This window comes from Cornus florida, unplaced genomic scaffold, assembly GCF_030987335.1.
Source record: "Cornus florida cultivar Cherokee Brave unplaced genomic scaffold, ASM3098733v1 CherokeeBrave_3.0.0_Hap2_Chr05, whole genome shotgun sequence".
Taxonomy (NCBI): Eukaryota; Viridiplantae; Streptophyta; class Magnoliopsida; order Cornales; family Cornaceae; genus Cornus; species Cornus florida.
The window spans coordinates 60220769-60292857 of record NW_026775575.1 but is presented as its reverse complement, the minus strand read 5'-3'; the positions used below and the strand labels follow the sequence as shown (position 1 = coordinate 60292857).

At 34.4% G+C, this 72089-nt stretch overlaps 1 non-coding gene and 1 pseudogene across 1 annotated transcript; one reads left to right on the top strand and one right to left on the bottom strand.

Moving 5' to 3' along the window:
- Positions 1-28546: 28546 nt before the first annotated feature.
- On the bottom strand, positions 28547-33503 carry LOC132310175 (beta-glucosidase 12-like; annotated as a pseudogene).
- A 14884-nt stretch (positions 33504-48387) lies between these two features.
- Positions 48388-48493, top strand: LOC132310871 (small nucleolar RNA R71). The gene has a single exon (XR_009482729.1). It is a non-coding gene; the product is annotated as a small nucleolar RNA R71 (small nucleolar RNA).
- The last annotated feature ends 23596 nt before the right edge of the window (positions 48494-72089 follow it).

Below are 72089 nucleotides of genomic sequence, written 5' to 3'. Positions count from 1 at the left end.
TGGTAGTTACAAGATTCACCTGTGAAAAAAAAAAAAAACAAGAGTGGGAATATATTTGCACACGTTTCCCACAGATGGCGCCAAAGTGTAGGTGCAAAATTTCGCCCAACCAATTACGATCGAGAGAAAATAATACAACACACTCAACAAATAATTGGAATAAACAAGAACTGTGTCTATTGAAGAATTGAGTTGTTTTATCTTCTTTATTGGAGGTCTCAACCTCTATTTATACACAAAAGTTGGTAGAATTATAGTAGGACTCGCGTTGCGTGTCTTCCAATTCTTTCCATATATGACTTTCTTTACAAATAGAGTTTTTTCCATTGTATAATATTTCCTATGTAGAATTTGCTTTGTATAAAAACTTTCCATCCAAGTTGACTCCTTTGTTAAATAGGACTAAGCCATATTTAGCTATACTTGGGCTGGATGCGATTTGGTGCAAGTAACTTAACTGATGGATCAAAACTCCAACAGCGGTGATGTTGGGCTGATCGGTACTTTTATCTGGCTTCGGCGGCCCAACATAAATGATAATGGGTTAAAGCACAACGTAACTTGGGCTTGATCTGGATGGGCTTCTGAGATCTCAAAAATGCAGGTTTGTATAATGGTGACGTGTCTCATTCTTATTGGAGGGAAATTTTTCCCTCCACAGGCTATTATTTTGAATTTGATTTTTGCTAAAAATTTGAGATCACCTGTTCTGTTTCGGGGATCTTTCAATCACCATTTTAACTTGGATTTGTAGCCTTATTCAAGGCAGTGACCCCGTTCTGTTAAGAGAGGATTTTGGCCTAAATGCGCATGACTAGTTCAATCCTAGTTTTTGAAAGAAAATAGAGTGCTCCACTATATAAAACATGAATATTCTAAAAGGGATGTTCTTCGCATGACAATAAGTGAAGCATCCCGGTTGTTCGGTATGCGGAAGAAGAAGCCCTGAGGTAAGGGGAGATGGAGATGAGAGAGAGGAGAGTGAGAGTTCAAAGCAAGAGAGAAATTCATTAGGGTTGTAATCCGATTAACCCTTTGCAAACGGGTCTGACCCTTTGTAAACGGGTCTGACCCTAGGACACATGTTAATGTTATATTGAGCCACATCACTAGGACTAATTTTATATTAATATGGAGAAAAGGGTAAAATAGGAAGAGAAAAGGGTAAATTAGGGTTTTTAAATTTAATTTTTACCAAAAAGTGGTCAGAGGGACTTATTTGCACCTTTTTTAAATTTTATAATCTGAAATGCACATTTTCAAAAATTAGAGATTAGTTCTGCACAAACCCTATATATCATGGGGGTTTTTTACACTTAACCTTGTACTTATAGCTATAAGTTAATGCATCAAATAACCCCCATTTAAAAAATACTGTAACCCCTATATTAAATGACTAACAAAGTGATAAGTTTACACACAAAGAGGGGGGATGAATTTGATTTAAGTCGGGAATTTATTGCACTTACCCTATAAAATAGTGAATTCAGATTTTTTTTTTTATTCAATTTCTATCCTGAGATTTGAATTTTCAAATGTTGAACTTCACTAACCAATAAGACTAGAGAAAAAGGAAAATTAAGTAAAAAAAAGGTATAAAAGTAGAGAATAGAAATTTTACATCCTTCCTGTCTTGGTCTGTCATGTACCCATGCTTTAACATTGTAGCCGCAATATATACAGCAACCCCAATTTTCTAACCAAACCTTTGGCTCGCGTCCATTACACTCAGACCCCCAGCACTGTGCCCTACCAAATCACCTACAACATACATAATCCATAACCAACATGTATGTGTATGTGAATTTATGATATAGTAAAAAACAAAAACATGTGACAATTAGTTAACGAGCAAAGGACAACCTTTTTATGATCACTCAAATTGGCCATGAAATTGAGAAGAGGCTTATTGTAAGCTTCAAAAGTATGAATTTTACAAGGATCCGATCGGTCGATACCGGCACCTTTAAGGTCTAGACATGTGACCTTGTAGCCATATGTCTCCAATAGGGTCCTGACTTTGTACCAGCTCCAACTCCATAACCATGCACTAGAACAAAGTGTGGCTTTGGGCATGTCCTTATGATTCTTCCCTCTGTTCTGATTCCTAAGTGCTGATGATGATCACTCGATTCACTTCTGTGCCAAACACAGCAGGAGAGGAGAAAAAGGACAAGAAAGGAGAGGAAGGCAAATGTGAAATCCCTTTGGGACATTTTCACTCGAGAGCTAGCTTCACCTTCATATTCTCAACCATATATGAGGTAGTCAACACCTTAGAAAAGATAACAAAAAAGAAAGGACAAAAGAAAATAAAAACAAGGGCTGTCTGGCTCATTTTGGATAAACTTTGTAATGAAATCTGAATTTAGAAATTAATTATTTAAAGAGTTATAAAATAAAGGATAAAATACAATTACCTCCCCAATAAATAGGGAAAATTACTCCTGTTTCTCCTCTAATTTGGATAATCTTACTTGCCTCATTTCCAGTTAATACCTTTTTGACAAATACACCCCTCTGGTTACCTCTCGGCATGGTCAAAGGCAGTCAATGCTAACGTTATCACCCTATCACCCTCAAAATGACTGCAATACCCTGAAATGTTTGTGAAGATATTTTTGTCCATTTAAGCTTATGTAAAAAGACATTCATATCCTCACTTAAAGAAAACCCATGGAGCAAAGTGCCCTCATAGCTGGTATCTTTAAATAATTTACAAGTTTTTCATATATATATAACTCCATTGCAAAAGCTCCTCATCACGGTCCAAGAAATTTCTTTTCACCAAATCCATTGAAGAATAATTGAAATAACTAAATATAACGCCACGTGTTTGCTAAATTGCCTCAGTGAAGTTATGTTGAATTTGAAGCTCGTTTTTGCTTCAAAATTTGTCTTGGCTCCCAAGTGAAAGTGAAATAGAGCTAGACATATTCCACAGTGAACAATATTGCAAAGCTTTCAAGGCAACCATTTGGTTTTATTTTTTGGCATTGTGGCTACTTGTATGGATGACCATATTTTTGTCTACTTAGCTATTCTTTGTTGGAGTTATGTGTTTCAAATTTATGTTCTGCAAATCTGGCACATCTGCTAAACCACTATGACATTACAGTGGTCTTTATTTACCATAACCTTATATATACTGAAACATTAACAACTACCATTATCATGGCATTGTAATCAAACACGTATCTAGACCTAGCGTTAAATACATTAAACTAATTGTACTAGATTATTTGACTCGTAATTATGTTTTAACTATCCTACCTCCAACAACATACCATACAGATGCATATCCAGGTCCAATAGATTGGCTAGAATTATGTATATCTACCAAATCCTATGACCATATGCTCACACTCCTAATGTAAAATATAGCGCTATTACTCCATGGTGTAAAAATAGTAGTTGGCTAATCATATACCTGTGTCACCAACTAGAATACTGCCAAAATCCTGAATACCAAATAATATATGTATATATCATACAAATTATAAGTAATATACTTATACTTAAGACAACATTCATTATAAGGAAAATCTCCTCCTCACTTTTCTCATTTTTGAGAAAACTGAATTGGTGTTGGTCCCAATATGCGGTGACCTATCACACACTTCAATCCTTCCTTAGTTTATACTTTAAAGTAGCGCCAACCAGAACTAAGCCTTCGATCCCTTCTGGCAAAATTAGGGATAACATATTCATTTACTTCTTTGAGTCTTTATAGTTTTCGCCTTGGACCCTATCCTCTTCCTAGTGCCAACCATTCTATGACTGCGGAATATAATTAACATCAGCTCCTTCTAATGAACCATAAATAGAGTACAATGAATCTTAATATGGGCTCTAAGTTTTAAGAGATGTAACGCGGAAGTCATATAATGAAAGACACTCTTAAAGACACTTGAACTTGGAGTGCTTCGATACCAATTGTGATTCCCCCGGATTTCTGAATGCGGGTTGGCCAGGCCCACGCCTGAATACCCAGAGCTATCAAAACAAATTAGCAATAATCAAACACAGAGTACAAAAGAATAAATAGAAATACTGAGGTGAACACTAAAATAATAATCCAATAAATCCTCAGAATAAATTTTCATTGATTAATAAATCCTTCTGATACAATTAATCCTCCAAAATAATACAACTCAGGAATCCATATTATGTGGACCCCTAGAAAAAAACCAAACTGAATAAGTAACTGAAATAATGTCTATATCTGAAAACTGAAACATAAACGAATCTCCTAAGTAGAATCAAAAGAATGAAGTAGACTGATCCCTGCTTAACAAGAACAACCTCTACTCCTGACGAACACCTAAAAAATACTAGTGGGTCAGGCCCATAAACAAGTTCTACTCTATTACAGTCCAAGTAAAGATCTGACACACGTATACATCCTAGTCAATGTAACAATAACTAGTAATCCATATATATATATATATATATACACACTATAGAAACCTCACTAGACTATAGGGTTGTCTCAACCTAAATAGTAGGTAACATGCAAAACCCACATATAGTGGGCATGAATACTTAGACCTACCAAGGTATACAACTACACTATATCTAGTTACACATCCCAGGCAATATATGCACCCTAACCATGATCCTGAGACTCAAGCTCATATCATGGTATCATAATCATTTATATAAAGATCCGTATAAGCATAAAATAAATGTCATCCATTTGATACAGTAGCCTGACACGAATAAGGATGACTTAACTCTATGGTTAATCCAATCCCTTATAAATAAATAGGTGGGACTTAACTTCTTTGGTTAATCCGTCCCTAGAATGCCACCGTCCCATACCGATGCATTAAACCATACAGTCCAGTAAATGATGCAAACAGTTATAATACCACAACAAATAAATTCAGAAATAAGCATAATAAAAATCAGACATATATATGATCATATTATACTAACAATATATGACTAAAATCATATATACATACATCATGAAACCTTGCTAGATTAAAGCTAAGTAATTATATCCTCCATCAACAACATATATATCAAATTAAAGTCCATGTTGTTCCTATCATTAGCATATTAATGTTTAATCATGCTTTCCCATTCCTCCATGAATCTATACTAACAGATTTAGAACATTTAAAATAGATCCAACACATACAAACACATACAGTACGTAAAAATCCTATAAACAGATCCCAGTACCAAACTAGTCGACCGAAGTACCAAATCGGTCGACCGATACAGCTATTTCAGTCGACCGAAATACCCAGTCCTATCGGCCGAAATACAACATCTACTCTTCACTGTTGTGCCACTTCGGTTGATTGAAACATCAAACCAGTCGACCGAACCTCTGCGGCAGACCACATTCTTCTTCTCTGACGGTTCTGTTATTTTAAACCTTCATTGTTGAAGGTTCAAAGCTTACCCCCTATATCTCAGAGTGTTCCTATAATGATTTTAAAGTGTTTAAACATTTACACATTAATTTAAAACACATATCATGCATTAAGTTATTTAAAACAAGTAAAAATCATATTATCCATTACATATATAAATATACTGTGAAAACAGATTTTTTATATGCAAGAAGGTTTGTTTTAATCCCATTAATTGTTCTTGGAATTGAACTAAGCATGTATAGAAACACAAATCAAAGGGAGAGAGTAAAATAAGAACTTGCCTTTTAAGGTTCTCGGATTAAAAATCTCAAACTCCTTCTTCTCTGATTTTTCCAACGACTCTTGCGTTACCATCAAATACTAATAAATATAAACAACTATGTTTATTAATATTAATTATTTACAAATACTAATAAACATAATATCCTAATATACATATATACCCATATATATATGTACACTATTCATGCGTAGTTATCCGTACCCATTACATCTCCTATCCAAGTAGTCTATGCGACCCATTGGAGTGGTCCATTACTACTATCCATATCCATCCTTTTTAAACGATGAAAATAAAATAAAAACAACAAATTCATTTAATCCTAAAAAATAAAAATATAAACAAATACAAATCATTAAAGTACATAATTTAATTAAACAAATAATACAAATGACACATAGACAAATAGGCAATTAATTAAGAAAACTTAAATCAATTTAAACACATAAGCAATTAGCCAAATAATGAATTAAACAATTAAAAATGCAATTAAAACAAATAAATAAATACCAAGATAATCCTTTTAAAATTAGGGGTATTATAGCTATGCAGATCATTGTTATTATGTTAAGATGTTTGACAACAGCTACATTATCTTATTATTGTATGTTGATGATATGTTAGTTGTTGGTCAAGTCTCGAGGAGATTAAAAATCTGAAGAAATAGTTGTCTGAGCATTTTGCGATGAAAGATTTGGTGAAGCAAAACAGATTCTTTGCATAAGAAAATGAATAGATAGAGTGGGTGGTAATCCAAAGCTACACCAAGCAGAGTATGTTAAAAAGGTTCTCAACAGGTTTAACATGCAAGATGCAAAACCAGTGAACACCCCATTAGCTAGTCGCTTCAAACGAACTAAGGAGCAGTTGCCCAAGATAGAGGAAGAATGAGTATAAATGGAAAGAGTTCCATATGCCTCAGCTATTGGCAGCATAATATGTGCCATGGTTTGTAGCAAACCGGACATAGCATATGCAGTAGGAGTTGTGAGCAGGTACACGTGGAATCCAGGAAAACATCATTAAGAGGTGGTTAAATGGATCCTTAGATACTTGAAAAGTATCACAAAATAGCACTATGTTTTATTGGGAAAGGTATTGTATTGCATGGTTATGTTAATTCAGACTTGGCTGTTAATACGGATAATAGGAAGAGTACTATTGGGCAAGTGTATACTTTGGGTGGTACAACAATGGGTTAGGTTTCTTAATTGCAGAAGATTGTGGCTATCTCGACCACAAAAGCTAAATATCTTGTAATTACAAAAGCTAGAAAGGAGATGATTTGGTTATGGGGATTTTTGCAAAAATTGGGTAAGAAGCAAAATAATAGTATTTTGTACAATGATAGTCAGAATGATATTCATCTTACTAAGAATCTGGTGTTTTATTCCAGAACAAAGCATGTACATTTGAGGTACTATTTCATACACTCATTTTGGAAGACAAAATTTTATCACTTGAGAAGATCCTGGGAGTAAAAATCTAGTAGACATGTTAACCAAAGCAATGACAATTGAGAAACCGAGGCTTTGTTGGTGTTCATGCTTGAGGATAGAGGAGTAAGCTTGAGGATAGACGAGTAAGTTGCATGGAGTTTTGCTATATATGAAGGCATGGGGGAGTTGATAGTTTAATGTTTCAAAGTCTCCAAGTAGGAGATTGATGGGTAGTGTGGAGCCTGATAGATACTGTACACTAAGGCCCAACTCCACGGATCTAACTTGTTATGTTGGTAATTTTCGCCCTTGTTATGTTACCCTAGTGCAAAGGTATTTATTAATTCTGAGCTATCTGTATTCTTTATTGTTTTGATCATCATAATGAAATTCTTACAACCCCTTAGACGTAGCCCTGAATTTTGGGTGAACCAAGTAAATCTGTGTGTTCTTGTTGTGTGTGTGTTTGATCTATTTCATGTATTTTTATGTTTAATTTCGCAACAATAAATTGTGTGACGCTGTGAAAATACCTTAAGCCTAGTTTATTACCCAAGAATGAAATGGCATGGAATAGAATGGAATGATCATTCTCATTTTATTGTTTGGCTACAAATATGAAATGATGTAGGAATGAAATGATAATTGATGAGCACTGAAAAGTGCGCATTTAAACCCCTTAAGCTCAAGTATTCTAGGATCTTTATCTATCTTATTTTCCCGTTTTAGACTAATTTCATGTTATTGCCCTTTTCAGGTGCTTATCCCCAAAATAAGTCAATTTAGCCAAATTAGAGCATAAAAGAAGCAATCTCAAGCTGAATGGAAGAATGGAGCAAAATGGAAGCAAAATGGTGGAAATCAGCAAACTTCAATCGATCAAGAATATTTTCGATTAATCTCACATTGATCGATCTCACTTCACCAAGATGGATCAGACCACTTGTCATTATCCTCAAGAAATTCCATCTTTGATCGATTCAACTTCCTTAAGATCGATCGAACTTCCTTGATCTTATCCCCACCCACCACTTTTGTCTTTTTCCCAAAATATCCCAAAAATATCTCAGATTTGTCTTATCCCAAAAAGGCGCCACCATGGATTGATCGATCTGGCCTTAATTCGATGGATCTGGTTACAGTTCAATCGATCTCATTTGAATTTGATCAATCTCATTTGAATTCGATCGATCGAACCTCCTTAAGTCTGAATTAAAACAGAGTCCAGCTCATTCAAAGATGGCTCGTGGTTCAATCATTAAAAGGACCTTAGTGCACGAGACCTGACCATTTGGTGTGACACTTGAGCTACATATAAAAAGATCTTGAGCCATTTTTACATCATAACTTAGATATCTCAACATATCTCATATCACATATCTTAGAGAGGAGGCTAAAGCTTAGAGAGACATACACTATTTTGGGAGTTCTTCCATTCTTCTAGGGTTTCCATTAAGAAGAAGATCATTCCTACCATAGAGATGGCCCTTGAGGGTTGGAGGACTACATCAATGAGTGGCTAAACATCTTCTTGGGGCTAGAGTTAGCCCTAAGCATGCCTTTTAGACTTTGATGTTTTGTATTTTGAGGGGATTTGTGTTGTAATCTTGTTTTGACACTTGATTTATATATGAATCTTGTTTTTACAATGATTTGTGCTGATTAATACTTCTAATTGATCATTTCATTCTATCCATATGTCTATGTATTCTAGAGTAGATGTTCATGTGTTTATCTATTGGTTTTGTGATATTGATGCATGTCTATGTGTATTGATGCTTTGAATCTAGAGATTGTCAAGGCATAGTGCTTAAATAGAATACTCTTGTGGTTATTTGATGGTTCATACTCATTTCTTGATGGATTGTGCCTCTACCTTTGTTTAATTAGTTTAATTTTCATGTCCTTAGCTTAGAAGTAGTGTAGTTGCTTTACTTTTTTAGATGTGAGGACAATCCATGCTTGTTGTTTGATGTTCTATACTTATGAATGCAAGTAGTATAATTTTATAACTTGTTAGTGTGTTGATTGTGAGCTTAAAGGAAAAATTAATGGCTTAGTTTGATATATTGTGCTATTCACTAGGTTGTCTAGACATTATATGCTTAATTAGTCAATCAATGCTTGTTGATTCAATCTATCACACCTCTTTGTATTACAACACATGTTTCCCCTTATTCATTACACATTGAGTATCTAAAATGGTGATGTTTAGTGGTGACCTCTAGATCCCAAGACCTCTCTCTCTTGTTCTCTACCCTTTTATTTACTTTAGTTCTTTAGTATTGAATTTATTTATATTGTAATCTAATTAACCAATCAAAACACCTTTTGATCACTCGACCTACTAATCCGACCTTGTTTCCATATTAACATAGCCCCAATCCCTTGGGACAATCCCTACTCACCCTAGCTATATTGGTAGTTAGAGTTAGTAGTGGCACTTTATAAATTTAAACTTGGCCACATTTTTATTGCAACTTTCTTAGTCGATGCGAGTAGGGCCACACTAATAATCGTCATTCTAAGTGGTAGGGTGGAAGGCAATGGCTATGGAAGTGGTGGTGGGGGTAGAAGGTGATAACGGAGGAAGGCAATGGCGATGGGGGAGTGCGGTGGAAAGTAGTAGTGGAAAGCAACGGATGATGGTGGCGTAAGGTGGGGGTGGTGGCGGAAGCGAAAGGCGGCGGTGGCAAAAGGTGGTGGAAGGCAGTGGTTGAAGCCTTGTTTGTTACGCGAGAATTAAATTGGCACAAGTTTATTTATTTATTTATTTTATTATTATTATTATTATTATTATTATTATTATTATTATTATTATTATTATTATTACTACTATTGTTTTTGTCTTTTCACATCTCAAGTGGTGTGAAAACTATGATTGAAAGACACCCTAACGGTGATTATGTCATTTTACACCAATTGGGTGTAAAAATGTGAATGTGAGAAACAAAGAAATAGGTTTTATTTATTTATTATTATTATTTTTTAGCCCAACACATCACGGGCTAACTTCACCAACCCCCACCACCACCACTACCTCACACCCAAGGAAAGCTTGTTGATCTTCCATCGTCATCTTCTAGGTACCTGTTTCTCTCTCTAAGCTCGAATTTTTGTTTTGTTTCTTTTGGTGTAGATTTGTGCATTTGATTTAAAATGTGTATACTGGTTGTCTTGATTTGGAAAATTAAACTTGTAAAAGCATGATTTGTGAGTTGATATGGTGTATTTGAGGTGTAATTTGTGAAGTTGGTCTACTAACTTTTGAAATGGGTCTTGTGATTTTGTTTAAAAATTGGTGGTGTATGAAGTTGTTGATTGAGAATTGGGGTTTCTTTTTTTTTTTTTTTTTTTTAGCATTGTTTGTCATGATTTGAGGTGGATAGAAGATGTAACGAACTTGTGTGGTGAAATGGGTGTGTGAACATATGAGGTTGTAATTGTTAATGACTTGGTGTGCCATGGAGAACACAAAGTATTTGATGAAATGTCAAAGAGGGTATGTGAGGCTAGAATTGGGTGTTTTGACTGCAATGTGAAATATGTATGCACATCCTAGTAAAGTGTTTGCAAGAGTTTTGAAAGGTTAAAAGGTCTATGTAAATGTAAGTTTTTGCATGAAAGAGTGTTATGCCAACATGGTGAGGAGGGTGTGTTGAGGATTTTGTGTAAGCCATTGTAATGATTCTTTTGGTACAATATTTGATGGTAAGGGGAGTATGCATGGTCGTCTTTATGTTAGTGAAAAGAATGTGCAAAAATCATGCCAACAGGTGTGAGAAACATTAGAATCAATAGTGTGAAAAACTAAGGTTTTAGAGAGTTACTGTGTGAAGTGTGTGTGTGTGACAAGTTGTGTGGTGGTACCAAACATGTAGTGGGGAGATTTGGTGGTAGGGTTTGGTAGGCTATGGGACGTACTAAATTTGGGGATGACTGTATGCAATGAGGGAAAGTCAAGAGCACATGCTGGGTATGTTTCACGTGTGTGTTAAGTGAGCTCAAAAGCATGCCATGGGGCTTGCCTTGAGCTTGTCAAACGTGGGTTAATGAGTGCCATGGGAAAGTTGTGGCAAGTCCTTGGAGTGTGCATGGTAGGCTAAACATAGCCTTGAGAATGTTTGGTCCAAACAAGTCGTTGGTGCTCATTTGGTTGGGCATGAAAGGTATAATAAAATGATTCGAGACAATGGAAAATGAGTGGAAATTGCTCCAAACTAACCTTTTACCATATTTGAAGTGGGGAATAAAAATTCTAACTGAAGGGTAAAGTGAACAGACAATTTTATCCTTTTATGACAAAATAAAATAAGGAGCCAATTTTACCATTTAGTGTGAAAAAGAGATAGAAGGACGATTCTACCCCTTTAGACGTTCCTTAGGTAAACAGTACCCCTAAAACGAAATGTAAAATGAAAAACGAAACATATAGATGATGGTGTGTGAGTATGGTGGATTTATAAATTATTTAACCTTTTTTTCTTTGCCTATCTAGACAAAAGATAAACTTTAGAGAGAGAAGAGTGTTTATGGAGAGGCCATGAAGTTGGAGAACCAGAGGGTGGTAATGGTAGTTGACTGTGGAAATGGGTGTGAGGGGAGAAAATGAAGGAGTGGAAGTCTGTAGAGAGATAAATGGATGAGGGTAGTTTGGTCCTCTAATTATTTTGATATTTTATAATAAAAATTAATAAAATAGTGAAGGGTAAAATGGACTTTTCACATATTTTAAGGCTCTGTTTGGATAACAAATTTCACAAGGGGGTGGTTGTCCAAAAATAGGCAAACTTTCATCTGCATGTCCTTACCCCAAACCTCAGGGGTGTCTCTATACTTTACCCTAAAAACTACCATAGTACACACACACACACATATATATATAAGTCACTACGATCGCATTTTAATATGTTTTGTACATGCGAATGAGGGTTAGGTTAACAAAGAAGATCCTAGTTATAGATATTAGCAGCAGCAAGAACTAGGGTGCTTTTGCCCTTGAAAGCCCCAGCTATGAGCTTAGGAAGCTTTGAAGGAGGATCATCCTTCGCCAGAAAGCATTTGGACGCCCTCCCAGAAGAAACCCCCTTCTATTTTTAAGGGAGAGGGGACTTACTCGCCTCAACAAGGATGTTCTTCCTCTCCTTCAGTAGCTTAGCAACCTCTACCCTCTTCTTCTTGGTTGTACGAGCCTTGCGAAGAGGAAGTTCCATTGTAGACTGAGAGAGGAGAAGAAGGGTAAAGGAAGCAAAATCAGCTTCAGTATCAGAAGCCTCAAAGTTGATTGGCTCCTCGGGATTTTGAACAATCACGGGAGAATCTTTGAAGATTGCTTCAAGAAGAGAAGAGGAGAGTAAGAACTGAGCAGAAGGAACGTTACTCTAGATGCTCGATTACAAGTACTCAAGTCGGTTATCTGCAAATTTCGAAGAGAAAAAGTCAGTCTTATGACCCAAGAAGTCAAAAATATAACAAAAATGCTTCACTATACAGACAAAGTAAGAAGACTCGCCCAAATCATCAAACACAGGAACTGAAGAAGTATGAAAGCTCGTCCGAACGAGGAAATCCCGAGTAGAAGAGGAGCGCCACACCCCTCCTACCCTAACAATCTTATCTTTCTATTCCTTATCAGAGGTGCTAAGACCAAAAAGAGGGATCTACCCGTCCTAGAGTGGAAGTGGTACCTACCGTCCTCACCTTTTATTCTATTTAATGAATAATAGAAGAGGATATTAGCAAGGTTCAGGGTCAAACCATGAACCCTATTCAAAGCAAAAAAGCAGGAAAGAATGCGAACAAAATTAGACCTGAAGATAGACTAGATTCAACACTGACTGAACTCGAAGGTAGAAAGGATTTAGGGGAAATCTGAAGGCGGGCAAGTGCAGAGCCAAGAAAAGTTTCTCATCCTCTCTCAAAGCCTCACTAATGCTGAAATATAAGTCGTGAAGATACTCCTCTAAAGTAACATTAGAGGGAACATGATTTTTCTTTATCAACTGCGTAGTAGAGATAGATTTCCTCTCTACAATATCCAAGGGGAGAACTATTGAACCTTCAACATGACTAGGGGTACTCACATGGGCATCACTGATTCAAAATCGGATGCCCGAGCGCTATAAGTCCGCTCACTACTCTCTTAACTTATAATGAAAGAGTGAAATGAAAGAGCGAGATAGTAAAAGAATGACTGACCTTGACAAACGAGGTGAAGACTGAATAATAGCAGATGAATTTTGGCTCAAATCCAATGTATGATTGCAAGTGTAGATAACCAAACAGCAAGAATACAATATATAGAAGATACAAGGCAAATAACGAAGAGGCAAGCACGAGACCCCAAAAATCAAAAACGTAAGTGACAATGATGAGCAGTAACAGCCGCAGAAACTTTTCCACTTTCTAAAACAGTTATAATTCCATACATGAATTTGATTTATAAAAGGAATTGGGGGCAAAGTGTGGAAGGAAATTTCCCCACCAATCGTAATACACCACGCGCTACATAATAAGAAAGACCCATTACTAGAATAACCAGCCAGCCCAGAAGCCTAACACATTCAGAAGCCCAACAAGAAAGGCCTCTACGCATTCGGGCCAAAATTAAGCAGAAGAACGCAGCCCAAGATGCGGCCCAGACCAAGAACGATCATAAAACCCATAACGACTGTCATGAAGGAAATCGTAAGAAAATAGGGACCATGAATGCCCACGTCAAAAAATCGTAGGAACAACTCCATGAAAAGCTCTGTAAAAAATATATAAATAAAGGATGAATGAGAAGAGAAGGGCATCGAATTCTAATTCTTCTTCTTCTGTTGTAAAAACTCGTTTCAATTCAATTATATTTTCTTATTCATAATTTTTGCATTTTTCTTAAGTGTTTTGGTGTAAAAATCTGCACCTACATGGTTGAAGCCTTGTTTGTAACGCAGGAATTAAATTGGTACAAGTTTATTTATCTTTTTCTTTTCACATTTCGTGTGAAAACCGTGATTGAAAAACACCCTAACGGTGATTGTGTCGTTTTACACCAATTGGGTGTAAAAATATGTGAATGTGAGAAAGATATAAATAGTTGTTGTTTTTTTTTTTTTGCCGCAACACATCCCGGGCCAACTTCACCCACCCTCCACCACCACCACCCCACACCTAAGGAGAGCTATTTGTTTCTCTCTCTAAGCTCGAATTTTTGTTTTGATTCTTTTGGTGTAGATTTGTGCATTTGATTTAAAATGTGTATATTGGTTACCTGATTTGGAAAATTAAACTTGTAATAGCATGTTTTGTGAGTTGATATGGTGTATTTGAGGTGTAATTTGTGGAGTTGGTCTATTGACTTTTGAAATGGGTCTTGTGATTTTGTGTAAAAATTGGTGGTGTATGAAGTTGCTAATTGAGAATTTGATTATGGTTTTTTTTTGGTCAAGATTTGAGGTGTGTGTGAACATGTGAGGTTGTAATTGTTAAATACTTGGTGTGCCATGGAGAACACAAGGTGTTTGATGAAATGTCAAAAAGGGTATGTGAGGCTAGAATTGGGTGCTTTGATTGCAATGTGAAATGTGTATGTGCATCCTAGTAAACTGTTTGCAATAGTTTTGAAAGGTTAGTGGTCTATGTAAATGTAAGTTTTTGTATGAAAGTATGTTGTGCCAACATGGTGAGATAGGTGTGTTGAGGATTTTGTGTGACCCATTGTAATCATTCTTTTGGTATAATATTTGATGGTAAGGGGAGTATGCATGGTGGTCTTTATGTTTTTGAAAAGAGTGTGCAAAAATCTTGCCAACAGGTGTGAGAAACATTGGTGTTAATAGTGTGAAAAACTGGTTTTATATGAATTTATATCTTTTTTTTTAAAGGGTATTTTATTGAATAAATCTCAAATGCTGAATTATTAAGTTATTAGCATTCAAGTTCTAAAATCGCTTACTATCTTTTCTTTATTTTATGGTCCATCTAAATTTTTTTTTCTTTAGTTCACTAAAATAAAAAATGTAATAAGATGATGTAAGTAATAAAATCTACCATAGCATTATATATATATATATATATATATATATAAATCACTACGATTGTATTTTAATATGTTTTGAAGATGTGATGAGGGTCAGGTTAGCAACGAAGATCCTAGTTGTAGGTATCTTTGTTTATTAAGGTGCAAGTCTAACAATCTCTTTGTCATCATCATATACAAATATTGAGGTGTGAATCTAATTGTTTGGAAGAGGATTTTATAAGGATTATATAGTCCAAATTTCATGCTAAAATTCATTTGTAATAAATTACACGAATCAGTAGAAATTTTATACTCTCTCTTTTAATCAAATTATACTATTAACTTTGGCCGTCTCGTACAATTTCATTTTATGGTATTTTGAATTTAATTCATATTTTATTTTCTTTGCCCAAAGTACACTAATTTAAAGGAAAGCTCATGAGAAGTGTCATAAGGGAGACCTCATAGTAGCATTATGCTGAAGGAAAAGGGGTGGATAGAAGATAGAAATGAAGAAATGAACTTCCTTCGTTGGGTAGAGAGGTAGTTAAGAGAAAAGAAAAGAGGATGGATGAGTCATCCTTCTTCCTTTACAATTTTCTTCCCTCCAAAATTGGACAAAAGACGAAGGAAAAGGGCAAGGCTATTATAAAGGTTTTTAAAATTACAAAACTTTCCTTATAATTAACATTTACTCTTCCCTTCTCTCATAACAAACAAAATAAGACATTATCTCATTCTCCTCTTCTCTTCAATAGAACCAAACAAAAAGACGAAAGGACACAATCTCTTCTCTAGGGATGTTTCGTTTATCTATTCTTCTCTCTCTTGTGAGATATATATTTTGAGAAGATTGTAAAAAAATATATTCTGTAATTGGCAATTTTTGAAAATAAAACAAGTCTTTGTCAAGTTGTAAGTCAAGATACCATATCCGGATCAACAGCGACTACTGAAAGGAAAGGTTGTTCAAAGTTACCATAACTGAGATATTTCGAAGAAGGTAAGAACAACACATTAGAAAGGATTCTAAAAAGGTTACGACACATTCGACACTTGGTATTTATTTCAAAAACTTACCATAAAGTGTTTTTCAGCCTTATTGAACCAGTATTCAAGCTCTGGTAAACTTGAAGCGGTTCAGCCCTTCTGAACAGGTTCAAGTTGTCCTGATAGCAGTTTACTTTTAGTTACCTTTTCCAGAATTCTTTCCTACTTGTTTCAAAATCGTACCAAATCCTATGCACGAAATTTTTCATATTTTCAGAGGGATTAGGTCATTCTAAACTCTATATAAACCTTGTCATACACATAAGTTTATTCACGGCTTTTGCATACAAAATTCAGATCTATTAGAGAGATATCTTTAAAAGATATTTTTTAATCATTCAGAAAATCAATCTGATTTTTCTGATTTTATTTTTGAGAGCACACACATAAATACAAGAGTGATTTAGTAGTGTTGTTCTCTATCTCATCGGGATTGGAGCATAATTGAAGATTTAGAAATTCTGAAAAAGCAGAATTCATTCATTCTTCATCAAATTCAGATTTAGAAGAAAAGGGGTGAAGCGATCACACTTTGAAGGGGTCAGAGCATTCATGGAGTGTTGTCTGATCTACCTACAACTCTTCTATAGAGATCAAGAGTAAGCCTGAGGTCGAGAGTTGTTGGACGGGGGAGTCGCAAAGCCAGGGATTGTCAGCAATTGGTTTTTGGTAGAACGATAGGGTGTGAGACTGAATCAAAGTTCGGTATAGTTTGTTTTAAACATAATGGATCGTTTATCTCAGGACTGCAAAATCTAACGAGGTTTTTCCTGTTACAATTGGTCTATTTTACCGATTGGGGTTTCCTCGCTAAAATCATAGTGCCATCTCTCAAACTCTATTTCCTTTACTTGCACTTTATTTTGACTTTGTGGTTTAATTTTAGTTTTATTTCGGTAAAAATAAAATAAGTAAAAATTGGATAAAAGAGCAAGTTAAATATGTTTACCATCCTCTAGGTTATCTATCCATTTTATATTTGACAACCATTCCGCTACAAACTCTCAACAAGTGGTATCAGAGCCATCCTCTATACATTTAGTTGTTCCTTATGGAATTTTTTTTTTTTTTTTAAAAAAAAAAAAAAATCTCTGTTTTTGTTTTCAAAATTTGATATGGATAGTGTTCTTAAGGAAGGTGAATCTATTCAACATACTCCTTTGTTTGATTTTAAAAAAAAATCTCCGTTTTTGTTTTCAAAATCTGATGTGGATAGTGTTCTTAAGGAAGGTGGATCTATTCAACATACTCCTTTTTTTAATGGTGGTAACTATGCTCTTTAAAAACCTAACATGACAGCCTTTCTTATGACTTAAGCTAAATATGTTTGGGCTGTAATTGAAAAAGGTTATAAAAAACCTACAGTCACAAAGGATGGTGTTACCATTGAAAAGGAAGAGTCTAAGTGGACTCAAGCTGAGAATAATGCTCAAGAAGGAAACACCAAAGCTTTGTTTTCTTTATTCAAATCTGTTGTCCAATCTAAGTTAGCTCATATTGCTCATTGTAAAATTGCAAAAAAGGCATGGGATATACTTCAACTTACCCATGAGGGTATAGATGAAGTCAAACCTTCAAAGATTGAGATGTTTGTGTTTCAATTTGAAAATCTTAAAATGGAAGAAGATGAAACCTTTTCTGAGTTTTACATGAAACTCAACCATATTGTGTCTAGCCTTCAAAACCTAGGAAATAAAGTGACAGATAAGAAGATTAACAAGAAAATTCTTAGATCTTTGCCTGAAAGGTTCATACTCAAAGTTGAAACACTACAAGCAACTCAAAACATCACTACCATGCAAGTTAATGAGGTTGTAGGTCATATTAAGAATTATGAGATGAAGTGCTATGGAAATTCCCTAAAACCTAAAGACTTAGCCTAAAAGCTTCAAATTCTAATTCTTCCAAGTCTGAGGTTAGATATGATAGTGAGTCTGATGAAGAAATTGCTCTCATCACTAAGAAGTTTAGAAATTTGATCAAGTCTGAAAATATAAATTCATTTAAGAAAGAGGGAGAGTCAAGGTTTAGGAATAAAGAGTTTTCATCTAGGGGAAGTGAGAGACAAGATAAAAGGAAATAAGAGGAGTCTAAAGGAACTGAGATTAAATGTTAGACATGCGGTGGTATAAGTTATACATCAACAGTTTGTCTAAGTCCTAAAAATAGTTTTGTTGCTAAGAAAGAGTCCAAAAATAAAAAGAAGGGTAAAACAATGAAAGTTTCAGTTTCTAAGGATAATGATGCTTCTTTTTCTGATGATGATTCTTCTTGTGATAATGATAATGATAATATTTTTGCTTTTGTTGCTTTTATGAATAATGATGCTTCTAAAATGTAATGACCCGGTCATTTTCCTTCCTTTCCTTTTCTCAGATTTCATAGATATTTTTTTTCCGTTGACCTTTTTCCTTTCTGAGTTTGGTTTCCCGTCACTTAGTGTTATCTTGAATGCTCGGGGATGGTTTCTGAGACTCTTTTATGTAGATTGACGACTTCCTCTGAGGATCGAGTCATTTTTACGTTTTCACTTTTGTGACACTATTCACTTTTCGTCTTTTTCTCGGTTGTCACTTTGTTAGCATAACCTCACTTTTTGTGTTTGAATTTGATTCCGGTTTTACATGCATCCACGATGTTTAAATTTCATGCTATGTGTATTTTCACTTTTGTAGAAAAGTATACTAAGTGCTTACTTTTCTTGTAAAGGGTATAGACGCATAACCTTTTTGTAATTTTTCTAACTTTTGGGGTTTTGTGTAATTACTGTAAAGTAATTATTTTTCATCTTAGGGACCATTTTGTAATTTAATTTGGAAGATATTTTCAAAATAGACCTTTTTGCAATTTTTAAAAAGTGTGACAAGTGTCATATTCTCATTGGTTCACTTGTTGACATTTGTGTGGAGACACTTTGAGGCCTTGGATGATGACACATGGAGGGTGGAGATTCACCCACTTGTTGGCCTAGGATTGGTGCACTTGTTGGCTTAGATGGTTGATAAGTGTGGGCTTGATATTAAGCTTAGGATGGAGCCTTGGATGAGTGACAAGTGTAGGCTCACAATTTGATCTTGCATCAGTGTGTGTGTGAGAGGTAGTGTAAGAGCACATAGTGAGTGGAGGATCTCTATCCCCTCCACTCATAATTCAACTTCATCATTTTCCATTTCCTCCCTCTCTTGTAAAGAAAACCCTAGCCTCCATGGATGGAGTCTAAAGCCTTAAGCTTTGACCTTGATTTTTTAGGGCCATCCATTGATTTCCAAGCTTGAACTTGGGAATACATTTTGTTCCCCTCATCTTCCTCTTCATAACCCTAGAAGGGTTTGCCATTTTGTGTTGATTTTGCCTTGGATTCTAGAGAGATACTTCTCTAGTGAGGTAGGGGATGTTATAGGGTTATATGTTTGTTATCTTGCATGTTTTTTATTCTTATACAACTTGTATGCATGTATTGTATTAATTTGAGAAATTATGATTAATGGTAGTTTGCTTATAACTCATTTTGGACTAGATATATGGCATGGCCATGACTTGATCTTTGTTGTATATTAAATTGGGATGATTTAAATGAGTTTTCAAATCTAGAGATTAAATTGATTTAATTTGATTTAAATTCTAGTAAATTGTATTTTACTTCTATTCTATTTTAGACTTGAGATATGGTATGACTATGATTTGGTACTTAATATATATTAATTTGGAATCATTTGAATAACTTTTGAAATCTAGAGATTTGATTAATTTAAATTAATTAAATTATATATGATGTTATCTTGCTCATTTGATACTTCTGATTTGATATATGTAATGAGCATGCTATGTTGTTTAACATATATTAATTTGATGTTATTTGAATATGATTTGAAATCTAGAGAATCTGATTATCTTGTTTAATTAAATTCTATCTAATGGTTCCATGAATCTATTGGTATTTAAGAAGTTGTTTCTATATTCAAATCATGGACTTGAACTTGTTATGTATTCACTTTGCTGTGTTTTGAGCATTGGACAACTTTATTGTTATATTTATATTCATGAGAACATGTTTTCTTTATAGAATATATTGTTGCCTTGTGTAATGAATTGTACACCGACATTATATATGCCATTTTAGAATTGAAACTCTAAGGCATGGATTGTGTGGTTTCAACCTACTTGTGCATTATATAAATTACGTATAAGTTGTGAACTTATTTGATTATTTTGGATTCTCTTGGGACATAGTTACTAGTAATATGGCTAGAGTTTGGCTCTAGTGCGGGAGGTATGAGTTCTCCCCAATTGAGATAGTGCGTACTTAGGGTGGTCTTCCCTGCGGGTTAGTGCCCGGAATAACCATTGAGGTCTCGACAGAATTCCGAGCTTAGATGTCCAAGTCTTCCACTATTTGTTTTCGCATTCAATTCCAAGTTAACAATCATGTTTATATTGTAACTTGTGGTTTTGGTTTTGGCGATTTTGATGTTGTTAAGTACATCTATGTTTTATGATTTTAATGAATCATTTTGATGTTGTTAAGTACATCTATGTTTTATGATTTTTGTGAATCATTTTGATGTTGTTAAGCGCATCTATGTTTTATGATTTTAGTGAATCATTGTGAACTTTGATTTTGTTAAGTACATTATGCCTTATATGTTCAAATGTGGTTTAGGAATGATCCTATAGATTCATTTAGAATATAGACATTAGGTGACATGACCCACTTTGGTTATTCTAGCATTTTAGATTTCAAGTTGATAACTTTGAGAATCTACATCTTGTTACTTTGTATAGCATGCTCTCATGTTACTTGAATTGCACGAATGATGTGATTTGTGTTAGAAATGATCTTAGGTAGCTTAGGATGCTCCCTGGGTCACACTTTGACATAGACGTTAGGTGGCATGAGCCCCTTTAACATGTTTCACCTTAAGGTGATAAAATTGTAAAAAGTTAGGTTGATGCCTGCTCATCTCCTACGAGTAGCTTTATGTTACTCACCCACGTTGTGGGGACATTTTTTTAGGTACGAAGACTTGGTTCGTGATGCTCATCATTCCTTGGATGGCTTGTAGTTCTTAAGTTTCCATTTCATGCAAATGTTAGCATGAGATGCCTTTTGTAGCTTTATTTGACAAAATGTGTATATTTGATTTCATATATGTAATGTGCACATGAGTGCACTCCTTACAATGTATTTGACATGTATGAGATGAGGCTGGAGGCCAATGACATGTATTTGTATCCTATGTAGTTTTGACTTCATAATATATTATGAAAATATTGAAAAAAATGTAGAATTATTGTTTCACCATGTTTGCATCGGGTGTGGGAATTCCCTTTTGATTCTTCCGTAGGATCTCATTAATCATGCATGAAGTGTGGCAAAGGGCCAAATGGTAATTTCCAATCATTTGTTAATTTTGGTTTTCAAAATTTTCGTTTCAAATTTATTTTCGCCTTTTGGCCGTCGGGGGGTCGGATTTTGCATTGATCGTTTTGGGGAGCTGCGGACCATTCCTGTGTACTCAAAATCCCTTATTACATTTGTGTGCATATTCGTTTCAGCCTAGAAGTGCATTTGGGGTCAAATGTATGTTTGGTGCAAACTTGCATTTTTGCCGTTTTGAGCCTAAACTGAGCATAAGGGCATTTTGGGATTTTCACATAAAAAATAAAGTTTTCTTTTGGTATGGTTGGCTAGAAAACATGATTTTGAGGATATTTTCTTCTTTGTGTTTTTTTCAAAAAGGCCCAGAAAGCCCTCAAAATCACATTTCAAACTCAGATTTCTACTAAGCTTTTAGCAGAACGAGCGCTCGAAGATGTCGCTCGAGCGCTCGAAGATGGGGTAGAGAGTTTTGGCCCTTGGGCATGTGCCATTCGAGCCCTCAAAGCCCTTGCTCGAGCGCTCGAGGTACTGTTCATGTGTGTGTGTGTTTGTGTCTTGGTTCAACACTGCACCTCCAACTTCAAACTATCATATCTTCTTTGTTTTAACTCCGAATTAGTCCTTTCTTGAGTCTAAATTGACTGTGTCGAAATAAGCTTTCCAATGATACCAATTAGAGCTTTATATTCTTCTTTTAGCTCTAGATATTAAAGTTTTAGTAAGGTGGTGTCTGTTTTTGGTTCGAACCAGGATAGGTTTTCCCTTCCTTCGACTTCAGAACTTGATATCTTTGTCGTCCAGACTCCGAATCAGGTGATTCTTGAGTCTAAATTTATTAATTTTTTGTTTTCTTTCCAATGGTGTGCACAGTGGCACCCATTTTAATGTGGAATGACCATTTTGCCCCTAGGTTCATTCTTGTCCATTTTTGAAACATTGCTTCCGCATTTGTTCTCTTTGGGTTTCGTGACCTCATTGAGAGTCACATTAGTGTCTTAGAGACGTGTTGTATCTCTAGAGACCATTTTTCTATCCTTTGCTTCCGCATTTTGGATCCGTTTTGGGTCATCACAGGACACACTGTGTTGAAAAATCTAGGGTCGTCACATAAAAGATTTTCCTTGTCTGACATAGATGACTCGGATTTTGAGAACATAACAAAACCTAATGATGAAGATTGTTACAAGGAAGCAACAAAGGAAAATTATGATAAAGCCTTCAATGAATTGTATGTTACATATGTTCAAACAAAGAAAGATTTCAATAAGTAATGTAGAGAATTGAAAGAAGTTGAGAAACAAATAGATGCTCTGAAAAAGGAAAGTGAACAGAAATAGAAGGAAATAGAAGATCGTCAAGGAAAGGTAAGATTCCTAGAAGGTGAGGTAAGTCAAGTTAATTCTGCAAAAAAAAATCTCTTATTTCTAAATTAGAATTTCTTGAAATTGAATTGAAAAAGTCACAAGAGAAATTGATTGAATTTACTTTTGGGCAGATTAAACTTGATGAGATGATTAATGTTGGTAAGAATATATGTGAATGACAAAACTGGCTTAGGTTTTAATGAGGCTTCATGTAGTAAAGAGGGTAAAACTGTTTTTGTAAAACCCAATAACTTGAATGTGCCTAAAAATAAATCTAAGGTTGTTGATTCATCACATGCTAATATGTTTTATGTGCCTACTATTTTGCATTGCACTTATTGTAGTAGAAATGGATATAACCAACATTGCTTTAGGAAGAGAAGAGAATTTTTTTTTTTCTGAATTTCATGTTTTTAGTTCTTATGCTAAGAAAAGGGTTCATGCTAGAAAGTAAAATTTTTTAAATCAACCCAATTATTCTCATGCTAAGAATTACTCAAACAAGAAAAAGGTTGAAATTGAAAAGTCTTTTCAAAAGTTGAATGTAAAGACTGCATGGATCAAAAAGGAAGACTTGGTTAATTTTGGGCCTATTGATGCTATGGGACTTGTTTCTATTAGGTCTATGGGTGCAAACCCCTTTAACTAAGTCCTAAAGAGTTTTTATGGTCATGGACTATGCTTTGATGAATATCTTGTTTCCATTGGACTATATCTTGTAGTTTAAGATTTAAGTTGTTTTTCTTTCATGAGAAAGTAATGATCATGTTTTTCTTGCCATTGCATGAGTGATAATTATTTCTCTTGAATTAATTATTTTTGAAAGCACATTGGGGACACATGATTGTTTGATGGAAAGGTTCTTGATGTGTAATCTATATGCTGAAAGACAATTTGTTGTATTTATTTCTTTTTAGAGGTGAGTCTCTTGAGTTCATATATTTCATGTGCACTAGTCTAACTTTGAAAATTTTAATTAAAAATCATTGTAAAGTTGACTAGGTCATATTGCTCATAAAAGTTATAAAGGTTATTGTTTTTTTAAAAAAATAAATAAAGTACGTGTTTGGAAAAAAAAAAAAAAAAATGAAATTTTAGCATGAAAAGAAAAGTGGTGTGTGTCGTGCCAATGCACCAAATTGCAATGAAGTGTGGCCAAGTTTGAATTTATAAAATGCCACTACTACCTCTAACTACTAATATAGCTAGGGTGAGTAGGGATCGTCCCAAGGGATTAGTTGCGTATTTGAAATGGAAATAAGGTTGGATTAATAGGTCAAGTGATCAAAAGATGGTTTAATTGGTTAATCAAACTACAATGTAAATGAATTTTAAATACAAAGCAACTAAAGTAAATAAAGAGTAGAGAACAAAAGAGAAGGATCTTAGGATTTAGAGGTCACCACTAAGCATCACCATTCCAGATACTCAATGTGTAATGAATGAGGGAAAATATGTGTTGCAATACTAAAAGGTGTGATTGATTGAATCAACAAGCATGGATGACTAATTAAGTATACATTGTCTAGACAACCTAGTGAATAGTACAATATATCAAACTAAGTCATTATTCCTTCCTTTAAGCTCACAATCAATACACTAACAAGTTAAAGAATTATACTACTTGCATTCATAAGCATATAATATCAAACAACAAGCATCAAGAAATGAGCATGAACCATCAAACAAATCAGAATAGTATTCTATTTAAGCACTATTCCTTGACAATCTCTAGATTCATAGCATCAATACACACAGATATGCATCAATATCATAAAACCAAGAGATAAACACATGAACATCTATTATAGCATACATAGACATATGAATAGAATGAAATGATCAATTGGAAGTATTAAACAACACAAATCATTGTAAAAACAAGATTCATATATATATCAAATGTCAAGACAAGATTACAACACAAATCCCCTCAAAATACAAAACATCAAGATCTAGAAGGCATGCTTAGGGCTAACTCTAGCCTCAAGAAGATGTTTAGCCACTCATTGATGTAGTCATCCAACCCTCAAGGTCTATCTCCATGGTAGGAATGATATTCTTCTTGATGGAAACCCTAGATGAATGAAAGAACTCCCAAATGGTGTGTATCTCTCTAATCTCTACCCTCCTCTCCAAGATTGTAAAAATATCTATCTATTCATTCATTTTTCTTTTTTTTTTTTCTTTTTTTTTTTGTGTAAAATGGCTCAAAATCCTTATATAGGTAGCTCAACTATCACACCCAATGGTCAGGTCACGTGCATTAGGGCCCTCTCAATGATTGCACCACGAGCCATCTTTTAATGAGCTGGACTCTGTTTTATTTCAGACTTGAGGAGATTCGATCGATCGAATTCTGATGAGATCGATCAAACTCTGGCCAGATCAATCGAAGTATGACCAGATCGATCAATCCTTGGCGGCACCTTTTTGGAATACGACAAATCTGAGATATTTTTGGGATATTTTGGGGAAAAAGACAAAATTGGTAGGTGGGGATAAGATCAAAGAAGTTCGATCGATCTGAAGGAAAGTTGGATCGATCGAAGATGAAAATTCTTGAGGATAAGGAGAAGGGGTTTGATCTATCTTGGTGAGGCTAGATCGATCACTGTGAGATCGATTTAGGCTTGGCTTGATCAATCGAAACTTGTTATTTTCCACCACTCTACTTCTACTTTGCTTCTTCCTTCCATTCAGCTTGAGATTGCTTCTTTTATGCTCTAATTTGGCTGAATTGACTTATTTTGGAGTGCCTGAAAAGGGCAATAACATGAAATTAGTCTAAAATGGGAAAATAAGATAGATAAAGGTTCTAGAATACTCGAGCTTAAGGGGTTTAAATACGTACTTTTCAGTGCTTATCAAAAAGAAAAATCAAAAGAATGCTGAAAATCTTTGCTAAGGAAAAGACTACCTATTGAGACTAGTTTGAAAGCTCCTACTAGATTTTGAAGAGGAGCTAATGAGTAAAAAGAAAAGAGGAGATAAGTCAAAATTGGGAATTGTTGTCTACTCTTTAGAGTGAAAGTCGCCTTACTTAGAAAAATTTGCTCAAAACAATCTTATCTTGATACTTTTCGATCAATATGATTTAGACAGTTGATCAATGTGATTTGATTAAAATTTGATGAGATTGGATTGTACACACACATATGTGAACTTGCTAGACAAAATTCTAATTTTTTATAAAAATTGCAAGTTGAATTTCATGTTGTGATTGCATGCTTGAAAATTGATTTGATTGAATAATTTGTAGGGTCTAAAAATTGTGTTTTAAAATTCTCTTGAATTCTTCAGAAATTTTTGGATCTCATATATGTTTGAAATTCATGGAAATTGCTATGTCATATTATTTTTGTTCAAATATCAGAAAAATAAAAAAATTAAAATTGAAAAATGAAAAAAAAAATTCAAAAAGATTTTCCTTTTAGTTTTTATTAAGAATTTTTGTTTTTTGATTGGATGGAGATATCATATGTGTAATTTTGAACATGATTGGTTTTATATATCTTGTGGATGGAACATGCGTTATCTTGGATACTTTTCTTTGGTTCTATTGCTATAATATATCATTATGTTTTTGTGCTTATTGCAATATCTTATGCATGGATGATAGTTTTGATCCCTCTCATTGTTAATTCTCCCACATTATTTCTTTTTCTTCTTTGTTAAGCTTTATTTGTCAATTTGTACCAAAAAGGGGTAGAAGTGTGCATATTTGAGGGGGGAGAGTTTCTAGAATTAAGGGTGAGATATATATATATATATATATTCACATATTGATATATGTTGATTGTTTATCTTTCTTAATTAAGCTTCACGGGTAGTTTTGTTGACCTATTGTGTAGATTACAGGTTGCTACATGTGTTGAAGCTTCATGATGTTCACGAAGAGTTCCGTTATATTTCTTTGACAATTCATTGTAATTTGCTTTTTCTGCTTAGGTAAATTATATGTTGTTTTAGGGTTTTGTCACAAAATTGCCAAAGAGGGAGATTGTGAGATATATATTTTAGGAAGATTATAAAAATATATACTCTGTAATTAGCAATTTTCGGAAACAAAATAAGTCCTTGTCGAATTGTAATTCGAGTTACCATATCCGGATCGACAGCGACTGTGGAAAGGAATTGTTGTTCAAAGTTATAAAAACTGAGATCTTTCGAAGAAGGTAAGAACAATACATTAGGAAGGATTCTAAAAGGTTAAGACACATTATACACTTGGTATTTATTTCAAAAACTTACCATAAAGTGTTTTTCAGCCTTATTGAACGGGTATTCAAGTTCTGGTAAACTTGAACCTGTTTAAGGCTTCAAGTTGGCTTCGCAATAACCAACTGTCAAACTTGAACCGGTTCAGCCCCTCTGAACCAGTTCAAGGTGTCCTGACAGCAGTCTATTTTCAGTTACCTTTTCCAAAATTCTTTCTTACTTGTTTTAGAATTATACCAAATCCTATGCATGAAATTTTTTATATTTTCAGATAAATTAGGTCATTCTAAACTCTATATAAACCTTGTCATACACATAGGTTTATTCACGGCTTTTGTATACAAAATTTAGATCTATTAGAGAGCCATATTTGAGAGATATTTTTTATTCATTCAGAAAATCAATTTGATTTTTCTGATTTTATTTTTGAGAGCACACACATAAACACAAGGGTGATTTAGTAGTGTTATTCTTTATCTCATCAGAATTGGAGCATATTAAAGATTCAAAATTTTCGAAAAGCAGAATTCATTCGTTTTTCGTCAAATTCAGATTTAGAAGAAAATGGGTGAAGCGATCACACTTTGAAGGGGTCAAAGCATTCATGGAGTGTTGTCTGATCTACCTGTGACTCTTCTACAAAGATCAAGAGTAAGCCTGAGGTCGAGAACTGTTGGACAGGGGAGTCGCAAAGTCAGGATTGTCAGCAATTGGTTTTTGGTAGAACGATAGGGTGTGAGACTGAGTCAAAGTTCGGTATACTTTGCTTCAAACATAGTTGATCGTTTATCTCAAGACTGCAAAGTCCAACAAGATTTTTCCTGTTACAATTGGTCTATTCTACCAATTGGGGTTTCCTCGCTAAAATCCTAGTGTCATCTTTCAAACTCGATCTATTTACTTTACTTGCACTTTATTTTTACTTTGTAATTTAATTTTAGTTTAACTTCGATAAATTAAAATAAGTAAAAATTGGATAAAGGAGCAAGTTAAATATATTTACCATCCTCTAGGTTATCTATCCATATTATATGCCACAACACTGCAAACTCTCAACAACTCTTCCATCCAATTTTCTTTCTTCTTACCAAACGAGAGCATTACTCTTATAGAGGGAGACAGAAATGGACCATCTATCTCCATAATTAAACCGAATCACATCGTTTGAACAAAGTTCACGTCAGTTCAGTAGTTTGAACATAGGATCCATGCACAAGTCTATGTACACTCCATGTGAATCCTGCCAGGAATATGAATCTAACAAGTACGATATTCATTAACTGAATTAATAAAGATCAAATATAGAAATTATCTTCTGCTTAGTGACACAACACAGTTCAACATTATTACACATGTAGAGAGAGAGAGAGACAGAGACAGAGAGAGACTTAAAGATGACTAGTATATTATGTCTTTATTTTTGTAGGATGTTCTTGAACCATAGGGACGAGAGTTTTGCATATCTTTTCAACCCATCATTAAAATCTACGTAGTTGATGCCAAAACGAATACTGTGACCGAACCTCCATTCAAAAGTGTCCATTAATGCCCAAGCAAAGTATCCCTTCAAATTGACGCCATCCCTATATACCAATACGAAAATAGTAGAAGAAATATCACATCTAGTCATTCTGATAAATTCGACTACAAATTTAAATCTTTATCAAAGCTCCAGAAACTTACTTAAAAGAAATAAATAAATAATAAAAAATCGATAAGGTCCAAATGACTTACTTGAATGCTTTTAGAATAAAAGTCAGATGTTGATAGTAGTACTTGATCCTTGCTTTGTCATTGAGGGCATCCTGAAGCGACAATGTGCCATTATCATTGTCAAAAATACCTACAAAAGAATAAGGGATATACAATGTCAAAATGGTATCGATCACCTTTTTCATATAAATATATATATAGAGGCATTGCTCGACTTTATGTGAAAAAAAGCCTCTGAAAATTAATTAGTTACCACTTTCTGTAATTTAAATAACTGGATTATTATATCTTCTCTTTATGTAGAGTAGAAGATGCCAAAGCCCTTTCGGATAAACCTGCATCATGGAGCCCAACTGAACCAACAAAATTTAAGAATCGATCATGCGTCACTATTTCAGGTACGTTATTCATCTTAATGTATTACATTTTTTAATAAATTTACACACTATATATACCTGTTCACCAAGAGGGACCCCATCTCTCGCAGCTAGCATAAGGAAATAAATATATAGCATGTTCTTTTAGTACTATAATTTTGAATCCAACTAATAACAAAAGTATTGAGTTTGAGGAACTTACCTGTAAGAGTGACCCGATCATCTGTCGTGTAACTTAAGTTTACAGCACTATAGTTGGTATTATGTTTTGCATAAAATGCAATGTAGTAGTTTATGGCAATGAAATCAAATGACCCCTTTATCATATCGGATTCATTTGCAGAGAACTTTGGAAGTCGTTCTCTAACCAGAGCTCGCATGGTGAGAGGATATTCACCATCTACAAGTGGACCCATAAACCTGAAATAGATGTGGAAGTAATGATTTCTGGATCGAAGTCTTCGGTAGAACACTTTGGCCCAAATAGTACAGTTCAAAATTAAAAACACTAGCAATAAAGGATATATATTCGAGCTTTCATTCAGAGCTCCATTGTAGAATTCAGACCTAATCATAACTTAAAAAGTAGTAAAAAAATATTTACTTGGATTAATAAATGACCATTGTCTACGGAATGATACAGAATAAATTTTAATGAGATTTCGGTCTTACAGATTTGGTTGATCATACCTAAATTTCTTAGTACCAAGTATTTTTCTGAGAGCATGCAACAAGCAAAAGTGCTCACCATCCAAGCGTGAAATCCAAAAATCGAATCGAGGCATGACGATCGAGACTCGAATTAGAGTAAGGTATCGGCCAGATTTTAAGATGGGAAATCCCTATCTTTCCCTTTTGTTCCGACTGCATGAAAATTTCACTTTCAAATATTAGTTAATTACAACTGCTATTTGGTCCAAAAACCCGGTTGAACAGAGTTAAAATCATGGTGTTAGGTTCTGAAGTGTCACCTGATACCTCTCTCTGTATAATTTTACAGCAGCAGCATGAGCAAGAATCTGGTTGTGTGTCACTATATATGGTTCGGTGCCCGAATCACCTCCTGTGCAATTATTTTGCTGCCAAGAAGAGCATCGACCAGGAGGGAAATTACCGTCATCATATCCAGAAGTGCTAAAGGCCATTGCCTCATTCGTCGTGATCCAGTACTTCACTCGATTACCAAAATATTTGAAGCAAAGATCCGCAAAGTCACGAAAATCGTTCCTGTCAATTGGATTAGTATCATAACTATATGTCTTATTTGATAAATTGGTGCTAAAAAAACATTAAAAGTGTAACCATTTGGCCTGTCAGAGAGCCTTATGTCTACTCTCAAGTGTCTGCTTGGTTTAGTTTTATTAGAACAACTTTCTACTTCCAAATGATTAAGAATAGAAAAAATATATATGAAAATTGATTTGGTTGACAGTTTTATGAAACACTTAGTTAAAAATTATGATTATTTTTTCTTATTTATATATAATATTATTTTGTTTGTGTACAGAAGTTATATCAAGGGCTTACACAATTAGAGGACTCAAGAAACCGCCGTACAGGTCTTCTAAGCCTTGGGGAATATCCCAATGCAAGAGAGTCACGTAAGGCTCAATACCTATACGTATATGATAAAATACACATTTTTAGATGATGAAATATATAAATACACATAAAAATGTTAATTTAATCAATAATGAGAGAGAGAGAGTTAATCTTTAGTACTATTGTTTTTTAGCTCATCTATGAGGTTGCTGTAGAACTTTATTCCTTCCCAGTTCACACCTCCATTTAGATTCCCATCTTGCAAGTTTCAAATATTAGATAATCAAAATAATTTGTAAAACAAGTTCATAGAAACTTTAATTTCATTTAAGAGTAATGCTATCAAGACAATAAAAATTATTACCATTCAAAAACAAAAAAAAAAAAGACAATAAAAATTATTATCTTACGAGGTAGAATTCTGGACCATGAGATTGAGAATCGGTAGCCATCAAGACCCATTCCCTTCATGATCCCTACTTCTTCCTGCGAAATGATTGAAAGATTATTACGAAAATTAAATATAATGTTTGACCATAATATATTTAACAATAAAGTGATATCAATAGTATTCTATTTAATTTAAAAGTAAGGCTATCAAGAAATTTTTTTATGACAAGAGTCACTTTGGATTCAACTTTTCATATGAATTCAAATATATCAAAAAAAAGTGTCACAATTCAATGGTTAAGTAATGAGAGCTTTAAGAATTATGTCACGGGAGCTCTCTTAATAGCACAATTCTTTCATATATACAAGATTGCTCAGAGAAAAAAGTCAAGTACGTCTAAAAATGTTTTGAGTCGTTGCAGTAGCATACCTTGTACCGGTGATAAAAATCAATGGCAACATCTCCATTACTACGGTCAGCTATCCTCTCTGCAATTTATAATGAACTTGTCAACAATTCGAATATATAAAAATATTTTATCCTAATACAAATAACTTCAAATTTACAATCCCTACGGATATATGCATAAGAATTTAACATTAGTCATTTTTGTCCTATTTTTTATTATTATTTTTGTTATAGTCGATAATAATGTCAGACCTTTTAAAACACTCAATAATTCACCACCGAATACATGCAGTTTCCCTGACCCAACAATTACCTAAATTCCCTAACTTCTGTACTAATTGATCCAATGATTTATAGCACTGTATGGTATTCATACTAATAGAATACAAAAAAATGTACAATAAGAAAGAGCTAGAGACTTAATTAATCCCATAAAGGACATACAACAAGCCATAGCAGCGCGAGGCTACAAATTCACCAAATTAAAAACAAGATACAAAGCAAAGCTAACAAATAGGAGTTAATTGTTGTGGCTCTTTTATGTGAGATAGAGACTAAGGTTTTGTTTGGATTGAATTATTTGGAGAGATTTGAAAAGAAAAAAGAAAAAGAAAAAGAAAACGAATGATAGTAGAAATCGTGTTCGAATACCTTTAGTGAAAAAAAAAAAGAAAAAGGAATTGGGAGAGATCTCTCTAAAGTGGAGAGAAAAGTTAAAGGGTCTTGGGCCCATGTTTGTTTAATACATGTTAAAAAAAGAATAAGTTTAAAATTAAAGGGCCTTGGGTCCAACGTACTTACGTTTTCAATTTTATGCATTTGCTAAACTTCTCAGAAACACATACTAGGCATTTGAAAGTTAAAGGCTCGTTTGTCATGCGTTTTGTTTCTATTATTTTTGTTTTTGGGCTGTTATGGTGTCGATTTTGGTAACAAAAGTATCTTTGGTACGGCCTTATTTTATTTTACAGTGTTAAAATACTTCGTGAACAGTAACTCAAAACCAAAATACCAAAAAAAATATTTTTTCTTATTTTGACAATTGTTCATAACTCAAAACTGTGCATGTTTTTGTTTCCGATATTTTCACAATAAAACATCGTTTTTAAATGTGCTTTCAATTTTTTTCCAAAACACTCTTACAGCATAAACACTGTTCTTATTTAGTCAAAAACAAAACTCATGCTAAATGGACCTTAATAAAGCAAATTAGTCAAAACATAGAAATAGAGTGATATTCTCACTCTTTCAGAACAAAATTATTCATGAGTTACACCATTTAATTTTATTTACCAAAGGTTAGTCTAATGAAATATAGTCTCTCCAGCCTTAAAGAGGAAGGGAGGAGTACAAGTTTGGGTATAGGCAAAAAGTATTTGTAAGTTAGTGTGAGTTGATGAGTGTGTTTGTTGTCAAAAAAAAAAAAAAAAAAAAAAAAAATAGATATATATATATAAAAGCAAACATACAATCATAAAATTGCCTAGTACAGCTCAAACGCTCATCCTGCCTTTCACGCTAATGCCAATTGGTAACATTCATACCATTTTTTTTTTTTTTTTCAGCATTCATACCATTCACTTCAACAATAGTAGTGTATTAATCGAAAAAGGAAATGTCAATATTGCCCCTTGTATAATATTCGATTTTACGTCATTTTTGCTTACTTTTCACGAAATTTTTCAAGAGAGAGAGAGAGGAGACCTGGATATTTATGAATGTAATTATCCCACATACATGGGCCTCTACCATCTTCATTTGCAGCACCTTCAATCTGAAAATAAACAAACAATATATATAAGCAGCTACATATATTAACCATGTATTATTATACTTGTGCTATATATCTTGAAAGGTTTGACCTGATAAGCAGCTGATCCTGCTCCAAACACAAAACCATCTGGAAAACTACTACGGTTGAACAAATCTATTTTGTAAGTAGGTGATACATGTTCGTTTTGGCGCTCAATCGACCTCCATGGAGATGTTGCATTACTTGTCATTGCACTTGCAGTGACGAGTAGGGCCATGAGGAGATAACTTTGAATTGACATTACAATTAAACCTTACTTTTTGTAATTAAAGGGAAGCACAAGCTGGGCTTTATATAGGGCTAGGATGGGAAAGATTATTGTGAATAATATTTTAAAAAATACTAGTAACTTAAATTTCAAATATACGATTCTTGATGTGTCCACATAACTTAAATTGTTTTTATAACTTCAAGGTGATAAGAGTAAATTTGGAATGGTAAAGACATAGTGCATTGGATTTTTATTCGGGATAATTATTTTGAGACTGTAAAAAATAAAAAGGTCGACAGGTAATGTGCATCTCCCTATCTCTTTCTATTTCCACCTTTGAGAAATTAGTTTTTTTATACTGTATTTGTGTACTAAAAATATGTATTTTATTATTTTACATATTGTATTTGGGACAACTTGACACAAAAATAATACACGAGTAAAATTGTAATGATCGATCTAGTTCTAAAACTCTACAACAATTGGTTCTTTAAAATATAGAGATTACATTAGTGTAATTCCTGGTAAAAACATGAGCAAGTTATATTATAGTATTATATACATGGTACATTAATATGCATTAACATAAAATATGAAAGTAAAAACAATTAAAAGGGTGAAAGTGTCTGCAGGCAAAGGAGGAAGTATGGGAATTCGTCTGTAACGTTTGGTCAACAAATGCAAATACTGTTGAAACGTCTTTATTATTGGTTTCTAGATTTTGAAAATTTAAGTCAAATTACGAAGTAGTACTGATTGTGCACATATTTTAATGACTTACTCTCTCCGTGTTAAATTAAATGTCCATCTTTCTATTTTTGGCCGTTTTGAAATAAATGTTTTATTTTCAAAGTAACTTTTTATTTTTATTTTTTTATTTTTATATTTTTTTATTACCAATTTAATCTTCTTATCTTGAACTTATAAAAAAGTAAACAATCACATCCTGTTGATCCACTTTGGACATATTTAGTAATTCATTCACTACCAATACAAGTAAAAAATATTAAAATCCATCATCTTACAAAGTTAGATATCCGAAAAGGAATATTTAATTTGAGACAAAGGAAGTATTAAATTAAGTTACTTGAATTCGGTGCATTAGTTAATAATTACATACTCTTACGTGCCAACATTATTTGTTCCACATGGTTGTTTCAAAAGAGTAATCCAGACCCACAATCCTCTTCATATCGATCTACATTTACATAGAGGAAGCATCGTCGCTCACATCACATCAATACTTATGTGTGTGTGTGTGTGTGTGTGTGTGTGTGTGTGTGTATGGTTGTGAGTAGTGCGTTGCGAAAACTATTAGTTGATTAAGTTGTGAAATACTCTCTAAAGGACTTAGGAGGGAGGGGGTTTGAATAGGTTAACTTGCCCAATTTTCATGATTGATTAATTTACCCATTATGATGATCAATTAAACATCCACCGTCACAAAAATATAAAATAGTAAAGTTAAGTAAAGTAGAGCTTAAGAGGTAATACCTTTTTTTTAGTAAGGAAAACCAGATTGGTAAAATCAACTAATCGTCTGGAAAAAAGCCATGAGAACTTTCACAATCTTGAGTAAAATGATCCACTATAATCGAAGCAAATTACAATGGACCCTGACTCAGGCTCACACTCCTTCACTCTACCAAGAACCAATTTGTTGAATGCCTTTGCCTTTGCGACTCTCAATCCAAATGCTCTCAACTTCAGGCTAACTCCTTGATCCCTGTAGAAGGATTGTTGGTAGATTAATAACACTTTACGAATGCTTTGACTCTTCAAAGTGTAATCGCTTCCTCATTTCCTTCAAATTTTGAATTATGTGAAGTCAAACAAAATTCCATTTCTCGAAATCTTCAAATCTTATATGTGCTCCAATTCCAATCAGATAGAAAATATCACCCTAAATCACTCATTTATTTATGTGCGTGCTCTTTAAAATAAAATCAGAAAAATCATATTTGATTTTCTGAATAAAAATATCTCTCAATGGCTCTCTAAATTATGATAATGTTTTTCCTTAAGAAGCCGTGAAAATTTAGACATAAATGAGATATTATATAAATTTTAGGATGTCCTAAAAAGTACTTGGAAACCAAGTCAAATTTGTGCAAAAATATCTCCTTAACATCTGATCAAAAAAGAAATTCCAATTGGACTATAATTGCAATTTTCATATTCGTTCCAGGGAAACGCAACCGGTTCTGCTTGACCAGTGTGTCTTTCATAAAAAGTGAATTTCGAAAATCATTTAGTGCAACCAGTTTCGTTTTAACAATACCAGTTCTACTACAGAAGATTCAAATATTTAAAAAAAAAAAAAAAAAAAAAAAATTGAAAAACAAGGACCGCAACTGGTTGTGTAAATTGCGACCAATTTCGGTATGCCAGTGCACTTTTGAAAAATAAAGCTTTGAAAATTTCCCAAGTGCCTAACACCAAAACTCAACAAATGTCGAATCTTTAATGTGCGATTCGTTACACATGCAAATGTATACAATGTCGAATCCTCAATGTGCGATTCGTTACATGCTATAGTTGTTGTCCTAAGTTGCCTTAAGGAATGTTTGCCTATTAATATTGAAAAGTATTACTTCAGCCTCAGCCTCGGACAGTACTATGATCGGTTGAGTCAATTACAATTATAAATCAACCTTCGCAATAGCACGAATCATTGTAAAATAGGGCTATTGGTCGGGTAAGTCGAACCACTGTGACTGCGCTAATCTATGGCAACCTAAGTGTTTAGAGTCTTTTTAGAATGATAGGGGTGTTCATAGAGGATTTGTTGGTTGTCACTTAAGCTATGAAATTAAGGTGCATAAATTAAAAGTTTGTAAGAGTTTAAGGGAGATGAAATACAAGTAAAGAGGACTAGGGAAGTGAATCCGCCTCCATCCCTATACACATGCTAGATTAGAGCTAAATTGGGGAAAAACAATATATACTATGGTCATGATACATAGCAACACTTGGTTGCTATAATATCCTCAAGAAGTTCATTAAATCTGAAACAAGCATAATCCATCAAAGGTTAACATGTTTAGACTACCTAACTAAGGTGTAGCTTAACCACATCTACTTGAATGAAAGACTATCAAGCCCTGGATAAAATGATGAAGCACATGAAGGTAAGAAATAAGCATAAATCATCAAAGGTTTCACCTAAGCAATGATCTATCAAAGTCCTTATCAACATGCCATTAAAACTATTCCATGATCTCACTACCATTGTCACCATGAGAGTGCAAGCAACATGATTAAAAGAATAAACCATCAAAGATAGATAATTGACTCAACATTAATCATTTAAATACATGAAGATCCATTACAAGAGGTAAAATGCTCTAGACTATGAAAAGACCAAAGATTATACATTGCAATCCCCAAAATATAGCCTAAATTAGAACATGCTTACAAGGGAGGGGCCTCATCACCTCCCTAGCTGGAGGTTTAGTTACCCATGGGAGCCTTAGAAGAAGGAAGAAGCTTGGTTGCAACCTCCATTTTCGAGCTCCCTTTCCTTGGCTTCAAGAACTTTATCTTTTTCCTCCTCTTTCTCTCTCCACAAATCTTGCTAAGATGAGATATGAAATGTTTTTGTGGTTCCCCTCCTTTGTGTAGACATCTCCTCCACCAAACAAGGCTCAACTCCCACCAAAAGACATCTCCAACCAACCCATAAAGATGGAAATCAGAAATGAGGGAAACAAGGTGCAAGTGGGCTGAAGTGATGGTTTCCGGAGAGTAATCTGCCCATAGTTCGAGCGCTCGAACTAAGCACTTCGAGCGCTCGAAGTTGGACCAATACGCTCCTTCCTCTTGACCTGCTCTGCACTACTTTGGTAGAACAGCCATAACTTTCTGCTCCGAACTCCAAATGATGAACCGTTTGAAGATTTGGAAAGCTAATTCAAAGATCTAAATATGTCATGCTTTAATGGAAGTCCAGTACTCGAGTTTGATAGGTCAAAAATGGTGAGCAAAGTTAGATTCCACAGCTGCCAGAACTTTAACCTTGAGCACATGTTATTCAAAGATTGAATAAAACACCATTTTTGCTCCTTTTTGGCCAATGAACCTGAAAATATATAAAAATGTGAAAATGAAGATATTTTATAAAGAATAATCAAATAATGGATTTAACTAATGCAGCTAAAGGCGCTTGAATATGCAATACGTGTATTCTAGTTATTCCAATACATTTAAATAATTGTTCAAATCTAACTAATCCTAACTAAATACTAACTTTTATCTTTATTTGAACACCAGATAAATATATAGCCCTTATCTAATGTATTTAAAATTCAAACATCTTCTATCCTATCTGCAATGCTCTTGTATGTAACCTTGCTCCTTTGTAATTCCTGTCATGTCATTCAACCAACAATCCATGTAATGCATGAAACCCAACATTCTCCTAACTGTATCATACTACCCCAAACAAAGACCAAATCAATTGTTCACCAAAATATCTTATAGCCCAATCTCATTATTGCATGTTCCGGCCCATTATCCTCTCGGCCCAATCCTCCAGCACACCATTGTTTCATAGGTTTTACATTCTTGGCCCATACTACGACTTACTTCACTGTTCATCAAATCCAATTATGGCCAGAACCCAAATACCAAAATGGGTGCCAAGGACATTTGGTTTATGGATTCATGATTAGACCGAAAATGGGTCTACAACCCAAATGCCAAAATGGGTGTCAACATATATATATGTATATATATGTAGTGTGAAGTGATAAATAATTTCTAAATGATAGGTAAAATGGAGATGGGAAGGAAGATGGTGGTGGCGGTGATAGTTTTGGTTATGGTACTATTGGAAGTGTCCAAAGCATTGGACTTGTGTAACATGCTTATGGTCTGATGGCATGCAAGCCCTCCGTGACTACGCCGAACCCAGTCACACCGACATTGGAATGTTGCCAAGCTCTTTCGGGGGCTGACTTGATATGTTTGTGTTCTTATAGGAACTCATTCACGTTGCCTTCTCTTGGAATTGATCCTGATATTTCCATGGCACTTCCAGCTAAATGAAACCTCACCCCTCCTACCAATTGTTAAAGTATTTTCATAATGCATGCACTTCAATTTTAAATGGTAACATTCACCAGTTACAATGAAACAATGTTATAAAATCAAATAAAACTTGAAGCAATTCGAAATATTATTTAATGCACAAATTTTTTATGATGTGATAGGATGTCCAATATATATATATATATATATATATATATATATATATATATATATATATATATATATTATAGGTATCATAAGAAAAATGAGGTTTGTTTGATTTTTAACTTTGAAAGCAATTCTTAAGAATTCAGAGAATGAAATACTATTTTGAGAACTTTAAAAGACCAGTTATCTAAAAACAAACATTTTTATAACTGAGTTTTAGCCAAAAAAAATTTGTACATTTTTCAATTTTATAAAAATAAAAAATTATTCGTAGAATTACAAATCAAGCAGACCCGTAAAATTTGTGAATAAATTACAAAATACAATAGTAGAGATCAAGTGATAGTCTGTTGATCTCTCAATCTCAATTTTAATGAAAAAAATCATTATGCACACACACCCACATTATGTGTTTTATGTATATGTAAGGATTATTTATAGTATGTTGAATTTTGTTGAGTTCGTGTTGTTTTAGGTATGTAGATGACTATAGGTAGCCTTTTAATTGCTTCGTGAAAGGTTGCAAATTTTGGTGTTGGATTAAAGTAGAAGACTGACAGTGGCCGTTCCTATGCGTCAAAATAATGCAGTGAATGTGCGGTTCAAGAAAAGCCTTTTAGGTAAAATTTAAATTTATAAAAACCACCCACCACTACTACTAACGTAGCAAGAGTGAGTAGGGATCGTCCCAAGGGATTGAGTGTCGTACTAGGTTGAGGAATCAAAAATTAAGGTTAGTAGGTCGAGTGATCAAATAGTGGTTGGTTGGTTGAATTAAACTAGATGCAAATTAAACTAAAGTAACAATAATGCAATAGAGAGAATAAAAGAGAGAGAGATCTTAGGGTTTAGAGATCCCCACTAAGCATAGTTTTTCTACACCTTTAATGAATGATTAATGAGGGGGAAGAACATGTATTGTAACAAAGTATGTGTGTGTGGTTGTTTCAACAAGCATGGATGACAAATTAAGCATATATTGTCTAAACAACATGGTGGATAGCACAACATATCAAATTAAGCCATTAATCCTTTCTTTAAGCTCACAATCCAAACACATCACAAGGTTAGAGATACATGTTACTTGTTTTTCATAAGTATGGAACATTAACAACAAGCATGGATTGTCCTCCCATTTAACAACTACACTACAACTAAGCTAATGACATGAAATTAAACTAATTAAACTAAGGGAGAGGCACAATCCATCAAGCAATGAGTATGAACCATCAAATAAACCACAAAACATGACATTAAGCACTATGTCTTGACAATCTCTAGATTTATAGCATCAACACACATAGACAAGCATCAACACACATAGATATGCATCAATAACACAAGAAATAGAGACAAACACATGAACATCTATTCTAGCATACATAGACATATAGATAGAATGAAATGATCAATTGGAAGCATTAAACCATATAAATCATTGAAGAAACAAGATCTATATATATAAAAGTGTCAAGACATGAATCACAATACAAATCCTCTCAAAAAAATACATAAATAAAAAAGTAGAAAGCATGCTTAGGGCTAACTCTAGCCCCAAGAGGATGTCTAGCCACTCATAGATGATGTCCTCTAACCCTCAAGGGCAAGTTCCATGGAAAAAATCTGCTCCTTGGTTGATAAAGAGTCTCCAATGGTGTCTCTAGCCTCCTCCTCTTCTTTTCTTCCTCCCTAAGAGTTCTACAAGGTATGATATGATATTCTATGATGTGATACAAAAAGTAATCCTTATCCTTATATAGGTAGGTCAAATGACACCCAAAATGAGCTGGGGTCGTACAGCAAATATTCCCCAATGATGGGATAAAGGACAACTTTTGTGAGCTGGAAATTTAACTTTTTTGCACTAAAGGAAGTTCGATCGATCGAACCTTGGACTTGGATCAATCGAACATGGATAAGATATATCGAACTTAGGCTGGATCGATTCTTAATGGCGGCGCCTTTTTGGATAAAAACAAATCTGAGATATTTTGAAGATATTTTTGGGAAAAGGACAAAAGTGGTCGGTAGGGTGATACAACTGGATAAGATCAATCATTTGGATAGGGACAAGAATGTTCGATCGATCAGAGAAGGAAGTTGGATTGATCGAACTTTTGAGATCTTTGTACAAGGGTAACATGGCTCAGATCCATTTTAAAGTGCTGAGATCGATGAAAGTTGGATCGATTGAACTTTTCTTGAGATCAATCGAAGTTGCTGAAATTCCACCATTTGTTTCCTTTTTGCTCTACTTTGCTCCTTTCTTTTATTCATCCCAAAATTACTTCAATTATGCTCTTACTTGGCTGAGTTAGCTTATTTTTGGGATAAATACCTGAAAATGGAAATAACACAAAATCAATACAAAACGGTAAAATAAGATAAATAAATATCCTAGAATGCCTAAGCTTAAGGGGTTTAAATACGCAATTTTCAGCACTCATCACACCCCCAAACTTAAATATTGCTAGTCCCTAACAATAAACTAGAAAGTAAAGGAATGAAATGAATAACTATACAACTATGAACTAGAAAGCAATAAATGGATAACGCCACTTTCGTAGGGAACACGATTACATTTAGCATATGCAACGAGCCTTTTAAACCCCTAGGTTACCCTTAGTGGGCGAGTGAAGTCTCGTGAGGGTTTCCAGAAATATTAAGCTCATTCTTTCAAAAGAGGCACCAATATTGCAAATAAGCATTGGGAGAAAACTACCTCAAGTATGCAATTTTTCAACCATTTCTAAGCAATCTCCCAAAATTTCAACATCAAACAAGCAAGTATGGTCCTCCACACATCAGGAAAATGATCATGCAAATCAAAACAACTCTAGAATCCTTTTTGAGTGGACCGGCATCAAGTATGTTGCTATCTAAGCCAACTAAAGAAATGATCACATCCTTACCTTCAAACTAGCATAAAAATCTAGTACCGATCATCAAGACAAAAAGTGGACCTTTTATTAAAGCTTTATTCTTCTAAGTGCGCTTATTCTGTCCACTCGATTTTTTTTTTTTTTTTTTTTTTTTTTATAGGATCAAAGATGGAAGCATGGTGCAATGTGTTGATGTATTAAGCTTTCTAGCGATCCATAAGGTCGAGCGTTAGGTCAATGACTCCCAAACCAGACGGCTTTAGGGCATTAGGTGTTCAAACACCCCTACGGACTTACAAGCTCAAATCAACTAGGCTACAAATCAAGACAACCTCCATCTAATCATTTCCCACTTCTTACCTTTTTGGGAGAAGTCCTCACTTTTTTATTGCTTTTGCAACTTTTTTTCTTCTTTTCTTTTTTATTTTATATATTCAATATTTTACCTAGAGTTTGGGCCCTCCACCTTTCGGCGCGAGAAGTTCAGTGCTTGATGAGGCTAGAATCCCGGCTACTCAGTGAAAATGGGTTGTTATCCACCTTTATCAAGAATGAAAGCTTTCAATGCACTACTAGCCCAATTGGGATATAACCAATTCAATAATCAACAAAACATGTACCCCACAAATGAATGCTAGTGTGCGCCTGTGCTAGTGTAGAATACTAGAGTGAATCTCAAAACAATCACAAAATCAAGATGATGTGAACCACAAGTGTAAGCAAGATATCATTTTTTTTGAAAAATTTACTCCTAAATGGCATCTACAAGGCATACAAGGAGTATTGGACTCTCAACTCATGCAATTTTTAAATTTTAAGTAATATAGTCCTCAAAAGATCAAAATCATATCTAGTCATGGACCAATCATATAAAATCCCTCAAATACACAAGTCATGCTCAAAATTTTGCATTTAAAAATATACACTGCAAAGCACAATTACCCCCAAACTTAAATGGCACAGTGTCCTTAATGTGCAAAGAGAACAAAAGGAAAGAGTATACCAGTGCAATTAAGGTAAAGAATGGCATGGGACTGAAGTATCCAAAGTGGGTGGCATAGCCCCCCCAAACTTGGAATTAATTGTGGTCCTGAAATTTGGCACTCGGATAAACTCATCCGATAACAAAAGGGATAATAACAGTGCATAGTGGTCATGCAAGTGTAGATGAGATAGCAACTGAAAATTAGAGAGAGGTATAAAGGTGGTCCTAAAAATTTTGTGCAGTACTCTCGCTCACTGAAGTCACTGGAATGCACCTGATGGAGTCAAACAGATAGCAATAAGAATATGAAAATAATACATCAATACAGAAAGCATATAGAAATCAAAACCACAAATAAAAATAAAGTATAGTACATCCAGGAGCAAAGTCGACAGATACAGCTGCAAAAATAGTATAACAGTATCAAAAACATGATGAGATCACAGATATATATAATAACAAGAGGAAAGGGATAGAGAGATCAGGAAGAAGAGGTAGAATGGGTAGGTCGCGCTCCACGGATGTCTCTAGATAGATCCCTGAATGCAGTCATAACATCCGTACGGAGGATAGCACTATCAGCTCTAATAGAGACAGCATCCTCTCAGAGAGAGACAGTGTCGGCGCGGATAGATACGACAACATCCTCCAAAGCCTGGAGTCGCTCTCCAAAGCTAGGTGTCTGTGCTGGAGCCTCAGGTGTGGCTGGATCGAAAGAATGATGATCCTGAGCCTGCTCCGCATCGTGAATGGGTGACCTAACTGGAGAGGGCTGCTCTACGTCCTCGGCAGGCTACTCTAAATCAATGTCCATATGTATGGCAGTCGGATCAACTGCTGTGTCATCCGCTGCCGGGTCTGCTGCTACTGTTACCTCTTCAGCCTCTAGTTCATCTGTCGTCTATATTGCGTCATCCTGTAATCTCTTGATAATAGCATTGTAGCTCTTATCCCAGTCCTTCTTTAGGAAGTGACATGATCCTCGCTCAGGGTGCTCCCGTGGATGGAAAGGATAGTGTTGGTTTAGCAAGATCTGGGTGATAAGGTGGCCAAATGGGAGAGACTTAGCCCTTTTGGGCCTCTCCTTGCTAATGTGATCATCACAGAACTTCCTCATAACGCTCCAGATGAGTGCAGGGATAGACAGCCAATGCCTTGTATAGAAAGCATACAGAGCTGTCAAGTAGTCGCCTCTCCGCTGAATCTTATGGCCGGCCATAAAGACGTTGCGAAACAAAACTGAGTCAAAGAACCACAAGTCATCTGGCAAATAAGTGCGGGTGGCGAAGGTCTCGCCATCGGCATAATGACCTGTGAGAAGAATGGCCATATCTGTGTATGAAGGCCTGTATAGCTTGGGATATGTCTCATGTAGCTCTGGAGGGCAGTCATATGGACAATGGCATGATCTGGATAATATGTCCACAGTGATATAAATCAGATGGCCATCAATGAAGGTCCTCAGCTCTGATGTGTTACGCGGGGCAGGCCGGAGGTTCTGGAAGAACATTCGTACTAGCCTCGGGTACACCGGGTATGTGACGGGGCAAGAATGGCTGCAAGGCCCCTCCGTAGTATATCATCATAAGCGGATCGGGTAAGTACCGATCGAAAGAAGAAATCTATGTCGAAAATTGACTCATACACCACTGGAAGGCGTAAGTATTTGCGTAATAGCTGGTCTAACTCCTGGGCTGGCTGAGCTGGCCGTGGTGGTGGAGATGGTATATGCTCAGCCTCAGCGTCACCATGTGAAGGAGATGCGCCAGCATCAGAATGTAATCTGCTGTTAGAATGACGAGACTGTGTGGGCTCAGCTGGCTCCTCCTGTATGGGGTCCTGGGCATGAGAAGGACTGGCCTCGTCATCAAAAGTCTGCCTGCCCTGGCGGTGATAGTGTCCGTGGGCTACAGTCTTGACCCGAGCCATGGCCTATAAAATAATTGAAAACTTGCAAGGGAAGTCAGTGCCAGAATAAAGAATTTAAAGCACAAAATAGAATCATGTATGTCAAGTAAGATAGATAAAACAAATAAATGACATGAATCTATGGAAGTTACAGGATGTGAACATGCTAAGTAGTATAAGTGTAAAAATGCATCCAATGTGGAGAATCACAGGCATTGGGCATGAATGAGATAGCATGGACCCAAGATAAGATGCATGGAATGTGTATATGAAATCTGTGAAGTTCGATCGATCATAAAAAAATATAAGATCGATCTCTCATGATCGATCTGAGAAATTAAGTAACTAAGTTCAATCGATCTCACTCGATCGATCTGAGAAATATGTTTGATCGATCGAACTCTGCGAAGAACGTGGATAGTCACAGATCTGTGACGTGGATGGCACGGGGCCTTCACGAACATAGTCGTGGGCCCATCAACACAACATAGCATTAATCCTATTCACCTAATGAGGCCCATACTCCCAAAAATCGAAACAAATCTCAACCATATATACAATCATATATACACATATATACATATATAAACAAAAAGCTTCAAACTTCATCAATGGAGATTTTCAACATTAAAAGAGCATGGATATAACATTTAAAACATGGCTACATCATATTGAAGCTTGAAATTACAAATGAAGTTTCAGATCTTACAAAAAATGAGATAAAAGGGATGAGGTGCGAAGAAGTGATGAAGATCCGAGATTCAAAAGGAGAGAGAGTGATTCAGGATGAGATGAAGCTCGCCGGAGATGGGGAAGATGGGGTGCGGCGGTGATGAGGGATAGCGTTTGGAAGAGGGTTAGATCGATCTTTGAAATCGATCTTGAAACCCTCGGTATCATTTTTAAAAACTTCCCCGAACCAGTTCGATCGATCAAACTGAGACCTCAGATTGATCGAACTGAAATGATCTATCTTTGAATTTTTTTTTTTTTTTTTAAACACAAATTAAAAATTAAAAATTAAAACTAGAAATTAAAAATTAAAAATTGAAATAAAAACTTTAGAATTTTTGAAGAATTAAAATAAAATAAAATCTTTTTGGGATTTTTAGAAAATAAAACAAAATAATAAAATATTTTTGGAATTTTAAAAAGTCAAAACAAAGTCAAAGATAGTGAGATGAAGAAAAGAGATCGATCTGAACAAAATGTTCGATCGATCTGACAGAGAGCTAAAAATATGCAGGTTTTTGGGTTCAGAAATTTTTCTAAGTGTTGGAACTCAAGATCGATCGAACTTAAAGTTTGGATCGATCGAAGAATTTATGATCGATCTAAGAATAAGTTCGAACGATGGGACAGAGAGGTGATTTGGATGCAAGTGGATACAGGTCAAAAATTTTCTAAGTGTTGGATGCAAGTCGAAGTTCGATCGATTGAACTCTCATTTGAGATCGATCGAACTTATGTAAAATGCTCAATCACAACATAAAAGTGCATGCAATCCTAATCAAAGATCCTAGCAATGCATATGAACCAAAAACAAGTATCTAGACTTCGCAAGAAATGAAATTAAAGATAGAAATAAGGAAGGAATAGGGTTTTGACACCCTACGAAATGTCTTGCTAGTCTTTAACGTCCCTAGCAAGACGTTGAGCTCTTTTAGCCTGGATCAAATATCTTGTAGTGCATCCCTCCTCAACGGGATGATAAGTGTTTCGAACTCCACCTAACAAATGGATCTTTAAGGAACTTATTGGATTAAGCTCAAAAGACGTTTTCGGTCCTTGGTTAAGACAATCTTTGGGCTTCCACGTCCTTTCAAAACAAGATTTTGAAGCAACTTTCTTTGGTTTCAAGGTTGAAGATAGACTTTTTGAAACCTTGGTCTCATACAAAAACTCAATTCCTTCACTTTTAAGGTCATAACATTTTTCTACAACATTAATCTCTTCATGCTTGTCAAATGAATTGGGGGTTGGATTAAAAATATTCAACTTTACCTTTATGTGGCCAAATGAGATTTTCATTATCCCCGTCCTACAATTGATGTTGGCATTCGCGGTTGCCAAGAAAGGACGGCCAAGGATAACGGGAATTTGGCTCTTAGAATTTGGGACCGGTTCCGTGTCAATGACAACGAAATCAACGGGAAAAAAGAATTTATCAATTTTAATCAAGACATCCTCAAGGATACTCTTAGGCTTTTTGATTGATCGGTCGGCAAGTTGCAAAACTACCGACGTCGGTTTCAAGTCTCCTAAGCCTAATTTGACATATACCGAGTATGGAAGAAGATTAACACTTGCTCCTAGGTCAAGAAGAGCCCGATTAATGATATGATCACCAATGATGCATGAAGTGGTAGGTGAACCGGGGTCCTTAAACTTTAGAAGAGTGTTATGCTGCAAAATTGAGCTCACTTGCTCGGTTAAGACCACTTTTCTAGGTGCTTGGCTTTTGTTCTTCTGTTTTTGGGTGCACAAGTCTTTCAAGAATTTGGCATAAGCCGGAATTTGCTTGATTGCATCCAAAAGTGGAAGATTGACTTTCACTTGCCTAAATACGTCCATGATTTCATTGACTTTGGCCTTTTGCTTATCATTTGAAATGGATCCTTTTAAGGCATCCGAAAATGGAGCTTTTGGTTCAAAAACCTTTTCAGAATTTTTCTTTGAAGTCTCTTCAACACAAGAAGTTTTCAAATCATTTTGCAAATCTTTCTTTTCAAAATCACTTTTCAACATATTCTCATTTATATAGTTATGCACATACAGTGAAGGAGGAATATGATATGAAACGGGACGGTTGTCAACTTGTGGTTACACCAGTTCACTCTCTTCATTGGACATACCCACTTGGTTGTCCACAATCCTTCCACTTCTCAAGGTAGTCACCGCATTGACATGCTCTATTGTGTGACCTTCCGATGAGGAATGAGTCTCCACAACACATTGTTGCTTTTGTGGGGCATTCAAAGGCATTTTTCCTTTCTCTCTTGCATTCAAAGTGCTAGCTATTTGCCCTACTTGGGTTTCTAGCTTTGCAATCGATTGAGAATGAGAATGAAGCAATTGTGTGTTTGCCTCTAAAGTGCCCAAAGTGGTCAAAACTTTCTCTTCAAAAATGAGACTTCTAACATTTCCTTAGGAATATGATGGTTGATTAGGAAAATGAGAATTTGAAAATTAGTTTCCTTGTGATTGATATGATGATCTAAAACCTTGGGAACCTTGGCCTTGTAGTGGAGGTGGAATGTACTTTCCTTGAAAACTGCCTAGGGAAGGGTTTGAGCCCTCCCCTTGGTTTTTCTAAGAGAAATTCGGGTGATTCCTCCAACTAGGATTGTAATGATTTCCATAAGGATTGTTCCCTTGATTAGTAAAAACAGCATTTGCTTGTTCATGATGCTCACTTTGCACATGTCCATGGGGAAAATTGGAAGTAGAATGTAAAACACTTGAACAAGTCATACATGTCTCATTAGATGCATGATGAGAATGGTTAGGGAAAGAAGATACATGATTCGCCGAGTTTTGGTTGATAAAAAATTGATCAAACCTTTGAGATAATGATTTCATTTCGGCAGTAATTTCATTAGAGTGGTCGACTTGATGTAAGCCAACACTCTTCCTACCACTAGAATTTCTACCATTCTTTGAAGATAAAGTACGATGTAAAGAATTTTCACTCATGCTCTCATAAAGACGCCACACGTCATCCTCATGCCTATCAATGTAAAAGCCACCCATGGAAGCATCAACCATGCCTTTGTAATTGTCCGATAAGCTCTCAAAGAAATATTGAACTAATTGCCACTTGGGTATGTCATGATGTAGACACTTCCTAAGCAATTCATTAAAGCGTTCCCATGCCTCATGAAATGTTTCTCCATCCCCATGTGAAAATTCTCGAATTGGTCTTAGAAACTGGATAGTACTTCTTCAAGAAATCTTGTTGCATTTCCGCCCAAGAAGTTATTAAAAAAGGCCTAAGATTGTTAAACCAAACCAATATTTTGCCTTGTCTTTAAGGGTGAATGAAAAAAGTTTAAGCCTTAAGACCTTTTCTGGCATGTTTGTATATTTTACGGTGGAACATACTTCAAGAAACTCATCCAAATGCTTGTAAGGTTCTTCACTTGGAAGTCCATGATAGTTATGAAGCATTTGAATGGTTTGCGGCTTGATTTCATAGTGGTGTGCTCTAAATGGCGGTAATTGAATGCATGTGGGTGCATTATATTCATTAGGCACATAGTGATCTCTTAAAGCAAGGGGAGGATTAGCAATTGGAGGTGCAACATGGGCACCTTAGTTGCCTTGAATGATGGGAGGTGATGGAGCATAAATTGGTCTCAGCATTTCCAATGGAACTTGGCCTTGTTGTTGTGGTGGATGAACATATGGCCTTGGCATGCCTAATGAAACTTGCATGTTATCATGATGCACATTAGGGTGGAGGATACCTTGTTGGTCTATATAACCAAGGTCATCCACATGGTCCTCATTGTGTCCTTCCATTGATGAAATGGATTTATTAGAACTACCTCTTCCCCTAGGATTTCAAACAATGGATTCAAGATAAAAAAAATTAAAGGGACAAGAGTGGGTCTCAATGATCTATGACCATGCATGCACAATGCAACACAACAAGCAATAACAACAAACACTTCACCTTCACAACAAGTCAACAATCAACAACCTTCCTCCACATACAATGTTCTCATACTCCCATGCTTTAACAATATGCAAAAAAAACGTAAATTGCCTCCACGAAGGCTCCCGATTTATCTAAAAATTGAATTACAAGCCTCCACGCAGGCCGACGATTTAACTAAGGGATGAGTAAATAAAAGCTCACAAAGGTTCTTTAACACTTCAACTCCAAATTTTTATCTTAGCTTAGCAAATTTTTTATGATTTTAGCATTTTTCCTTTCCTTACTTAGCTTTTTTGCTTGAATGTTCCTTTGCTTGCTTCCTAGCTCAATACTCCATGTCAAACAAGAACAAACACAATAAGTAACAAAAATTGAAAACAAAGTAAAGACACGATCAAAAGAGTACTAATTCCTAATTGATTCCACAAATACGACGTTGCAAATCAATCAATCCCCAGCAACGGCGCCAAAATTTTGACGGTGGCCATTTCTATACGTCAAAATAATGTAGTGAATGTGCGGTTCAAGAAAAGCCTTTTAGGTCAAATTTAAATTATAAAAACCACTACCACCACTACTACTAACGTAGCAAGAGTGAGTAGAGATTGTCCCAAGGGATTGAGTGCCGTACTAGGTTGAGGAATCAAAATTAGGGTTAGTAGGTCGAGTGATCAAATAGTGGTTGGTTGGTTAAATTAAACTAGATGCAAATTAAACTAAAGTAACAATAATGCAATAGAGAAAATAAATGAGAGAGAGAGATCTTGGGGTTTAGAGATCACTACTAAGCATAGTTTTTCTACACCTTTAATGAATGATTAATGAGGGGAAGAACATGTATTGCAACAAAGTGTGTGTATGTGTTTGTTTCAACAAGCAAGGATGACAAATTAAGCATATATTGTCTAAATAACATGGTGGATAGCACAACATATCAAATTAAGCCATTAATCATTTTTTTAAGCTCATAATCCAAACACATCACAAGGTTAGAGATACATGTTACTTGTTTTTCATAAGTATGGAACATCAATAACAAGCATAGATTGTCCTCTCATTTAACAACTACACTACAACTAAGCTAATGACATGAAATTAAACTAATTAAACTAAGGAAAAGGCACAATCCATCAAGCAATGAGTATGAACCATCAAATAAACCACAAAAACATGACATTAAGCACTACGTCTTGACAATCTCTAGATCTATAGCATCAACACACATAGACATGCATCAATAACACAAGAAATAGAGACAAACACATAAACATCTATTCTAGCATACATAGGCATATGGATAGAATGAAATGATCAATTGGAAGCATTAAACCATATAAATCATTAAAGAAACAAGATCTATATATATAAAAGTGTCAAGACATGAATCACAATACAAATCCCCTCAAAAATACATAAATCAATAAGTAGAAAGCATGCTTATGGCTAACTCTAGCCCCAAGAGGATGTCTAGCCACTCATGGATGATGTCCTCCAAACCTCATGGGCAACCTCCATGGAAGAAATCTGCTCATTGGTTGATGAAGAGTCTCCAATGGTGTCTCTAACCTCCTCCTCTTTTTTTCTTCCTCCCTAAGAGTTCTACTAGGTATGATATGATATTCTATAATGTGATACAAAAAGTAATCCTTATCCTTATATAGGTAGGTCAAATGACACCCAAAATGAGCTGGGGTCGTACAGCAAATATTCCCCAATGATCGGATAAAGGGCAACTTTTGTGAGCTGGAAATTTAACTTTTTCACACTAGAGGAAGTTCGATTGATCGAACCTTGGATTTAGATCGATCGAACTTAGGCTGGATCAATCCTCAATGGTGACGCCTTTTTGGATAAAAACAAATCTGAGATATTTTGAAGATATTTTTGGGAAAAGGATAAAAGCGGTTGGTAGGGTGATACAACTGAATAAGATCAATCATTTGGATAAGATCAAGAATGTTCGATCGATCAGAGAAGGAAGTTGAATTGATCGAACTTTTGAGATCTTTGTACAAGGGCAACATGGCTCAGATCCATCTTGAAATGCTGAGATCGATGAAAGTTGGATCGATCGAACCTTTCTTGAGATCAATCGAAGTTGCTAAAATTCCACCATTTGCTTCCTTTTTGCTCTACTTTGCTCCTTTCTTTGATTCATCCCAGAATTGCTTCAATTATGTTCTTATTTGGCTGAGTTAGCTTATTTTAGGGATAAGTACCTGAAAATGAAAATAACATAAAATCAATACAAAACGGTAAAATAAGATAGATAAAAGTCCTAGAATACCTAAGCTTAAGGGGTTTAAATATGTACTTTTCAGTGCTCATCAAAGACTCAATAAAATATCAATGTAGTTCGAAGAAAAATTGGCCACGCACCAACATAATTGATTTCCTGTATCAATAAAACTCATTATTTCAAAAAAAATTATTAATGTACGCCTCACATTTATCATACTAGAATTGTTGTAACCCCACATTTAATGGATTTCTCCTTTTAATGACTCATTCGTATATATTGTTGGGTTAAGTACAGAAAATATCTTTATACTATGTTTACAGTTCATATACTGCACTCCTCGTGTGCAAAAAATACCCCTAATGCGTCAAATTTGTGGAATAGATCCTACCGACATATTTAAAATAGTGTTAGACTAAAAATGCTCTTACTTTGACATTTTATAAAAAATATAAAATAAAAAAAAAAATTGTAAAATGACTGAAAAAGACTCTGTGCAACCAACCCCCAATAGGGTAATATGCTACTAATCTCATAGCAGAGGGATATTACGTGCACTTGAAATGCAATATATATATATTTTAAATGATTAATTTCTTTATAATTGTTACTTTTGAAATTATTGAATTTTGATTCTTTACCAAATTTATTGCACATGGAATGCAATAATAAATAAATTCATTTTTATTTATACCCTCAATATATATATATTCTTACCCAAAATAAATAAATAATTAATTATTGTATTTCATGTGCAATAATTTGGTAAAGAATTAGAATTCAATAATTCTAATATATATATATATATATATATATATATATATATATATATATTGCATTTCATGTGCACATAACACCCGTCTACTATGCAATTAGTAGCATATTTACCCTCTTGGACATTTTCGAAAGAGTAAAAGGGCAAAATTGGTATTACAACACTAATTTATGTTCAATTTTTTATTAAAGGATATTTTCGCACAATGTGAAAAGAATATGAGTATTTTTTGCACACTTTTTTAAATATTGAGTAAATTAATTGGAGTATATACTAATTTAGTAGCATCCAGTATGTATTCATCTTTACTCTCTTCTTTAGTAGTGTTATCTTTAATTTTTGCAATTTGCCCTTTGGCTATCGCAACAATTTCAACTCTTCTTGTTGTTGATGATGATTATGGATGTCAACAGGGTTGTCTTGGACGGGTTTACCATCTCCCGCCCCTGTTTAAAAGTCCCCACCTAAAACCCCCTAAATAGAGTACCCTCCAACTCCATTCCCCCTATTTAATTTTTTTCACCCCGTGGGCACCCGCCCCACCCCATTTACTTCCAAAATTTCTCTTTGTTTTATTCTGTTTTTCCCCTCAAATACAATTATGTAACCTTTTAAAATAATTTTTTGTTTTATTTTCTTGGTTGGTACTCACACACACATATCTCTTATGAGATTTAAACCCCTGACCTCTTTTTGGAAAGTAAGAGGCTGATACCGCTAGGCCACTGACCCGTTGATAACTGTTAAAAACAATTGAGAATACCTCCATTGAAGACTTTGAGTACAGTGATCAATGAAGTGCGATTGAGACTGTTTTCTATCCAAAAATTGGAATACCCCTTTGCTAAGACAATTGTCATAGAATGGAACCTTCCGAACTCTTTCTTCGAACTAAACCAATCAAACACATTCTTCACCTTCACCACCCCATAAGCCGCACCACATAATATGTTGTAGAAAATCTGCATATTTCATAAAATAATACAAAGGATAATACATTAATACATAATGATTCAAGGTAATGAACAACACTGAATAATCAAATAACAATTCTTCATTAAACTGAATAATACATTAATAAAACTATGCAATTATTTTAATAAAATGAATATAGCAATATGAATAACATGGATATAAAGATGAACTAGAATTTAACAAGATAAATAATTCAGCAATATAATATTAATATTAACTCAATAATATAAATTAAAAAGTAAAACGATAATAGTAAAATAAGTAAGAAATTGATGGTCTGATTGTTGATGCATGTGTAAATACATTGACCTAAAGTTAATATACTACAAGAAATTAGGGCTTTAGTGACAGTCAAAACAGTCCCTAAAAGTTCCTAAACCGTCCCTAAAGGTCGAATTGGTCATTTAGACTTTTAGGGACAATACCTATTATCCTAAATAACACCGTCCCTAAAATTTTTTTGGGACGGTACATATAGTCACTAATAAGTTACGAATTAAGAACAATTTAGGGGATTGTCCCCAATACATATAGTATTAGAGACGGATAAACTGCCCATAATACCTTATTTTTAATTATTATTATTGTATTAGGGATGGATCAATTGTCCCTAATACATTATTTTATTATTATTATTATATTAGGGATGGATAGACTATCCCTAATACATTATTTTATTTTTATTATTAAATTTGTAACTGTCCCTAATACCCTAATTATTAGTTTTTTTTTTTTTTTTTTTTTTTTTTTTTTTTTTTTTTTTTGCGTGATTTGTGGGATTAACCATTCTGGATGCATTGATATCAGAAAGATGTTACATGCAAAACGTAAACAAAATAGATCCACAATAACATTAAAAAAGATATTACTAGCCATCAAACAAAATAAATCCACAATAACACTCAAGATCTATAAAATCTCCAGTTTTCTAAACAAAAACTAAAACCATCTACTAGCACAACATATGGTTCCATCCTCTTCAAACCAGATGCAAAGTCATCAAAATGCAGCCCAAAAAAGATGAAGAGTTTAGAAATCAACTAGTTGATCATTAAAAAGCTCCAAAATTTGTGTACCATAAAAATTGTCTCTTTATCGCATTAGTCATTCTGTTGGTGATTGTGGTGGTGCTTGATAGTGGTGTTAATATTGCCACTATGTGTGATGGCCCAAGTTTTTCAACCTGGTGCGTCAGTGATGACCCGAAAGTTGACCCGATAACGAATCCGAAATACGGAAGCAAAATATGAGACCAAAGTTCTTTGTGATATAAATCATCTCTAAGACACCAAATGAGACATTCCATGAAGTCACAAAACTTAAAGAGAGCGAAAGAGGAAACTAATGCCAAAACGGGTAAAATCCGTTAATTAAGAGCAAAATGGTCAATTCACAATTAAAAAGAGAGAGTTCACTCTAAACAAGTCAAACAAGTTGAATACAACCTAATCTAATCATTTCACAACATTTCAAGAGATTCTAAGAACTTTGGTCAAAAAAATCCCACAAGACGCCCTTTCCCGGTTTAAGCAAAAACTGATACTACCTCACTAAAATATGAATAACTCTAACTATGATTTGAATTTGAGAATGGTATTGGTACCGTTGGAAAGCTGACTCAAAATCCTTGATTTTAGGCTCAAGAATCACCCCATTTGGATTAGAAATGAAGGAGTTATGACCTTTTGAAATTGAAACATCAGTGTTGAAACATAACAGAAAGGTTGTGTGTATGCAAGCTATTTCGGTCGACCAAAATAGAGTTTCAGACGACCGAACTGGGCATAATTTTGCTAAAAACATGATTTTTGAGAGGAGGTTGTTTCGGTAGGCCGAAATAAAGTTTCGGTCGACCGAAATGACCCTGAACAGTGCAAAAGCCTACTAAAATGAGTGATTTACTGTACAAAGAAATTTCCAAAAGCCATCGGTTGACCGAAATAGACTTTCGGACGACCAAAACACCTCGAAAAGCTGCTATAAGACCTGTTATAAGCCAAATGTGTTAAGGTTTAACCCATGCTTCAAATCCCCTTATGAATTGGTTCAAAAGTAAAAGTTTAAAACTGATTTTTCAGTGAGATTTGAGTATGTGAGCATGTCAACAACCTTGAAATGAATAAATGAATGTATTACAACAACTTATGGCCTTATACATGTTAATTATAAGGATTTCATATGCCAAACCTCCAAGTTGGTAAAAATACATTTTTAAAGCAAAAGTTTAATACCAAATGATTACAAGTACAAAAGTAAACATACTTATAATGTCCAAAGTAAATACTTAAGTATCATTACACATCAAGGAAGTTACATTAGCTTCTAAAATACCATACACCCATGGTGTGCAAAAATATGACATCAAAAGTAAAGTATGCTAAACACTTGCATGTTAATATACAAAAATGCTTCAAATTGCTCATATACCTCTAAGGATGATAAGCATCCAAGAATATAGTCTCTTTACTTGTAAAATAACCCAAACCACTAGGGTGAGTAATCAAGTTACTCGTAGGATGTGGTGCATGTACATACCCTATTGTTTCAAGTATAATGCAAACCAAACATAGATCATTACAAGGGTGCATTCCACCTAACGTCTATGTTTTTAAGGTATTCTAAGGGATCGTCTCAAGCTATACAAATATTTGAAGTGATAAACATATAACATCCAAGTATACATAAACAAGTACACTAACCGTATTGAAACTAAAATTACTAAATCACAAGCTACAAGAAATCCATGATTTACAACTTGGAATATAATGCGAAATAAAAAATGAAAAGACTAGGATATATGGCCGCGAGACCATACAAGTTATTTTGGGTAATTTCGACCCACAAGGTACTACCTAGTACGCACTATGACTTAGGAGAATTCTTGTCCTTCGTACTAGAGCCAAACCGTAGCCATCAACATTTCATTTCCTTACAAACTTCCAAAAATCAACAAGTCCATGACATTTATATAATCTCAATGCATGAAACTATCTACAAAGCACAAGTAGGGTGAAACCACACAAACTATGCCCTAAGGTTACATGTCTAAATTGGCAAGTTAATAATACTAGATATTACACTAAAGCAATTTACTATCAATGTAGGCCATAATTACTAATAATGCAATATAGTAATTTACCTACAAATAAATTCAAGTGTCATATACAAGATCTTCACATTAGACCTTCAATGAATTTTCTATTACTTAACAATATAAGTACCAATTCCAAGAAATCCACAATAGATCCTCAATAAAATCACAAGTATTAGGCAAGTCATTTAACAATAATTTACTTATCCATTTAATAGTCATATACATGCTTTAATTCACAAATCCTAAGTCAAGCATAATAATTCTCTATTTATATGCAAATACAAGAATTTAAAAAGCATGTAATCAATAAATATCAAGCTCCAATATATATAAAACCCAAAGAGGATAAACATACAACCACCCCTACCTCAATAAAGAATTGAATCTCTATAATTCAATGCAACCAAGCCAAAAATAAAAAACCAAACTAGGGTTTTGTATAGGAGGGTGAGAGGAAGCTAAAGTATTCCAAGCTTAAAGGTCTGAGGTGAGTGGAAGGAGACCAAAAATGAAGTCAAAGCTCTAAGTCAAGCTTTTCCTTCAATGGAAGCTAGGTTAGGGTTTTGAAGAACAAAGGAAATAAGAAAGATAAAATGGAAATGGTGAGTGGAAGGTCTAGAAATCCTCCACTCACTATGTGCTCTTGCACTACCTCACACACACACACTTGTAAGACTAAGTAGGGTGCCTATACTTGTCACCATCCTAAGTAAACATCCAAGGCTTAATATTAAGCCTACACTTGTCAACCATTCAACCAACAAGTACTCCTATCATAGGCCAATAAATGGGTGAACCTCCACCCTCCATGTGTCAAGTGATTAAGCCTCGAAGTGGTTTCACCACAAAGTTAACAAGTGACTCCATGAGTGTGTGACACTTGCCACATTTTTTAAAAATTACAAAAAAGTCCTTTTTAAAAATATCTTCCAAATTAAATTGTAAAATAGTCCCTGAGACGAAAAATAATTACTTTGCATAATTACACTAAAACCCCAAAGTCAAGAATATTTATAAAAAGTTATGCATCCATGCCCTTTACAAGAAAAGTAAACATTTAGCATGTTTTTCTACAAAAGCAAAAAATGTAGATATCATGGAAATTAAATATCATGGATGTATGCAAAACCAGAATCAAATCCGAGCACAAAAGGTGAGGTTATGTAAGGAAAAATGATAAACGAGAAAAAGACGAAATAGGGAAAAAGACGAAAAAAGAGAAATTACCTAAAAAAGAAAAGAAGGAATATAACCGGGTCATTACACCATGTTAGTGACGGCTGCTAAAAATGAGAGTCTGGTGGAGGTAGCGGTGACTATTGATATCGGTTTAGTGGGGTTTACTGCTATTGGGAATCTGATGAAGATTGTTGTTGGTGGAACCATGGTGGCAGCTGTTACTATTGATATTGGTGGAACCAAGGTGGCGATTGTTGCTATTTCTACTCAAGCATCTTCTCAATTTTATCCTACTTTTCCACCAATTGTACATTTTTTTCCTCACTAATTTCAACCATTTTCCTAAAAGCCTCTTTATATGATGAGAAGGCAAGTTGATGCCTTGGAGCCACGAAACCATGTCCAAATCCACAGAAATATCCCGTCCTTATGCCTAGTTGGTTTTGCACTATCTCAACATCATTTATAATTGGACTCGTACCATCAGAATTTTAAGAAATTTGTAAAGACTTATCCTTCATTTCATCCTGCAAAATATTTAAGTTCGCTATCAAATTAAAAGAATATGGCATAAAAATAAATCATGTGAAAGCTAGAATATTAATCTCAAGAGAAAAAAAAATAACAAAAAAATAGTAAGTAAAGGCAAAAAAATCATGGACCATTTAATGAAGTTAGACAATAGTCATTTAACAACAAATTTTTGCAAACTCTATTAGAAACACAATTCACAATCCACATTACAAAATTTTTCTGTTAAGAGTACTTACATACATATATAAAATCCAAATATTTTTTGAAGTTAAAATTTCATCGTCATTCATCATTTCAAATCATAATCATCATTCGATTATGGATCTAATCTCAAATTAAATCCTAATTTGAATTTTAACAAACCTGATTCCACTTTTTGACTTCAGCATACTACAAGAATTCCAAATTTAAATGGACTAAAAAAAAAAAAAAAAAAAAAAAGGAGGAGAAAGGGGAATGTGTAGAAAAAGGCAGAATTTGGTGAGGTTCATAGGCGTAAGCATCACCGAGAATGACCACAAAAAATAAAAAACCAATGCCCAAGTCTACATGCCCAAAACTAATATTATTGCCAATAAATTCTCAACCATAAAGCAGTAAAAATATATATATTACCCCAACATCGATTTCATGCACCTTTCTAATGGCCTTGGGCAAAACCCCGAGTTTAGACTAAAAAAAACTTCAAGCCCAATGTTGATGGTTCAGAAACAAAGTTTCATAATCAATTTTGATGTTGTCTTCATCCAATTTCTCTCTTAATTATAATGGCACAGATTCCTCAAGCCATCCAAAAACAAGTACCGTTCTTATAGTTAACTTATATAATTCCTTTTAGCTTTCTCCTGAGTGAAAATTTTCAAAATGAACAAGTTTATGGGACGGAGTGAATTAAAATTTTTTTCGAATGCAAGAAAGAATGTTTATTATTGATAACCAACAACCATATTACTTTCAGCATATGTCATATTAAAACATCTAAAATCTCAAGAAAAAAAGAGAATGCAAATTGAAAAATAAATTAGATTATTTCAGATTCATTAATTTAATTAGATTACTTTCAACTAGTGGAAGTTCATAAACATGAAATGCAATGAATGAAAACCACACTTCATATATTACATACATAACCATCGTAACGTCTGACGAAAGACATCGATCTAGAATAATGTGGAACCTCATCCTTGGAATGGTTTTCTTTGTTTTTTTTTCACTTATTTTGGTTTTCTTTGTTTTTTTTTCACTTTATTTCCTAGGTACCAATTCAAACAATATTACAAGTTAAGAAACCCAAATAGCTAGTGAATGAAGTTATTATATTAAATGATTTCAAGTAAATAGTCAAAAGCAAGTAGTTAAGAACTTGAACCTGAAATTCTGGTGACATCCACCTATCATATAACTTTTGCCAAATAACATGACCAATACCATCGTAAGGATGGCAACATGCATTCTCAATCGGAAGATGCTCCTCAAAATGACTCTTCAATTTATATCTAAATTTCCTCAAAGTGCTAGAAATTCCCTTATTTACTCGCTTAAAATCTTGGCATATGTATCCACTCCAAAGGTCACCTTTATAATCTAGAATTAATGTAAGTTAAAGGGAGCCTAAAAATTCACACATAAACATAAAAGTATTTTAGCTACAATTTGTAACCAACTGCACCAACAACCTATGATTTATTTTTAACAAAACAAACATCAAATGATGGTTATCATTACCATCAAATGGTCATAGAAGACCTCTTTCTCAAAATCTGGAACATCCCTCCACGTTTTATACTTTAGAAGGGCTTCGGTATCTCGTGTATTAATGCCAACCTCAGCTGTCCATAATTTGTTATTTAAACTAACAGGTTTAATATATATAACCCTCTCTAAACGCTACTGGAACTGGACAATTCTTTTCGTATTGTCCCTTAATTTTGTGTAAGGCTTCATTTTTTGCTCTTCCACGCCCTTTTTCGTATCGGACCTAAAAAAACAAATTTGTCATCTTAATTAAAATGTAGGCATTTTACAAAAGAGCTTATGGTTAATCAGTGATGAAGCATAATTACCTCCACTTAGTTGTGGCCCCATCTGTGAAATCTACCATCACCTTCCATTCTTTGATTTATTGAATTACTATCATCACTTGATCCACTCGGTTGTGTAATAGGTGAACTTGTAGATGGTCGGTCAGTTTGAGCCATGCAGGACCTTAAAACGCTTCGCATTGGTTCCTTGGAGGTGTCCATAATTTAGTTTACAAGCTGATATGAAGAATCAAGTGAAATTAAATCAAAATAAGCATATGTAGAATATATTCTGAGTCATCATTTCATATAACTGAATAATCACATTAAATATTAATCATAAAACCAAAAAAACAAAGTAAATGCTCAAATATAATAATTAATTTGGTCAACCAAATCAAAGTTGCAAATTAATGAAGCACACAACCAAATAAGGCTAATAATTTACAACTTTCAACATATACTTAAAGTGAAATTTTAACGAAAAGTAACTCAAAAGATAAAGCTCAGTAATATAATTTAGCTATCATATACTGAATGTCATTTCCATCATCATTCTCAATGTCCAAGTTCGCTTCAACAACTCTATCCACGATGCTTGGTTCATTCTTTTGGTATGTTGTAGTGTTGAGCATTTCATCATATACTCCTGTTTCACTCTCTTTTTCAAGTGCATCAAACGAGTTTCTACTTGTTATATCTTAAACTACCTCCCACGTCCCTTGTACTTTGTTGTCTTTGACGTAAAAGCATTGTGCTTCTTGATTTGCTAACACAAATGGCCGATTTTTGTACGATCTACTGGTTATATTATGTAACGACCCACTCCACCACATGGTATGATATTATCCGCTTTGGGCCTGAGCCAGCACGGTTTTGCTCTTGGGCTTCACCCCAAAAGGCCTCATACCAATTGGAGGTGACACACTAAACATTTCACCTTTCCTCTACCCAGGCGATGTGGGACTGTGCACCCGTAGCTCACCAGTGTGGTAGCCTGACAGTATCTCTCGCACCCGCCCACGGCACACCCACCCACAAGGTCATCACATATTACGCTTGTGAAATAGGTATCTTTATATACACCAATCCTAACATCAAACCAATCACATTTGAAAAGAAAAAAAATTTCTACCCAGAGGATATATATCTCTTAACTCAAATGATATCTGTTACGACACCATAGTAATCTTTGTCTTCTCCTTTCACTAACACGCCACTATTCTGTGTTCATCAATTTTGCTCCCTTTCCTTAGTATGGAACCTAATCCCATTTACAATACAAGCAGAATATCGACTTACTAGACAAAGAGGTACACGCGCTAATGAATACAGATCATCACAAATTGTTTCCTTTTGATGATGAAGCATTTCCTTTATCTATTAAAAAAAAAAAAATGTAGTGTTAAATAAATGAATGACATGTCATTTTAATTAAATTAGAGAATTTTATTTAATTAAGTACAATAGGTGCATAATTGTAATACCCCTAATTTTAAAAGGATAGTCTCAGTATTTAATTAATTCTTTAAGTGCATTTTTAAATTCATTGTTTGAATTATTTGGCTAATTGTTTAATTATTTAATTGAATTATTTGTTTTAATTTAATTGTATACTTATGTGGTAATTGAAGTAATTGTTTTATTAAATAATGTGGTTAAATGAGTTGTGATATCTATTTTATGTGCTAGGTGTTTAGTGTAATTTATTGTTTAAATTAAATGTTTATTTTATTTTAAGGAGTTGGGCTTTGATAGAATGGATTACTTGGATAGGGGATTAAATGGGTACAATTAATACCCATAGTTGGTTCTAGATATATATATATATATATATATATATATATATATATAATATAGTTTTAGGGTTTTATATATAAATATGAAATCACGTGGTTGATATAGCAGACTTATATATATATTTATTTATTTATTTTTTCTTTTCTTGTCTCCTCTTATAATTAAAATTAGGTTAAATTAAATTTGCCTATAAATATAAGTATTGTGTCTGCCAAGGGTTTTAGAACCCTATTCACATAACAGTGGAGGCGGAGAGATATACAGAGGGGTTTGAGAGAAAAACTAAGAGGAAAATGTAGGGATTTGGCCGGAGATTGAAGGTCGGACCAAGGAGGAAGGAAGATGGGTTGCTTGTGAGTTGAACCAAGGGCAACAAAGGAGTTCGGAACAACCAGGGAATTGCCAGAAAAACCTAGGAAGACGACATTGAGATTTTTATCCAAAATCTCAAATGCAAGTTTTTTTTCCAACTCTTTCCCTTAGGCTTCGTGTTCTGTACATGCCTAAAACAATTCCAGGAGTAAGTAGACTTTAAATTGATTCATGTATGCATATTAAATTAGATTAAAACAGTAAGTATACATGTTAAATCAAATTAAAATAGTATGTATGCTAACAGAGTTATAATTGCTTGATCTTGAATTTGCTTACATGATTACTTGTTTTGATTGGTGTTATTGATGCATAATGGATTTAAATAAATGTCTGGAATAATCTGAGACTCAATTAAGACCATTAGAGATCTTAACAGAGAGGAACGGAATGACTGAAAGTCGCCAGAGATGAGAACGATGGATAATAATAGGGAGAGAGCCGGTTCCCTCTTGGAGGGAGACGGCTCCCTTACAAAGGGAGGCGACTCCCTTCCTGATTTTTGTTTTTTTTTTTTCGTGTTTTGGGGTTCTGTTTGGTTAATCGGAGTATTTCTATGTTGTTTAAGTTGCTATGAATGATTTAAATAACTGTTATAGACATGTAAAATACCTGAAAGCATGATTTACATCAATTTGCTAAGGAATTTAACAACATGATTCTCAACAGTAAGTCTACATGTTGATTATTGAGTATAAATGATTTAATTACTATCGTTTTAGCAATTTTTCAATGTATGATTAATTAGTGTTCATCATGTTTCAACAGTGTAATAAGCATAGTTGACTATCTAAACAATTATTATGCTTATTTTAGATTAATTGATGTTTTAATTTATTATTTATTTCATTAATTGTTGGATTTGTGAATTATATGCACCGGTATGGGACGGTGGCATATTAGGGATGGATTAGTTCAAAACACTAAATCCTACCTATTCTGGAATAAGGGAATGGATTATTACAATGTTAAATCCTACTTATATTCTTATCGAATCAACGAAACAGTTGAATGACATATTAGATGGTTATTTTATGTTCTGGATTAGGATGGATTATATATATATATATATATATAGTTATGAGCCATGATATGAGCTTGAGTCTCAGGATTATGGGTAGGGTGCGTATATCGCCTATGATGGATAACTGGACATAGTTGACGTACCCTGGTAGGTCTAGGTATATATGCCCACGTTATGTGCAATTTGTATGTTACTTTCTATTACTTATATTCTTATCGAATCAACGAAACAGTTGAATGACATATTAGATGGTTATTTTATGTTCTGGATTAGGATGGATTATATATATATATATATATATAGTTATGAGCCATGATATGAGCTTGAGTCTCAGGATTATGGGTAGGGTGCGTATATCGCCTATGATGGATAACTGGACATAGTTGACGTACCCTGGTAGGTCTAGGTATATATGCCCACGTTATGTGCAATTTGTATGTTACTTTCTATTCAAGTTGAGATAGCCTTATAGACTAGTGAGCATCCTATAATATGTATTTATACATATATGGACTATTTAGTTATTATTGAGTTGTCTAGGATGTATCTGCGTATTGGGTCTCTGTTTAGATTGTAGTAGAGTATAACTTGCTCATGGGCTTGACCTACTGTTATTTTTTTAGGTGTTTGACAGTTCCAGTCTTAGAGCTTGATCTTGCTGAGCAGAGGCAATCACTCACTCTTCCGACTACGTAGGATTTCCCTTTATGCTTTAGCTTTGGATTTTACTTTCAGTTGGGATATTATTAAGGGTCCACTAGATGGATTCCCAAATTGTAATAACATTGAAGGTTTTAGAAATATCAGATTATTTTAATTAAAGTTTATTTTAAGGATTATTATTTAGATTTCTTTTAGCTTATTTATTATTTATTCTTTATTCCATTTGTACTCATACTTTTTTATATACTTAATTGTTTGGTATCCCTCGGATCTGTGTTCGGACTTGATCATTCGTGACTCTAGAATCAAGGGTTATCACAATAATGGACTTACTTTTGTTTTGAACTAGCTCGAATATTCTTTAGCATGTCTTTAAGGAATATTGCGCGGATTTTCTCTCTTAAGTTCTACCTTGTGTTTTCTAAACAATTACTTGATGTTAAGATACAATTGTGTACATGTATTAAGAAATAGACTATATATTCATAGAAACTGAAAAGATATGAAATGCAATGAGCTACTTACTCTTCATATGACAAACATCTTCACAATTCTGTAATACGTACAATCGGGCCATCTCTTTGTCCGCACGGCGCAATATGTCCAAACTTTATGCCCCTATAGGTCGAACCACTTACTTTAGATCAGAAAAAGTGGACCAATTATTGTTGTAGTCCCCCTCATTATTTCTTTCTTCTCTATTTAACCGTGTCTCAATCCTTCCAAGAAATTTTAAACAAAATGTAAGGCATTCATTGTCCACATAAGCTTCCGCAATGGACCCTTCAGGACGTGCTTTGTTACGGACATACAATTTGATAGTATCCAAAAATCTACATAACCGTTAATATAATTACAAATATTTAAGTTTAACAAACAGATAAAACTTGTCAAATAAAAAAAAAAATTGTTGGTTTACGAAAAAAAATCGAGTACATCCATCGATATTGTGGAGGGCATGCAATGATGGCTTCACGCGACAAATGCAGAGCTAAGTGTACCATAATTTCAAAAAATGACGGAGGAAATATCATCTCTAAATTGCTTAGTATAACAGCAATGTCCATTTCCATTGCTTATAAGACATCCACTTTAACAATTCGACAACATAATTCCTTGAAGAATAAACCAAGCTCAGCTATTGTGTTACAAACATCTGAATTTAAGAATCCTTGTATAGTAACAGGGAAGAGACGTTGTAAGAGAACGTGTGAATCATGACTTTTCAATCTAGATATCTTACAATTATTAACATTGACACACCGACTTATGTTCGATGCATAGCCACCTGTAAACTTAAACTGATTTTAGCCATTCACATAGTTGCCTTTTATCATTCTTTGACAATGTGTAGCGCGTTTGTGTCATCTCAAATTTTTCACTATTATGCCTCAGGTGGAGTTCTTTTCTAATCCCCATTGCTTCTAAATCCAACCGAATTTTAAATGTGTCCCTAGTTTTTCCTTCAATGTCGAATAATGTCCCTAACACATTATCGCATATATTTTTCTCTATATGCATAACATCTAGGTTGTACTGCAACAAAAAGGTCTGGCAATAAGGTAGTTTAAAAAAAATACTCTTCTTCATCCAGTTAAGTTCAAATTCCTTACGAGTTCGCTTTTTTTTATTTGGTCCCTTTCCGAACTAACCTCGGGTATAAGGTTAAGTTGTTCCAGAATATTATCACCCGTCAACTGCTTTGGTTGCCCTTTGTCTTCACTCTTTCCTTTAAATTGCCTGTGACGTTTTCTGAAAATGTGATCTAACGATTAAAGCATACGACTTCCCAAATAGCATATCTTACGTCCGGGTTTCAAATAACAAGAACATGTTTCTTTGTTACAATTCGAACATGCTAGATAACCTTTTGTCATCCATCCAGATACCATCGCATAGGCAGAAAAGTCACTAATGGTCCAAATCATTATCCCATGCATTTTAAAGTTACATTTACTATAGGTGTCATACGTCATCACACCATCCCGCCACAATTCTTTTAACTCTTTAACCAAATGTTACAAGTACACATCAAGGTTACAACGACATACATATATATGGTTCCTTCATACATATCCAAAGTGGTAAATTGTAAGGCACAATCATCATAAGCCACATACTATACACATTGCTCATGTTACCAAATGGATTGATTCCATCAGTTGTTAATCCAACATGAACATTACAAGGATCAACAGCAAACCAACTCTGCTTACTATCAAAATCCTCCCAAGCTTTTGAATCAGCTGGATGTATTAACTCGTTTATATATTTCACACATTTCTCCTTATGCCACTGCATGTCTAAGGCTGTATCATTTAATATAAACAACTATTGAAGTCTTGATTTCAAAGGGAAGTGTAAGAGAACCTTTTGAGGGATTTTCTTACCCTTACCTTTGTGAGGTTTATACCTCGCTTCACCACACTGTGAACAATTTTCTTTACCTACAATATCTTTCCAAAATAGAACACAATCATGTTTACATGCATATACACAATCATATCCGAGACCCAAGTCTCAGAAAAAGCTTTTAGTCTCGTAATGAGACTTTGGTAGTAACGCATTGTTGTCAGGAAGTTAGTCAGCTCTAAGATACAACCCAATCAGCTCGCAGTGGTGTCTCCTCCATGTGCACGATCACTGGAAGACTAGGTCCAAGTGTATGTAAGTCTAGTTACTCATAAACTCAATATGTAAAATAATATACACTAACATCTCACAGAAGAAAGTGTCGTGGACATAGATAATAAAAATAGAGAGAAGCGTCTCACTCACTCTATATCATCATTCATATATAAAACACTCCTATATAGAAAAATGAGAAGTCTACCTCTTTATATAGAATGATAGCCATAACGGTTATCCACACTTAATATGATATTAAGTAAAAATAAAATGATTAGATTAAATATAATTTAATAGTATTTAATATATTATAACTGAGTATATAATTTATTATATATTTATTACTTTTATTAAAATAATTCTCAACATAATGAACCGCCACAGCCAGCCCCACGCCGCAACCACCACCTGCTACGCCCATAACACTTCCCCAACCATCGTGGTAAGCTTCTGAACGTGGATGATCTTACAATGTCTGTTAGTTAGGGTTAGTCAGTCCCTGCGGGTTGCTTCTCATATTCAACGGATCCAAAACGTTCTAATGATAAGACATGAGTTTGTCAAACCATTTGAACTTGTGAGTAGCATTTAAAACGTATTATGAAAGTTCTAAGAGCCAAGGTCATTGGTGATTGAATTGAAATTTGATATGTCTCCCCTCCAAGTAGAGTTCTCGGTCTTCATCAGGGTTAGGTGTTTTCTCCACGGTGGTTTGTTGTTCTTTGGGATGTTTTCCATTTTTTCTCCAGTTCTTGGTGCTTATGATATGTATCAGCCCAGTGTTATGGGTGTGTAGGGTGGGCTGGCAACGTTTGCGATGATGGTGGTCCTCTATGGCTTTTGGAGCTTGATAATTTTTTTGATGAGGGTTACACCATCTATACCTGTGATCCTAGTATTGGTGCAGTGTCATTTGTTACCCTTATAGTCCCAATCTTTTTTTTTTTTTTTTTTTTTCTTTTTTGCACCATGGGTTATTCGCTGTTTCTTCTTTCTCTCCTTGCATCCGAAGCAGACACTTGATGGTGGGGATGATGATCGGCCTGCAGGATTTCCAAAGGTAGGGCACCCTGTTCAGATTTCTGAAAATTAGATGATCGCGATTGTTGGTCTCCTATTCTTGTTTCTAAATGCTCAAATCCTCATTATCAACGCAAGAAATCCGTGCTCTTTGAGTTCACCTTTTTAGTCCTCTATCCACAATAATGCTATCACGAATCCTCTAGATAATAGCGATGGGGCTCTCGCGAAGCTTTGCTTGGTCAAACAATGGCTCTATGCGGATGTTGGTGCTTCCACTTTGTTCTCTTCGTCGGATTATACAATTTCTCTATGGCCGATGTCTTCCGATCATCATCATACCAGTCAAAGAGGTTGCGTGGAGCAGTTTCCATGTCATGTGCCGGTCCTTTCATGTGACAGCATGCTGTTGTTATTTTCTTGGCGTACTGAGGTAACCAAGTTATGGTTGTTGGTAGAACTCTCTGGAGCCACGAGAAGGACGACGTTTATCATTGGGAGTCCCCAGGTTTGGATTCTGCTTTTTAAGGGAAAATTACATATAAATGGAGTCAAAGTTCCATATTTACTTAGAGACTGAGTCAAAGTTCCATATTTCTCTAAAATGGATTGCTGAGGTGGCACATGATTTTTTACTGTTTAAAAAATTGTGGTGCCTAAAATGCCCTTCCCTAATAAAAAAGTAGTACCTTCAGTTTAAAAAAGTAGTACCTTCGGAGAAAAAGTAGTACCTTTGCGGGTGTTTAAAAAACATGGTACCTGGACGTCAAAAAGTAGTACCTTTAGTTCAAAAAAGTAATACCTTCGAAGAAAAAGTAATACCTTCGCGGAAGGGTATTTTAGGCACCACAATTTCTAAATAGTAAAAAACCATGTGCCACCTCAGCAATCCATTTTAGAGAAATATGGAATTTTGACTCAGCCTCCAAGTAAATATGAAACTTTGACTCCATTTATATGTAATTTTCCCATTTATATAACACCTACTCCTCTTATGGGCTTTATTGTTTCACTGCCCAGTTGGACCTGAGTTATTTAAGCCCAATCTTGTTGACTGAAACCACAAATGCCAAGTTTCCTTTATTTGTTGTTGGGTTAACCAAATAGCAGGCCCATTGGTTTCTGGGCTGTAGTCTGCAAGGCCCACAGTATCCAAGCCCATGCAGACACTTATTTGCAAAGTCTACGGCAGTTCGAATATCCACAAAACTCTCCCCCCGTCAAGCAGGTGTGGATTTAAGGGAACTATTGGGTGTTCGAGGAGGCGAGGAGGTATTCTGAGCTACTGTCAAGATCTGCTTTCTACTCTGCTATGTTTGTTGCTTGTTGTCTGGTTCATATCCTTGCGTTTGCCAAGGATGACTTATGTTCTTTTGTTATGTAATGTAATGATGTTTTGTTTTGCTAGGGAAAAAAAAAAAAAGGGTTAGTTCCCTCGCCTTCTGGGCAGTCTTTTGATTTGGGCCTCAGCAACTGATTCCTTGTTTTGGGCTAATGTTTCTGTTCATTTTTTCATTTCTTGTAAGCCCTCTTTCTGTTTTCCTTTTGCTCTCCTGGTACGCCCTTGTATTTTGTAAAAGCTTTTTTCACCTTTTATAATATTCACTTACTTACCGAAAAAAAAATAAATAAATAAAAAAATTTACTACTGAAAAATCAAAATACAAAAGTTTTAACGTTAATTATATATGCTAATGCAAACAAGATAATTTACACACCTAAACGGGCGTGGTGGGATGGTTGACCTCCCCTGCCCAATCCCACACTGAACCCGCGTAGATTATTACTACTAAATTTTATTTCCTTTCAAATAATTTAAACGGTCCTTCAAAACTGGTTTAACCCGCCCCGCAAGGTAAAATTACCATCCCTGATGATGATCAACCTTAGAAGTTTCAACATTCCAGCAAAAACTTACAATTATCTAGCGCCAAGGATGCTTGTCTTAGTCCTGAATGAACCACATTTAGCTTCTTCTTCTAATCCATATTCCTAAGAAAGTATCGATAGGTTACTATCACTTTCTTTCATTAGTTGATCTCTGTTTTCCTCCCTTTACACAAAATATTTGATCGATAAGAGAATCTGTGTGCATTATTTTTAGAGTAAAACGTATATAAAGGGCTTATAAAGAATTTAAATCGCGTATTGAAGCATGCGATTTATAAGGCATTTATTGATGAAAAATAAGAACTCAGATTTTATTTTATTTTTATTTTTTTACAAAAAGAAAAAGAAAAAAAGGAAGATTACCTAATATAAAACAGTGTTAACTGACTTAGAGTGATGAATTGATAAGGTTACTCAAAAAAAACATATAATGGTTCCATCTATTAATTTCTACATAGTATATTCACATCTATCACGATCACATACAGACAAATGGTCATTTAGACCGAAGAAGCACCGAACAATGACCTATCTTGGGCAGGTCATTTACGCAACCCACTTTTCAAAAAATAGATTGGCCAGTAAACATAAAGACAAATCTATTCTCAATGTTCAGTCTTATCTTCGTTTCATACCTATTACATTCTTTGTCTACCAGATTACGATTACTCAGAAATTTTCTTCACTTTTTCTCTTCCAAAATTTAGCCATATATACCTCTCTCAAATCCTCATCATTTCTTCTCTTAAAGATTTGAATATGAAATTACCTCTTAAATTCTAGGGTAAAGTACAGCCACACTCCTTGAAGTTTGGCAAAATGACACTCAAAGAAAACTTACCTATTTTTTGGACAAATATACCATTTGAAGGTTCAAAAACGGATAAAGACACCCCTTTACACGAGAAATTGACCAAATCACCATTTGACCGTTTAGGAGACTTTTTTAACTTTACAATTTAATAAATTAGACCAATCTACCATCATAAACAATTTATGCATAAGTTTAAAAAACAAAAAAAAAAAAAAATTATATTATTCACTTTTTTTTCTGTTATTTACTTTATAAATGTCCTAACTTCTTAAAAATGTAGTCGTCTGAAATGATTTTTTGATCCAATACATATATTTCAAATAAATTATATTTTGTTATTACTTCTTTTCTTTTTCTTTTTTATTTTTAATTAAGATGCCTAATTCTTTCATGGAAAAAAATTAAACCAATCTCTTTTCCTTAACCACATTTTTTTAAAATAAATAAGTACGCCAATATAAATAGGATGACGTGCCTCAAATCCAGCAGGTGAAAGGAAAATGAAAGAGGAAAACACATACACACACATAACATAAACGCCCAGACAATTGCCAGAAACTGTTGATTTATTTATCTATTACAGAAGGTTGACTCCATTTTTTTATTGAGCTGAAACTAATCCCTACTCACATACACAATCTTATGCATTAGGTAACTTAGGAAAGAGTTACACTTGAAATGTCTCAGATTGTTGATTTCTTTGAGGTTTTGAAGAAATTATTGATTTCCTCTTAAATTTTGTTGACAACTTTACTCCTCTACATGGAGACAGTCAAGAAAAAGGAGCTAGAAGTACTTATTTAAAAAAAAAAGGTGGTTAAGGAAAATAGATTGGTTTAATTTTTTTAGATGAAAGAATTAAGCATCTTAATTTAAAAATAAAAAAGAAAAAGAAAAGAAGTAATAAGAAAATATAATTTATCTGAAATATATGTATTGGATAAAAAAATCATTTTAGACGCCTATATTTTAAGAAGTTGACATTTATAAAGTAAATAACAGAAAAAAAAAGTGAATAATATAAAGTTTTTTTTTTTTTTTTTTTTTTTTTTTTTTTTAAAAAAAACTTATGCATAAATTGTTCATGAGGGTAGATTGGTCCAATTTATTAAAATGTAAAGTTAAAAAAGTCTCATAAATGGTCAAAGGGTAATTTGGTCAATTTCTCATTTAAAGAGGTATCTTTGTCTATTTTTGAATCTTCGGATGTCTTTGTCTAAAAAAACAAGTAAGAGTGTCCTTTTACTAAACCTTAGGGAGTGTGGCAGTACTTTACCCTAAATTTTATTTTAACACACACACACTCTCTCTCTCTCAAAATGTATGCATGTGTCTCTCATCCAAATTTTATTCAGTTTCTCTCTACATTTGTGTCTGAATTCTCTTCTCTGAAATTCTTTTAAATTTTTTTCTGCCTAAAAATTTCCCGATCTCTCTCTCAAATTCTCTTCGCCTTCTCTCTTTAAGATTTGAGTTTGACTTTCTATTTCATCTCCATGTATTTGTTTTCCCCACCATTCCTTTGTTTTTCATCTCACATCCGCCCCTAAAAACCTTCAAATTTGTCTCCATGACTTTACCAGGGCGTTCTCTTGTATCTCCCTTTCTTACATTAACCCTAATCTCTAAACTTTATTACAATGGGTCTAGGTGATTGGTGACTTGTTAACTTTATAAGAAATAAGACAATAAAAAAAGAATAAGTAGATGACAAACTTTTGAACGAAAACGGTGGCCTCTATGGAAGGGAAGATTAAGGACAGGGAATTTGAGAAGAGAGAAAAACTTTAAGAGTTTGGAAAAAGGGCAAGTATAAAATCTAAAGAAAGACAAGTCA